This window comes from Falco peregrinus, chromosome 3 (assembly GCF_023634155.1).
Source record: "Falco peregrinus isolate bFalPer1 chromosome 3, bFalPer1.pri, whole genome shotgun sequence".
Taxonomy (NCBI): domain Eukaryota; kingdom Metazoa; phylum Chordata; class Aves; order Falconiformes; family Falconidae; genus Falco; species Falco peregrinus.
The window spans coordinates 96,346,882-96,417,938 of NC_073723.1; the positions used below are offsets into that span (position 1 = coordinate 96,346,882).

The 71,057-nt window shown below is 43.3% G+C and overlaps 3 protein-coding genes across 8 annotated transcripts; 2 read left to right on the forward strand and 1 right to left on the reverse strand.

Annotated features, from left to right (window-relative positions):
- Window positions 1-3,206: 3,206 nt before the first annotated feature.
- GCNT2 (glucosaminyl (N-acetyl) transferase 2 (I blood group)) lies at window positions 3,207-19,282 on the forward strand. Its single transcript, XM_005239102.3, has 3 exons — window positions 3,207-4,348; window positions 17,272-17,364; window positions 18,545-19,282. The coding sequence occupies exons 1-3, from the start codon at window positions 3,400-3,402 to the stop codon at window positions 18,733-18,735; spliced, it is 1,233 nt and encodes a 410-aa protein (XP_005239159.3). The 5' UTR covers window positions 3,207-3,399; the 3' UTR covers window positions 18,736-19,282.
- Window positions 19,283-29,645: 10,363 nt separating this feature from the next.
- On the forward strand, window positions 29,646-33,228 carry LOC101918115 (transmembrane protein 14C). Its single transcript, XM_055799719.1, has 4 exons — window positions 29,646-29,793; window positions 30,031-30,132; window positions 32,092-32,176; window positions 32,411-33,228. The coding sequence occupies exons 1-4, from the start codon at window positions 29,718-29,720 to the stop codon at window positions 32,466-32,468; spliced, it is 321 nt and encodes a 106-aa protein (XP_055655694.1). The 5' UTR covers window positions 29,646-29,717; the 3' UTR covers window positions 32,469-33,228.
- Window positions 33,229-35,248: 2,020 nt separating this feature from the next.
- MAK (male germ cell associated kinase) lies at window positions 35,249-67,024 on the reverse strand. Of its 6 annotated transcripts, none has more exons than XM_055799715.1 (15): window positions 66,893-67,024; window positions 61,240-61,576; window positions 59,495-59,549; window positions 58,403-58,524; window positions 57,296-57,375; window positions 55,393-55,525; window positions 55,129-55,300; window positions 50,627-50,794; window positions 48,505-48,822; window positions 47,273-47,463; window positions 46,604-46,734; window positions 44,801-44,929; window positions 42,839-42,913; window positions 39,988-40,116; window positions 35,249-36,778 (listed from the first exon to the last, which is right to left on the reverse strand). In XM_055799715.1, exons 2-15 carry the CDS (start codon window positions 61,338-61,340, stop codon window positions 36,624-36,626), a joined length of 1,959 nt encoding a protein of 652 aa, XP_055655690.1. In that variant the 5' UTR covers window positions 61,341-61,576; window positions 66,893-67,024; the 3' UTR covers window positions 35,249-36,623. The 6 variants fall into 6 exon arrangements, with proteins under 6 accessions (XP_055655690.1, XP_013156010.1, XP_027644867.1 ...); XM_013300556.3 differs by lacking the exon at window positions 66,893-67,024 and adding an exon at window positions 65,995-66,484; XM_027789066.2 differs by lacking the exon at window positions 66,893-67,024 and adding an exon at window positions 65,583-65,716.
- Window positions 67,025-71,057: the final 4,033 nt, after the last annotated feature.

The following is a 71,057-nucleotide window of genomic DNA, read 5'->3' on the forward strand; positions in this document are numbered from 1 at the left end:
AAAAGGAACTCACATCTGATATGCAAAGCCATGCATGTTGCTTTTAAATTAACTATCAAATTAGCTGAAACCTATTGCCTACATTTATTAAGGCTAGGAGCAGTTTACTGAATACTAACTATATTCCTAAGATAACATCTTTGTTGTCTGGAAAGGTCTGTTCCCATTCATCCACAAGGAAGCCATTTCAATCACTAATTTTACCAGGGAGTGTGTTTCCCCTACAAAAGCCACACCAAAAGCTCCTCGGATGCTAAAATGAGAATTACTACAATGCAGGTCCAAGGAACAATAAAAAAGAGCAGCACTGCAAATCTTAGCCAGCAACAGTTTTAGTTCTATCAGCACAGACCCCTTTTACACAACCTCTGTCAAACAGCGCAGTAAATATGTTATGTTTTTGTCCAGTAAGTCTGTTTTTGCACCCAAAAGATGCTGAGGTCCAATACAATCCACAGCAGGAGAAGCCATGGGCATCATGAGGTCTCCTGTCACTTTGATGCTTTTTCACTGATACTTACCATAATATGGTTCAGATTTACATGTAGATCTGGCTGCTCCTTGCAGCTGAATTTCAGATGAGTCTGTAAAATTGACAACTCACCAATACCTAAGAGTTTTTCCGTTGCGGTGGCTCATGTGACTTGTACACTCTATTTCTTTGTTTTGCTGTGCCCCGCCCCCCCCCCCCCCCCCCCCCCCCGCCAATTTCTGCCTATAATCCAAAGAATGGATCTTATTTCACAAAAAGCAGCTCAAGGTAGAACTAATAAAAAAAGAAGACCACAAAAAAACCACAAAAAACCCCAAAGGTTCTGAGAGCTTGGTTTCCCACAGCAGTCATTTCCATGTATGTTTTCAGTTTTTTAGTTTTTTCACTAACCGTGCCAGAGAATCACAGCACCAGGATTAAAGAAGTAGCACCAAGCATGCAGCCTTCTTTCCCTGAAGTCTGGTAGTACCAAAAGATCATGGTTAGTCTGGATTGCTGCAATGCCCAATGTCTGTGCAAGAAAAAAAAAAAAAAGAAGCCAAAACACACGAAGCAGAAGTTAAATCTTGCATTTCACTCCTAGGATGGTCTACCTCTGTTTTCTGCACGTAGCTTACCAGTTTGTATGGACCACGTTACTAATGCAAACTTCAACACCTAAGAAAAAACAGTCTCCTTTGATATATATCTTTTATATATATATATATATATATATCTCAAGTTCTTAAAAGTTTTCCTAGCTGTGTAGCAGGTTCCACAGTGCCCCAGATAGTTTTAAAAGCATCTGAGCAGACAGTTTCAAAGGCATCTAACTGCCTTGGAGTATCTCTCAGCCCTTTGGTACTTTGGAAAAGCTACTTGTGTTCTCTGCCCCCACATGAGGCTCCTCCAAGGAAATCCTGACTTCTGCAGGAATGCTGGCACCTGCCCCTGGTTTTCCTCCTTCCACATCTTCCTAACTCCAGCTGGAGGGACCTGTTAAGACCATGGCACAGGGGAAGAAATGGTCTTGCAGCCAGCTGGCCCTGTGAGCAGGTAGGAAGGTGTTAAACTTAACGGCCTGTGGAGTGCACAGAGCAGGAGGCTGCTGGCCTTAGGCACCTGTCATGGCAGTTTGCATCACCGAGGTGTCAGGGGGGTGACTGCTGTTTGCTCCTGGGGAGAATTCACTGTAACAATCAAATTAGGAAGGAACAGGGGTTTGAAGCAGATTTGCGCTTCCTAGGACAGCATTCACGAGTAACTGAGCCGGGACACATTTCCCCCTCATGGCAGTGTTTGCTGTGCGTTTCTTTGCTAGACTTGGAGAGTGGTCTCAGCTCAGCGTCTGCTCACCTCTCGGAATCCTTTTTTACCAAGCTGTACTGCTGGGCTGTGACAGCATTTCCCAGACGACTTCTCAGCAGTGCTAGGTGAGTCTCCTTTACTCCCTGGTGCTTTGCACACCTCCATTCCAGCCCCTCAGCTCTGTTGGAGCCGTCCTCCTTCCAAGGGCGCTGGTGTCCACCAAGCAGGCTGTACTGGATCTCCAGTGTGACCACAGCTCTCCCTGCCTGTCCCTGCTGGCTCCCAGGTGAGGAGTGGCTCTGCTGCCCAGTAAGCCTGACTGTCAGGTCTGTCCTGTGCTGGTGCCCCTCTTGGGGGACATTCTGGCCACAAGTCCTTACAAAGCTTCTCCAGCACTCCTCATTGCAGGTTGTGACCTACCTGACAGGCTGAAGCCACAGCCTGCAGCCTGTTTGAATGGAGAATCCCAGAGACTGTGGCCAGGACAGGAGGAAAGTGCAGCTTCTGGGAGGGACCTGCCAGTGCTTGAGGTGACTTGTCTGCATGAGCTGGAAGGCAGCTGATGGTATTTCTGACTCTGTAGCAGGCTGGATTGCTCAATCAAAACATCTATTGGCATAACCCCAGATCATCTGATATTGCCTCAGCATTACTTCGCATTGGAGCAAAGGAACATGATGTTGGAAAAAGTTTATATGCCCCAAACATGTTGTCTCATGGCAGGAGATCCACACGAACAGACTCACAGCTGGAAGAGAGGGAGTTACCGAGTATTTCACTTTAGTCAGAGCCACGCCACAAGGTCTCATTGCATAAGCATGTTGTTATACCAAGTGCATGCATGGCTTTTAGAAACAAGAATGTCTCATCAGAAAATCTAAGGTTAGCTTAAGTAGCTTAAATAGCAGGTTTTGCTAACCCAGTTCCTTGTGGTGGATGTAAGCCTGGAGCTCACCACAACTCGTCCATGACACTTAGCAGAAACCATTTGGCAAATTTCAAATTTAGAAATGAAGAAAACATTGCTGCAAAAAACCTGATGGCTCTGACATTACTCTACACAGAGGCAAAAAATTATTTTCCTGCTTCTTATGTGTGAGTGCTGGTGGCCTTGCATGGTAGTGTGGTGTGCTGGACAGCCTTTCATAATTCTGAAACAGTGATGACTGATAGATTTGGGTGGTTCAAAAAAACACCAAGTTCCTGTAAGTGAAAAAATAGAATTAGAGGTAAACATCAGATCTTCCTGTCACAGCATGCACACACAGGAAGATTTACAGCTATATGATAGACACAGGGAGAATGCGGAGGAAGCAGGTAAGAACATACCCATAAGCTGAATTCAGGGGCACTGAAATATCATATAAATATAATATAATGCTAGTAACTATGGAATATGTCTGTTTAATCTTCAGGGTGCTGTGGAGCAGCTTCCATCTGCAAGCGGTTCACTACTTAGGCTGCTTCCATGTCAACAATGACAATGCAACTATTAATATCAAAAGTAAGAACAGCAGCTACCTACTATGCATCAGACAGATGCATGCGTTCTGCAGCAGAAAGGAAGCACGACCAGCAAAACAAGCCGTTTGTGGTGTCTGATCTGATCTCTTTGCAATATGCCAAGGGAGACTCTCTCTGAGCAGATGACTACACTCAGGTATTGCTTCTTCACTGTTCTGATTCTCAGTGTTTCTCTTCCATTTGTTTTCTATGCTGTTAATTTGCATGCACAAAGATCTCTTCAGAGGCTCAACTTCTCAGTGAGCGCAACTTTAGCAGAAGCCTGTAAAGCACTTATTGAAGACAGGGTGTTCTTTCTGAAGGAAAATGCTTTAAAAACATCATTCAGGGAATCCAGTTGCACAGAGTATGTCACGCAGAACCACTACGTGACCCGCACCCTCTCGGCTGAGGAGGCTGCCTTCCCCATCGCCTACGTCATGACCTTGCACAAAGAGTTTGAGACCTTCGAGAGGCTATTCAGAGCGGTTTACATGCCCCAAAACATCTACTGCATCCATGTGGACGCCAAGGCACCGGCCTCCTTCTGGCAGGCGGTGCGGCGCCTGCTGAGCTGCTTCCCCAACGCCTTCCTCGCCTCCCGGTCAGAGCGGGTGGTCTACGGAGGCATCTCCCGCCTGCGGGCTGACCTCCACTGCATGAGAGACCTGCTGGCCTCGGCCGTGCCCTGGCGCTACCTGCTCAACACCTGCGGCCAGGACTTCCCCTTGAAGACCAACCGGGAGATTGTCCGGTGGCTGAAGGGCCTCGGGGGGAAGAACCTCACCCCTGGGGTGCTGCAGCCCCCACACATCTCCGCCCGCACCAAATATGTGCACAGGGAGCAATTATACTCTTTATTTTCTTTCATGCTGTGGACATTTGTACGCAAGCCCCCTCCCCCGCACAACCTGACCATCTACTTTGGCTCCGCGTACGTGGCCGTCAGCCGGCCCTTTGTGGAGTTCGTGCTGGAGGACCAGCGTGCCATTGACCTGCTGGCCTGGTCCGAGGACACCTACAGCCCCGATGAGCACTTCTGGGTGACGCTCAACAGGATCCCGGGTGAGCACACTTTCACTTTTTGTTCTATAGGTGCACACGTGCATGCAGAGGTGTGCACGTGCACTCGCACACACACATATCTGAGGCTGACTTTGACAAAGCCTCGGTGAAAAATGTGATCAGATCATAACTGACGTAAAAGGCTGATCTATCAATAGGCTTATTGCCCTTTTTGATCATTGAGGGAGGGTGGACTGCACCGCGCGTGATGTGCACTGCCGTTCTGCGTCTGAGCAGCAAGAAGCTCAGGGCATCCAAGTTCAAATTGAAATCCTTGGACATTTCAGCTGGCTTAGGGCTTTTATCAGTAAAAATTGAGATGAAGAGAAAAGAAGGAATAAAGATTCAAATATAGAAGCTGTGTAAACGTAGTAGTGAAAGTGTTTTCTGCAAGATATTAATTTTTCTGAGGGGAATTTTATTTTTCCACAAAATTTTATCTCTTTCTATTATTCCAGAGCCAGAAAATCTGAGTTCAGGCTAGAACCTTCTTCTAGTCTTCATGTGCTTTTCTGTGGGCACACGTATATGCACACACACCAGCTCTCCCATAACGCCTGCAAAACCCCCAGGTGCTCATAGCTGTTGCCTGAACTCCATTGCACACGGTCAAATATTTGTTCAGAGAAACAGAATCAGAGCCAGTATTTTCATCTTTGCCTTATGTATCTACAATTAATTTTACTTTGTTCATATGATTGTGAAAGGATCAGAAGATGCACAGGCCTTCTCCAGCATGCACGTCGCTTTTAGAAGCACCTGGTAGGAATTTACTGCTCCTGACTCCCTAGAACTTCACAGCAGCCCAAAGCAGGGATATGAGGAATGGAAGCAAGGATACATTTCTTCTCTTGTGTTTTTTTTTCCTTTCCACTTTCTCTCTACTGTAATTGCGGGAAATGAAAATGGGGCAGTAACAGAGAGGCAGGGCATGTCTACTTTAATCTAAGCAGCAGACTGTGGGTTCGTTTTGCAAGGCCAGTCTGCTTTCAAATTACCACATAACCCTCTACAAGAACAGTGCTTGCTCTTCCCATAATGATATTCTGCATCTGGCGTGCACAAGATACACAAATGGTGTAATCATTAGCATACATTATTTGTAGCTAGCTGGCTTTTCCAGGAAGCTGGTTGCTGTGATCTTGTTATAGCTTATTGCCTCAGAAGCAATAAACCTGGGACCAGAGATGTTTTCCACAATCAGAAAGCTTTAGGTGGTTGCCTTTTGCTGTACTGCACTGTGTAGCTTACATAGGCTGTACATTTCATTGTTTATTTCCACAAATATCACCGTATGCTTTCCATTATGGCACACTGGTGTAACATTTTTTCGTGCTTGTTCTCTTTGCATCTGAAAGATGCAACATTTCCATGGCAGGTATGTTTTTTTCCTCTTCCTTGTTTTCCCTGCCATTACATTAGGGATGTAAAATGTGGCCATGAAGCTCTGACAGAGGTACTCAGGAGCTGCTGCTGTCCAGGATTTTGAATCCAATCTTGTAAGTGTAGCACAGGGTGTGAGACACTCCTCTGAATGTGTCTGAGTCAGATCGAGAGCTCTGAGTGATGCTGGAGTGAGAAGTCATCCCTCCCAGTGCATGGGTGTTAGCCTGGGACTCAGTTCCTGCCTCTAACAAAAACCTCTCGTCCAAGTTTAACCAAACCATTTTCTTTTAGCTTTTCAGGCATATCAAAGGGAAATAATGGTATCAGGCAGTGGTCTAGCTGTTAGAACCAATAGCTGGAGGCCCCCAGGCTAGCAGAGAGATCATTTAAGGACCAGTTTGGATGGACAGCATATCATGAAAGATCTAAATCAAACAGATATTTGTGGTTTCAGACAGCTGTGATAATCTCAGTTCAGATAAAAGATTAAAAAAGACTGTTTGGCCCCCAAATCTTAAAATAGCATGCTTATTACCCAGAGTCATGCAATGAAGACCAAGATTTCTTTTAGCCCCCTAAAGGCTAAAGACCTAGAGGCTCAGAGGAGACCTCATCGCTCTCTACAACTGCCTGAGAGGAGGCTGTAGCGAGGTGGGTGTCAGTCTCTTCTCCCAAGTAACAAGTGATAGGACAAGAGAAAATGGCCTCAAGTTGGGCCAGGGGAGGTTTAGATCGGATATTAGGAAAAATTCTTCACTGAAAGGGTTGTCACGCTTTGGAACAGGCTCCCCAGGGAAGCGGTTCACTCATCATCCCTGAGATATTTAACAGATGTGTAGATGTGGTGCTTAGGGATGTGGTTTATTGGTGGATTTGGCACTGCTAGGTTTATGGTTGGACTTGGTGATCTCAAAGGTCTTTTCCAACTAAATGATTCTATGATTTTATGACTTTCAATTCCCATTCAGTTGCTTTTCAAATAACAGTCTTATCTTTGGTATTTACCTCAGGCCACTTACCTCCCACATGACTCCCGTGTGACAGAAAATTTTTGAAAGTCACTTTTCAGATAAGCAAGAGAAGCACGGGGCAGTTAAAGGAAAGCATTTGCAAAATATGTAGGCCTGAAGTGGCTGGCCCTAAATGACTTGCCCCAGGTCTCACAAGAAACACATACCACCGCAGTGCAGGTTAGTGGCCACGTCCCAGGCCAGCAGTGTGAGCACGCAGAGCAGAAATGGGGTTCTGGTTGCCTTGGGAGAGGTGTGCGTCCACAGCCCATGCTACAGAGTCCTTCAGGGGAACTTTCCTGAATCCTCTTCCGAGCCAAAGTCCTGTCTCCACTTCCATGCGATATGGTCACAGCATATGCATGACTTGGGATGCAGGCAGTCTCAGGTGATAACCCTTCATACTCACTGACACACACGTTGATGCACACATACGCTGGTCCCCTAGTAACTTACACATTGTTCAAGTGGGAAAATAAAGTCAGGAGAAGTAATAGCAGCACTTCTCATACAGATGTGAGCGTGCAAGATGCTTTTACAAGGGGGATCGGTACTATTATTTCCCATTCACAGCAGCAGGCAGAAAGGGGTGAAATGGTATTCCCAAGGTCTTCAACCGGCACTGGAGCACTGACACCTGACTCCCAGTCTAATGCACTGGATTCAGCTGCTTTTTGGGAATTGGCTCACCTGCAAGATAACACATGTGGTTGCACCGGCCCCACTCCTTTACTAAGGGTGAGTGTGCACAAGGTGGCTGAGCACTAAGAGCTGGTTGTTGCCAAAACAGGAAATTTTCTCCTGCTCATCTCTTTCCACTCCCTTCTGCCCACCAGTCCTGTGCCAGGAGCTTTGCCAATTCAACTCACTAGATCTGAGGAAAAACAAGTCTCCTTTTTTTTCTGACTGAGTGTATGAATTGAATTGACTTGGTGGAGGATCTGGCCAGCACGGAAGTCAGCACAAATTAAAGCTGGGGGCGAACACACAGATGTGAGCAAAAAGGAGAGGAAAATGGGAAGGAGAGGAGGAACAAGAGCCAGACCTTCCCTTTTCAGTGACAGTGAGACATGAGCCTGGCTCATGCCACCTTCTACAATGCCACCTGTGTACAGATATTTTTTTAACATCTGAACTTGGAAGGGTAGGGCAGGATATTTAAAGGCATTGCATGTGTTTTACCGGTACTAACAGTTTCTCTACAATTTTCACCCCAATGCAGACGAGATGTATTTGGGGAATGCAGTACTGCTAACTGAACATATTTTTGTTATTGCATTTAAGACTTTTTCTAGGAAATGAGGATATGGAGATACAAACTTTAAAGTCCCATGGGTTATATCACTCTTGCAAACTTTGCCTGTTTAAAACTCACATGCTCAGGTCTTTGTGCTACAGATTTTGTCTATAGGAAGTTCTTTCACGTTGATCCCAGCGAAACAAGTCATGGCTTTGTCTGCTTTAATCTTCAAGATTATCCCATGCACACCCTCCAACTGACGAGTAAGCTATAAGGAAATATTCAAGAGTGCATCCTCAATGCCAAAATAAATGTTAAAAGGACTAGCCCATAGTCTGATGAACAAATGTCACCTGTGTGCCACAGGTAGTTTACTGCAATATCCTGTAAAAATAGCATCTATTTTCCACTTTGACCTTTCTGCTAGGGGTGCTGCTGGCATCAGGTTCATCTGTACAGATGATCTTTGTCTTAAATGATCTGGGTTAACACCAGCCTGGAAAATGTAAAAGAGTTCATTTGTAATCAGTCATTGCCCTGGATCACTACGTATCCTATAAATGGCTGTGCTGGCAGGACCGAAAGGGCTCGGTGGTTATGGGAACAGCCAGGGTGTTCCAGGGACAGGGAATAAATCAAAGGCCAGCAGTATGTATTTAGGTAAGAGGCTCATCTCCCAGAGTACTTTAACCACCATCTTCATCCTTTCTCTCAAAACTGTGACTGAATACACTTGTGCACATGGTAAATATTTCTCCTAGTCTCCTGCACCTGTTCTGCAAATTTCTTGTTCAGGTTTCTCCCAAATTCAGGCATACCAAGAATGTCCTATATTATCCAGACCATTTCCGTGGTCCCTCTTGACAACATCTTGGCAAGCTGGTCTCTGTCCTCTCTGCTCTGTTGCAAAGAGACCAGAACTATTACTGCAGGCTGGGAAACACAGCCGAGATGCTGCCTCCTACCTGCTTCACCAGGGTGCATGCAATGGCTCCTGATGCTCAGCAGTGTGTAACAGGCACTGCCTCTAGCTTCAAAACATCACCAACATGCATGGAGACGCTGTACTGAAAAGGAAAATGAGGTCTTAGATATTTAGTCACAAAAAGATGCTGGCAGAGCATTCTCTCCTCCACAAGCTCTCTGACCAGAGCCAGCCCTGAGGTGCCCTTCACTCTCCTCACTAGGGGTTATGAAGGATCTCTGTTCCTAGGAAGAGCTGTTACATCGGAGGCCACGGCTACAGCTGGATTTAGAAGTGAACTGCAGTCAAAACTCAATAAACCAGGTGAAGAAGCAGAGAAGTTTTGGGGGGACTCTTCTGCGAGCACACTGGACAGATGCCGCGGAGTGTTGCATGGCGATGTCCACGCTGGACAAACACTACAAGCTTTCTAGGCATAACAAGAAACCCAGCTATGACCAGAAGAAACTGGGTTTTGCATCTGCACTCTGATGCTTTTGGGGAAGGATTATTCCTAGCAGGGTGCTGCTCCCCCTGGGGTTCGCTCTGTGGCTCCACAGAAATTGCATCAGCGCAACTGAAGGGCCTGTGCGGAGCCATGAACAAGAGGAGCAAGAACTTCAGGAATATGCTTCATGTGGCATTGTCACTGAGGAGCTGAGGAATCACCACCATGCAGCTAGCTGGTGTGCCTCCAAAAGGCATGGCGTTGCTGCACAGACACAGCATAGCACTCTTGACGCAGGCTTTGCACAGACACATTTACTTTGCTGATTGTGGAATGAAAATGAACGTTTTAGTTGGGAGCAGAAGCGTGCTTCTGAAGTGCTTTCCATCCAGCTGTTCCCCTCTTATGGTACGCTAGTTTTATTCAGATAATGGTCTTAGTGCGCAAGTGGATTCCTTCTTTGGTGGAACCAAACCAAAAGATGTACATTAGCAGCACATCCAGTGCACTGCAGCAGCCAAGAGGGGCACAAAGATCTCAGCTGGGGAGCAGCCTGCACCACTGCCAAGCACAATGCTGGTCCTAAAAAGCACACTAGCAAGTATGTGCCAGTAGAAGACTCCAAAATGTCATGGGCTCATGTTGCATAAGTAGCTAGGTGATGCCTGCTCTGCCGCAGCTGCTGTCTCCTGCCAGCATGCCATTTTGGTTGGTCCTTATTCAGCTCTACGTTTCTCCTGCTTCAATATCCTTTCTTTGCTCTCCATCTCTTGCCATTTCCCCCATGCTGAACTTCACCTGTTTTTCAATGTTCCCCTTTCCTCTTGCTTTCCTTTCCTGAGGGTAAGTGTAAGAGATTGCAGGTTCTGGCGCTCACCCAGGATCCTTGTTCCTGGATACCACAAAAAACCACCCTGCATGTCGGGGTCTGCAGCAGGTCATCAGGGTCTGACACATGTACTATCTAAGATAGAGAAACCATATGTAAAAATAATAAATGCCATTTTGGCCATTTTGTCAGAACGCAGCCATGTAGATCAGTGTTTTTATGTCCGTCTCGACTTGCGTTGCCACATCTGCATGAGAACATTCACATCCAGACACTGCTTCTTCCATCTCATCCCAAGTCCAGCACCAATAACCCCATCCCAGCACCCATGCCTTCCAACTCAGGTGCACGTATGGCAGGGAAGTGTGGCAACACACTAGGCTACTGGGGGATCGCTTGTCTGGGGCATCAGTCTTGGTTTTGCCGAGGTGTGATGAGTATTGCAAGCCCTAATATAAGAGCTGGTAAATCCCTAGCAAGCCCTTCAGGCTATGAGCTGCAAGAGAAAGTCTGCATGTGGCAACTGGCTGTTACAGCAGTCACCCACCCATTCCCTGCCTGGTACAAGTGCCCAGGTACGTTCTGGCAACTGGGCAAGGCTGCAGATGCATCCTGCCATGTTAGAGCAGCCCTTCTAAGCTTCCATGACAAGACCTTAGCATGTGGTTCTTTTCTCTCCCTGAAAATGCTGGCGATGTAGCAACGGTGCCATGCTCAGCATTTCTTTGTTCCCTGTTACTGCAGAGAGCAACAGCAACTAGCCTGGGGTGGTTTGCCTTCACACGGGGTGCGAGGTGGTTAGCTACAGTAATGCACCTCTCATCCCCACTCATTATGGCTGGCACAAAATTCACCCAGCCACGCACGGGCAGTACGGTGCCACCTCTGGGTTGTGCCTTGGTCACACACATCCCTCCAGAGAGATCAGGAGTGGTGCTTGGCAGTCACTCGGTGTAAGGGAAGCTGGGGGCTTGCAGGGAAAGTGCCAGGGCAGAACCACGTTTATTCCTGGTTTCTACAAGAAGCCTTCAGAATGGGGACCAGGTGTGGATCACGTGTCTTATAGAAGGGGGAAAAAAAAGGAGCACCTTGCCACTTTTGCTCTTGTGCCAGCCCAAAAAGGTCATTGGGTGCACAGCATGCCATCGCTACCTGCTGCAAAACCAGGCAAACTTTCGCATCAGCATGAATACCAGGCAGGTGATTACTAGAGGGGTAGCCCACAGTGTCCTGTGCAAGCCCACAAACCCAGACCGCTCTCTGAGCTCGCTGGGCAGGCCACAGAACCACGGAGCCTCCAGCAGCTTCCCATCGAGCACAGGCACCCAGGGACATTAGCAGCCTCAACCCCCTATCTTTGAGTGAAGTTTTTTCTCCTGTTGCTGCTAATCTGGCACAGAAACTGGGAATCTATGGAAGGTGACGTTGCATTCTAGCTGGTGCTTACTTTTCCAAGAATTCATTCACCTGTGCCAACCACCATTTTAAGTGTTTTTGACGCAGTTGTATATCGGGTCTAAGGGCAATGTTTCTCAGCTCTCTCCAAGCAGGATGAAGGTTGCTGACATCTTCATTCATTTTACCAATGATCGGGAAAGAATTAAAATGGTGGATAGTTTTCTTTGGAGTGTTAAACCACCCCCAAACCGTGAAAGTGTATGTGCACCATCCTGGTGGCAGGTCCTCAGCTGGGAGCTGAACGGTAGAGGGAAAAATGAGGAGGACAGCTGGCACAGTGTGTCTCAGGTAGTGGCAGGCATGTGGTGGGTGCCGCTGGGGGTCAAGCTGGCAGGCTGTCACGAGAGGTGGGAGGTGTCCTTGCAGTGTCACCGCAGTGCCTCTGAAGCAGTAGCTTTACACCCAAACAAGAGCTGGTGGCTCTCAAGGAACATTCCATTCACATCCCTTGGGTGTGGATGTGAGGTCTGAGAGTAAGACCGGAAAATTCTGACTAGCATTGCTAGCACGTTCATCAATCACATTAGCCAATTCCTTATTTTTAAGTGTTTATATGGCCATTTGCTTGTACAAGCAGGCCTGTGGGGTTTTTTTTCCAGACGATTTAGCTTGCACTGAGTTTCTCACTACAGCAACTTAATCATTCAAAACTACTTCGGTATCTTGTATATTCGGTATATTGTAGACAGGTCTGTGGAACAACCTTCTCCTCAATGCATGCATCATACTAATATGCACTATTGGGGTTCTGTTCTGCCTGGTAATGTTCCTTTTCCTTAGCTTAGTGCCCACCCTTCAAAAGACAGACAGAGATGCAGAAGCTTTTAGTATTGATTCCAGACTGTGATGCTAGCTGAATAAGCCATGTTCTAGAAAAAAGGTATTTTGTATCTGCGTCTGCAGCATTACTCATATAACTAATCCTTGTTCTCTCGTTCATATTCTCCATTATTATAATGAGACTTCCTGGTTGAGCAAGAACTTCTCATAGGAGTAAGGCATAAAAAATAGGGATTTTCCTGTGACTGTTACTGAGTTTCATGCCCACAAAGCTGTTGTAATCTCATAGTTAAAACCTTTCTCTTTTGAAAAACTTACTTAACCGAAGGTGTTGCAACACAGTTGCAGCAGTCACAAAAACTCACCTTCTTCACAGCAGAATTCCCTGGAAAATTACTCTTGTCCCCTGTCCACCAGATATTTGGTTCATCTGAGAAGATATAATTTAAAATAGCCTGTGGTCTCTGTGCAGTCTGCAGCCGCTGGATTTTAAGCGCTGCTTTCAGTAGGAACAATACTTTGCTTTACAACCAATTGTTTGCTTCTTACTAAAACACTACTTAGTGATGACAAGAGAAGGAAGGGTATGTCTTCAACAGGTCTTTTTGAAAAGTCACAGCTAAGAAATGGGCTTGTGTTCCTTTACTTGATTATCTTTACAACTATCAGACATTGGTATAATAAGGTTCAAACAGCACAAGCCCTTGAAGAACAGAATCAGATGGGAGTAATTTAAGGAAGAATTCTTTTCTTTCTAAATTCTGGCATCAGGTAATGTCTGTTCCCACTCCTGCATGTAAGCAACTAAACTTCAGTCCAGCTGCAGTAACAGAGACTTGTCTTGATGTTCCCAGATGCTGAGTTGCCAACATCCCTTGTTTTTGTTAGGGGGGAACTCCAGTCAGGCTGCTTGAATCTGTCTCCTTCCACCTATGAGCAGATTCATCTCCTAAAGGTACGTTACACGTGTTGAGAGACAAACCTGGCTGCCAGCACCCTGCCTGGGCAGCTGAGGTGGAAGCTGGCAGAACCATGCCTCATGGTGCCGGGGTGGGCACCGGCAGCTCCTGTGGAGCAGCAATCCCACTGGCTGTCCTCAGCCCAGGGTGTCCCCACAGGTCCAGCGGGCTCCCACTCTGGGAAGCAGGTGTCTCCTGAACAGCCTTGTGGAGTTCAGCTCGTCTCAGGTGGGACTGCAACCCTGCCAAAGACCCTGGGGTTAATCTATGGGTCAATAACTGCTCAGGAAAATTTGTCTTTCAAGATGTATCATCAAATGAAGCTACTACAGCTGAGACCTTCTCCTTCTTATCCATCAGATGATTCAACGCAGGAGCTGCAGTTTGGAAAAGAGCTGGATAAAAGTACAGTGAGCAATTCATGCCGAAGTTTCTGTTAACTTTCACCATCAGCACCACTTCGCAAACAAACTGTATTTATAAGAACAAGCCCCCGAACAGTGTACAAATCTGAAATCAGTTGCTGAAACAAATATTTCAAGGAAAATATGGTAAATCCATTTTTTTCCCAGTGCTGAGCTATGCTTTCCCCCGCTCTTTAATTAACTTCCAGAAATGCCTAGTTTACTCAATTTGGGTGATGGTGAATAATGTGGAGTCAGTAGTTCAGTATTTCTGGAAGGCAGTGCCTTCCAGTGCTTTTGTGGATGTCCTGGGGTCGTTCCTGTTTTGTCAGTCATCTTTCTGCTTTCCCACTGTGTCAGCATTTACCAAGTCTATCCACACACCACATTTACTACCATCTGTTACAAACAGGTTTTTAATTTGGGATGGTAATGCACATTCCAGCCCATTTAAAGTGTTTATCCCCTGCCATCACTGCCTCTTTTTGTCTTTTATAAAGTGTTATCTTTAGCTTAATGCTTTCTGTGGAAGAGTAACTTTTTCTGAATTTTCCCCAGGACAAACCCACACTTTTTGGCATGTTATTTTATTTGCTAATGACCCAATATACAGATATACAGAGGGGGAAAAATAGAGTCATGAAGTTCTGGTTACAGCTGCCGCCTATCTCTGTTTATGGCAAAGTGTTGTGGTGGTTCTGCTGGAGGATCATACAGTCTTTTTGCATCTGATATAAAAGTCATGAGTCGGTATTTGCAAACCACCACCCTTACTTACCAGGAACGAGCTATCCTTAAAAACACAGAGCAAAGCAAGCAAACAGAAAAAACCCCAGCCCTGATGTTTAACCTTTCTCCCATCCATTTTCTTAAACCCCCCCCGAACTCCAACCCCAACCCCCCCCGACATTGTTCAGTGCCTTTAGGGTCTCATTTGTCCCTCACTGTGCTTCTCTTCAAGCTCACAAACAAAATAGTTGTTGGGTTATAGTAACTGCAGAGGTACTGTACTTGTTGCCGTCTAGGAAAGGAACAGAAAAAACGCAAAACAGTAACAAAATCTCACTTTGCTTTCACCTTTTATTTTCAGAAAACACCAAGGTTAGGATGATGACACACTCTTGGCTGCTGTTTCAGCACTGAGGGTTTCTTGTGTGTGCTGCAGTCACCAGCTGAAACTGCGCTTTACAGAACTGCTGGCAAATCACCTCATTTAGGATTGTGGTTAACCAGCAAAATAAACAGCCTAGATTAGTACACTTTTTAAATGAAGTTATGACAATCTGGAAGATGAGCTGATTAGAGTTAAAGAAAGAGAGAGGTCAGAACTGGAGATTAAAATGTCAATTTTATTTTAGTTAAAATCATGTTTGAAGGGCTCAGCTTCCTTGTCTTTGCACAGGTCCCACAACCCCAAACCGGTGCTATTATGCATTTTGTACAAGCTCGGAAAGTCTTTGTTATCATCGCAGAGTAAATCAAGGAAAATGGCTGTCTTTTCTGTGTAGGGAGTTAGTACAAGTGACAGATAATAATACAAATATTATGAAGACGTTTTCATAAAAGGCTGCGCGGTTCCCTCCCTGCCACTCACACAAGCATTCCCCTTAAAGGGAAAACAGGAGGAACCAGGATTAACAGGCTTTAAATGTCCCTTTTAAAAATCTGGAAGAAAAATACTTGAACGTGTCTAGCTTTTCAAACAGCTTAACTTTTGCATCAGCTACGATTAGGCTGATATCAGGGGTTATTAGTATTTATTAATACTTACTATTGTTATTACTGGTGGACTCCCCACTCCCGGTGTGTACTACAGATTGACGAAAATGACTGAGTGTTGCCAGGGAGGAGGGCTGGGTGCTGGGGGGGGGGCTTGGGGGGGTGCTGAGCAGGTGGGGGCAGCTCACCTTGTCCCCCAGCTCACCTTGTCCCCCCTGCTCACCTTGTCCCCCCTGCTCGAGCCTCCTGCTGCATCGGGGGGAGCGGGGAGCAGCTGCCTTGGGACAAATCCTGTCCCCCCTGGCCACCGCCACCATCAGTGCTGGTGCACTTGTTAAACAGCTTGAGCCCCAGGTACGCCCCGGCGGTGACGCTCGCAGTAATTCTTTGCATTTGAGCAAGTCAGTCTTTTTCATTTGCTTTTCTGCTTTGTTATGGGAAAGCAGAAACGACGCCCGCATTTTTGTACTTGCTGGCATGCCACTTGGCTCGCCACGCCTTGCCTGCTCTGCCTTCTGACAGCTCAGGTGCAGTGGGGGGCACTGCTTGCTGGGCAGGAAAGAGTACAAGATGGGTAGGTTTGTCCCAAGCAGGTGAATAAGTTGCACGCAGGTGTTTGTGCTGCCGTGAGAAACCGGGGCTTTTCAGCTTTTCTCGGAGAAGTGGCTTGTCCATTGGGTGGGTTACAGAGTCTGTATCTGCACTTTGTTCTCCAGCAACTGAGCCAGTAAGAAAGACAAAATAATTTGCGGAAAGGCATGAGTTCATAGAAAGCTTTTATTATTTTATGCCTTTGGTTTTTTTGCTTTGATTTTGGTTTTGTTTGTGGGGTTTTTTTTTCTTTTTTTTTCCTGTATTCTGACAGCAGTTTTAGGAAATATTCCAATAAACTTCTATCACTGAATTGAATACAATACTGCAGTGCAGATCAGGCCAGGCGGTCTCCCGACCTGTACTCACCTGATCTGCTCTTGCTTTCGAAGGCAAACACCTCACCCCGTGGGCACGGTGCTACGGTTACTGCCTTGTGCTGAAGGTACGGCAATTCCCCCGACTCACAGCAGCTGCCTACACGTTGCATCCATGTTGCCTGTTTACTCTTCAGCTATTACCAACCACTGAATGTTCGGCATTTTCCCCTTAATGACTCAAAATGAGTGTTTGCCAGGTTATAGCTGGACAAAGAGAGGCACTCTTACTAGTTTATCTTCTAGATAGGTCCTGTGATCTGCCTAGGCTTGTATACATTATTATATAACTTTATAGGCTACAATTGAATTTCAGCGGTTCCATCCAGTTGGATCATGTTTGAATTTGTTCTGTTAGTCTCTTCTTAAAAAAAAAAAAAATTACCACTAAATTCATGTGAAAGCATTATATGTCGGTGACCCAGTGTTCAAATAGCACTTGGAGGGCCGTGCGGGTTGGGAAGACTCCATGGGTGACTACACACGCATGTGGTATCGTAGTGAGGCTGTTGCAAAAGAGGGATTTTATTTCTCGTGTGAAATGTCTAGATCTCTTGAGTTGACATTGTGTTTATGTCATGAAAGTTGCTTTCATTGAAGAAACTTGACAACAAGGTTAGCAGCCAGGCATCTGTTGATGCATATTCCTACGTATTGCACCCCAGCTCCGTAGGGAAAGGTCCCAGAGAGCGGACATACACCTGAACACATGGCTGCTGAAAGGATTAATTATCTGGTTTTCTGTTACCTAATTGCAGGTGTCCCAGGGTCCATGCCCAACGCATCGTGGGAAGGTAACCTGAAAGCAGTGAAGTGGATGGATATGGAAGAGGGCCATGGAGGTTGTCATGGTAATGTGTACATTTTTCTCCATTTCTTCTACCTGTTCATATAGTAAAAACCACGTGACTGCTGCCTTTGTATTCCTACAGCCTCTAACCATAATGTGAGCAAGTCTTTAGACAGTGCTTCATCAGCGAGATGACATTAAAAAGGAATCCTCTCCTTCATAGTCCGTATGTGAATGATAGCAGCCACATAAACAGAGAGAAAGCTGGAATAGTTGCTTCTTCATCAGTAGTTTTATAAGATATATCAGCCTTGGGAAGGTGGATATTTAGCAGCACTTAAGGCTCACATGAGTTTTAGCCCACTATGTTCTTGAAAACCTTGTGGGAATTTTCTTGCAGGTGGGTGGGAACAGCTCACACGTGTGTTCCGTGCTGGGATGCGGTTGTGCTGCAGCCAGCAGCAGCGCGCAGGGCAGGTGTCCTGGGTGAACCTGGACACATCTCAGCTCTCAGCTGGGTACCATGCCTGCTGGAGCCACAGCTGACGGGGAACCTATGGAGCTGTGGGCTGATGGTGATGGCTGAGCTTTGAGTTTTCCTCTGTCCTGCTACTTCAGGGCATGACATTAGCAGCAGATCATCCTCTGTACGGCACACTTAATTTTTCAGCCACTGGTTTGTACATTACATGCTGCTACTACTTCTGACATATCCAAGTGCGACAAGAAACGGGATACCAAAATGCTAATGATACAAATTTTATTTCAAGAATTCTTGATCCATAACATAGTTGTTTCTATTAAGGAGAAAAATTTTGAGAACTTCAGTCAGCTTCAATTACAGCAGTTTCACATTGGCATTTCTACATTGAAATCAGTGAAATTACACCAATATCACCCAGAATTAATCAGTGGAAAATCTAGTATGAGTAAAAGTATTGGTTTCTCTACACTGAAAGAAGGACATTTCCCTTTGCTGTGTTTCGTCCTTATCTGAGAAAGACTTTCAAGTATTAACACTTTTTTTCTGAGTTACCTCCTTATTTTGCTCATTATTTATTCTGCAGTAACTTTCTTCACTTCATCCCATCGTTCACAGTTATTCTCCCTGCATGCCCAGTAGGCCTGCTAGCGTGTTGGCTCTGTAGGTTATTCCTAGAGGCTTTGCAGATAAAGCTTCTCAAAAAGAATGATTTGGATCCTTGCTTCTGACATTGCTTTTTTTCTTTGTCTTTTGGCAGGCCATTATGTCAGAGGCATTTGTGTATATGGAACAGGTGACCTCAAGTGGCTTTTTAACTCCACCTGTATGTTTGCAAATAAGTTTGAGCTTAAAACATATCCCCTGACTGTAGAGTGCCTGGAGCTGAGGCATCGGCAGAGAACCTTGTCCCAGAGTGAGGTGCAGGTGGAACCCAACTGGTATTTTTAGCTAGCCCAACCCCAGGCTACGACATCCATAAAAGCGATCAAGAGAATAGCGGCAGCAATCTTAATTTCGGCTGTGCCAGAGGCAGAAACTCATGAGACGGGTTTCTTTAAGATGTTCTGTAGATGCAGCTTGGATTGGCTTGTCTCGCACTGCCTGCGAATCTCACCACGAGGTGCAATTTAACACCTGGAGGCCAAAATGTGAAAGATCCAACAAGAGACATGAGGGCAAAGCTCCTCTTGCAGCTGGAGGAGCTTAGCACTTTTGCCTTTTTGCATGTGCTGTTTTCCAGCCCCAGCTTTTGTCTTGCTCCACTGCCATCGCCACCTTTTACTATCAAAATATAAACAGTCATGCATCTCTAGCGCTTCTTGTGTCTAAAAGACAAGTGTGCACATTTGGTAAGCAAAAAGGTCACAGTCAGCAAGATCTCCCAAGCAGGAACACAGCTGCTGGCCGTACGTACAGATACCGTTTTGTCAAAGACACTGGTATTTACTGCAGAGAGCTGATGGAAAAGTACTGGAAATGGAATAAAGACACTTTGCTTCCCAGATCATACCTGTTCTTTCAATATCTGTCACAGCAAGCTTTGTAAGAGAAAACAGCATCTTTTACTAGATCTGTGGGTGTGACAAGAAAAACCAGACAGGCTTTCAGGCACAGGAGCCCTTCTCTGTGTCTGAAAAATGGGGGCTTCCATATTTGTCTTATTTGGCCAACTAACAGAACTGAATCACTTAAAAAAGCTCTCTACACGCAGATTTCAGCTCACCAGTGTCCTTAGATTGTCAAGTGTAAAGACACAGAGGGAGAGATGGAAAGCGGGGAAAGCAGTAGCAATATTCTGAAATTTGAAAAAAAATATATTTTCAGGACTGCAAGAGCAGTAACTGGGCTCTGGTGATAACTCAGTAATTCTTTGTCACCTTTTGGTAAGGCATGAGTGTTCTTCCTACGTTTCCTTCCTTTCATCTTCATATAATGGTTAATGCACATGCTTAACCTTGGGGTTTGCTTCATCACAGCCCTGGTTTTATTCCCCAATAACAGCCGCTAGAGGGGGGGCATCAAGTACCTGAGCAGATTTTCCCTTCCAAGTCTGCATAAGAAAAGACAGACAAACCCTCCACAGACTGGGCGTGCTGCAGCGGGGGAAAAATATCAGCGCTCGGGGGGGATTCGAATATGGCAAACAGAAGGTAAAAGTTACGGGTATGGGTCATCGTGTTCTTAAGAAGAAAGCAAGGAAGCAAAACTAGGAATGCTTCTTCTGTAGCTATGATGTTTGTATTTACAGGGCACATCAGCACCCTAGTCAGCCATAAATAGGGATGCCTGAACCTAAGGAGCGTGTGCTGCTCTCCCGTCTCCTGGACAAGCGATGATGGCTCAAAGAACACCTCCTGAATAACAGCAATTTTACCACCAACTTTATTAAACCATTGCTAATTTCAGGGTCTTCTAACAAACTGGATTGCAAACTGTTCCGAAATGACAGCACATCATATTTTGATGTCCTGAAGCATGGCCGGTGACCCGCAGGGAAGGTTCTGAACAGGCAGGATCTGCCTTAGTCAGCTTGTTCTGCATTTATAGCTCCAACACCTAATAATGCAGATCCCTGCAGAAAGGCACTGAGAATTTACCTCCAGAGCAGAACTTTGGTGGAAATCCTGTTCAGTTTTTTTGGAGGCGAGAAGAGGGCATTGCTAACTTGCTGCCGTGATGGCAGCTGAAGACAGAAGTATTTCAGAGAGAACCTGATCTTTTAAAAAGGGAGTTTTAAGGCATCTATCTTGAGAGGTCTGGACCCAGCTTTCCCTTCCCCAAGCTGACTATCCCCCAAAACTGAAACATCTCAAACAAAATAAAGGCATTCTCACCATTTTATATAAATATTTAAAGCAGCCCAGAGTACAAACACGGTTATATTTCATTGTTCAAACTCCACAGGCAAGTGCCAAAATATCACCCAACAGCAGAAGCAATAAGCGTGGCAGTTTGAAGCTATGGACATAGAAGGGTATTGTACTCTGAGCCTGAATAAATATAGATATTTTAAGACTGCGTTATATTACCTGTTTATGTAAGAACCCAGAAAAACCTCGCAGATTTCTGTCCAGCTGTGGTTTAGAGGCTTTGTTTTCATGAATGCTATTCCAGGTAATTTTTTTTCTGTAAGTAAATTCGTAAGTTTTCATTGTGTGACTGATTTTTGAGTGCAACATCTGCCTCATCAGCCTCTTCTTTCTTGAAAAACAAAGAATATTACAGTTAGCCACTGTAGGAGAGAGAAAAAGAATTTCTGGCAGCCGAGCTTAAGAAATACATCTAAACCAGTGAGACCTATTGGTACTAGTGGTACTTTGGAATAGCAGTAAGACAGGAAAAGGTGGAAAACTGGAGGAGGAAGGATGGTAGGAAGGATGTTAAGGAAGGTTTGCCTCCCGTGCACAGCAGTAACAACGACTCAGTTCAGCAGCCGTGGTGCAGCTCCATGGAGGAAGCTTGGTGCTCTGAGCAACCCATACCCATACTTCCTTGTTTTCTACAATTTTGGCAAGGCAAAAAAAAAAAAAAAAAAAAGTAAACTCTTTCTCAGTGCTACTTGTGCTGTCTTTCTGAATCAGTATGAACAGCAGAGCAAAGTTTTCAGTTCAGTCATTCACTGAGATGCTGACCGGGATGGGACATGCTGTCTCTAACGGGATTTCCAAGCAAGTTGGGCTTACCACTGAAGTCAGTTTGACTCGCTTATGTGACCCACTGGCTGCCTTTCTGTTTGTTGAGCTCCTAGAGACTTTTCATACACCTTGCCCAAGGAGCTGCAATCTCACTGTAAGGTGTAAGGCATGTGCAACTGCAGCCTTTTGACTCCGAGGAGAGTGGCTGTGCAGGGGGGCTGTGCACTCTCCATCTTTGGAGGGGCTCAGGACCCCACAGGACATAGCCCTGAAGTCACAACAAGTACATCTGCACAGGCTGTCATCACTTTGTGATTAGGATTCAGGCCCATGAACAAAAATCATCCGTCTCCTTTCCCCAACCTTTGTGCATTCCTAACATTGAGGATGTTTTTCCATACCGTATGATGCTGTAGCAGCAGCTCCATGACCCTGCAGACTTCTGTGCCTGTTCTAGATACTGCAATGCTTTTCCCCCATTCCCTGGCATCTCAGTTGAATATTCTAAAAATGAAAGAGAGAAGCAGCACTCGTTCCTCCTATGGCACTCCATATGTGAGGTAGGGAGGAGAGGATATTTGAAGGAGCTAGCATTGCACCTTCTGTCAGTGGCAGGAAAGAGACATCACCATTGCTTCACCCCTTGCTCGCTGTCACCTTGGCCTAGGAAAACTCTCAGAGTTATCATCAGGGTTTCTTTAACTGGTCTATTAATGCAAGTAGTCGTGCAAGACATGGAGTGCTCCTCTATATGGCTCTACAGCATAGTAGTTGGCTTTGCAGTGGGACATACGAGCTGACACGGCTGGTGCTTGCTAAGTCTCAAATTAAGTGGAACTTTCTCCTACTGGGTTTTAAAGTATCTGTTGGATGTGGGAGTTGAGAGTTTGTTCCCCAGTTTTTATCTTCCTAAGACACACTATTTCTTCAGGTCCAGTAGGCACCACCAGGTGCTCCTTTTCCACCCCACAGCACAGCACGGGGAAGTTAATTGAGAGCTGGGATCCTGGTTAGCTCCCAGGGGCTGAGCCAAGCCACAGGAAGGGCTGCAGCCCAGGCTGAGCTGGGGCAGGCGGTGCTCAGCGTGGGGTGATGAGCAGAGCTGCTGCAGACGGAGACCCCGTGGCCATGCATTCCCCAGAGCCAGCCAGCATCAGCAGGAGCTGCAGCTTTGGGATCAGCAGAAGCTGCAGCTTCGGGCTTACACAACGTGTGTGCCCACAGGTCTGCTGTTCCCTATTGTGAATAACTTGTGGGTTTGACGTTATTTCCCTTTCAGCTGAATGCATCCAAATACTTCCAAAAATCGCCCATCCCTAGGAAAATGTATGTTCCATGTGTGCCTGCAGCATCAGAGGTGTGCACAGCAGCCAGGAATGCCTGGCAGTGCGTGCCAGGCTGCAGCAGTTGTGAGGGAGTCACTGGGAACACAGCTGTGAGAGTGGATCCAAGAAAAGCCGGATACAGTGCCATGCCTCCCTGCTGCAGGGCTTCAGCCTGCTATTGCAAACCGGGCATCTGTGCAAATCCTGCCCCAGGGCTCTGGTCTAGAGGCCTGGATTAAATTCCTGGACAGCAGGTACACAAGCAGGATTTTTTGAAGAGAAGGGAGGGCAAGCCTTAGACCTAGCCCACGGCTTGATATCTGGTGGCAGTGCTGCAAAAGCCAGCCTAAATCAGCAGGCTCCCCGTGCTCCCATTCCCACTCCTGCTAGATTTATCCACATTCTGGCTGTATCCATTCCTCCACCAAGAGGCCAAGCAGAATTTATGCTAGCCCAAAAGGAGCAGCAGAGATAATCCCAGCACTAGCAGCCAGGCAGCTGCTCAAGCTGAGCCTAGTAACAAAAAAGAAAAAAAGGACAGTAAAAGAAAGAAGAAAAAAAACCCCAGACAAACAGAATAAGGAAAAAAAAAAAAAAAAGGAAAAATAAAAAGTAGAGGCTTACCAAAATATCCTTTTAAGTGCGCTCAAGGTGTTGTCTGAAAAGTGAGTTTGTTACCCAGTGTGCAAAATCAGGAAAAAAGTCTAACAATATGAGATACTGCTTTTAATACAAAGTTGTGCAAGTTTGGGTCCTAGGGTGAACTAGCACACCTTGACAGTTTCCACAATCAGATTTATACAATTACACAAATATTAATTTGGTAACTTCCGACCCTCTAACACTGATTGAACGGCAATCTATATAAGGGTTACACAAACTTACCAGTTACCTACGCATGCTCATTGGGGAAGGGTCTCTTTGTGGGCCAGGGTATCTGGTGTGAGGGGGGTGATTTTTAGCATTATAATGAAGGTAGTGCGCTTAAGGACACATCTTTGGCTATTTGTCCAACAAGTACCAGATCTATCTTGCTTACAAGAATCTTGTGTTGCCAGCTTCCCAGGATGTAATTGTTCTTCAAAGTTGCCTTGTCCTAAGCAGCAATTATTTCAGTTAATCATCCTTGATAGTTCTTTGCATGGGACATCTTATGTTGAAATAATGTGTGCGTTCTGTTTCTTAAAGAATATGTGTGGACTGTTAAACAAAACCATATGTCCATATAGTATTTGTTAGTTAGCTCATACATTCTGGTTACAAAATTGGATAACAAAGAAATGAAGGAATGTGGATGTATTCATGTTTTCAGTTTTACCACTACTATTAGTTATCACCTTAGGGGTCATATAGTCCCCAGATAATGCAGGTCCAATACTGGACATCCCCCCTCCAAGTGAAGAACAGAAATGGTGTAAAAGAAAGGAGAGGCGACAATAAAATTGCAGAACAGAGCAAAATCCAACACACTTTAATGGGCTCGTGATCTGATTTAATTTGCTCTGTTGCAATATCCCACTCCTCTGTTAAAGCACACTGCCTTGTTCTGCAAGCCTTGTCTCAGTTTATTTGTGGGTGCCACAGCTATAACAAATCCCCCGCTTTGGCACCCACAACTACAAGACTGAAGCTTTGCTGCACATGAATAAATCATTGCACAGCCACAGGAGGCATTAAACTAAAGTAGCTGGTAGGTCTGTCTTCTCACCAGCTTCTGAGTCAGTCGCTGGCTTCTGATTAAGTTAAAGTGACAAAGACTGGTGAACCTGACTTCTGTGAGCTGTGAAGCCAGCAGTGACATCAACAATGAATAAAGCTGAAGCTGCAGGTACTGCAAACGTCATTGAGGATGGTGCCAAGATCTGCTCGTTAGCACACACTGAATCAGAGATCAAGACACTGAAGGGGTTATGCCGTGATATGCAGGAATACAATAACATCCTCAGCTTCCCCCATGTCGTGGTTTAATCCTGGCCGGCAACCCAGCACCACGCAGTTGCTTGCTCACTCCGCTTCCCCCCCTGCCCCGAGGGATGGGGAGGAGAATCAGGAAGGGATGTAAAACTCAAGGATTGAGATAAGAACAGTTTAATAGGTAAAGCAAAAGCCACACACGCAAGCAAAGCAAAACAAGGAATTCATCCACCGCTTCCCATGGGCAGGCAGGTGTTCAGCCATCCCCAGGGCAGCCGGGCTCCATCACGTATCATGGTTACTCAGGAAGACAAACGCCATAATGCCAGATGTCCCCCCCTTCCTCCTTCTTCCCCCAGTTTATATACTCAGCATGACATCATATGGTATGGAATACCTCTCTGGCTAGCTTGGGTCAGCTGTCCTGGCCGTGTCCCCTCCCAATGTCCTGTGTCACCCCCAGGCCTCTGGCTGGCAGGGCCCAAGGAACTGAAGAGTCCTTGATTTAGTATAAACATCACCCAGCAACAACTAAAAACATCAGTGTGCTATCAACACAGCCAAAACACAGCACTGTACTAACTACTAAGAAGAAAATTAACTCCATCCCAGCTGAAACCAGGACACCCCAGGAACCAGCCTGTGAACACACAAATATCTAATGAATGTAACATCTTGACATAAGGCTTAAAAAAAAAAAGTTTTACTGGCGTCACTCCACAGCAGATTGGCACTTTTGCTGACCCTCTGCAAATAAATCCATTCTTCATGGATTTGAATGAAGATGGATTTTCGTTGCTCCAGATTCACGGTGCCACCCTACAGCTAGGGTTTTGCTTGCCATCTCCTCCCTCTCCCCATGCCAGAGAAGCCAGGGAACATTCAGGCCTATGCTCACTGAGGGCCATCCAAGGAAAGGTCTTTGCCTAGCAAATCCTGCCAGCTCATGGTGGCTTTTAAGGTGTCATGGTGGTGGTTTGCTGTGTGAGCATGAAGGCTCACTGGTAGGAATGGCAAACAACTCGCTGGTGTATGAATGCAATTTTTGGGCAGAGCAGCTGAAAAGAGGCACTAGAAACAGGCCTGGAAATAGGCACTCAAGGCAAAACCGTGGCATCAAGTACATAGTAGGTAAACCTTAGTCTCTGATTTGATTAGGTATTTCAAACCAAAAGCAAAGGTCCTACTTTAAGCAGAGGAGCCAGCCTGGTTTTCATCAACAAGTCATTGCAGACAGTCATTAGCACTATACTGGCCAGATGCTTCAAGCTCCACTGCAAACCCTGCTCCACTGCAAACAAGTATTTGCAGCACATCTAATGTCGCAAAAATGCAAATCAAGTCGTCTCCACGGAAGTCCGCAAACTTCAGCAAGTGTGATCCACAGTCATCCATGCACCCACTATTAAGGGCAGTAAAGAAGGTCTTAAGAGCTCAGATTATGGAGCTCAGAGCAAGGCGGACCAGAGAATATGGGGAAGAGGAAAACTGAAAAGACAAGAGAAAGCCTTAGAACGAAAGTGGGGAGCCGGTAGGAGAAGGCAAACAAAGATGGGAAAAGTTAAACACAGCACATACGAGAATGAACTGGGAACGCGAAGAGCCGATAAGCTGAACAGGGTAAAAATACTGTTGTGGTGTCACTTGTCCCGCGTAAGCCTCTTTTCCAGATAACCTGGGGCAAACTGCTGGTTTGCCGTAGAGCTCATAGAACCGCGATAGGTGCCCCTTTCTGGTTTGGTTTTGTTCATTCAGTGAAAGGCTGTCAGCCATTATTAGCTTTATTTTAGTTGAAATGTTTGTGCTACTCTCTTAACCAGTCACATAGAACAGAACAAAGGTCTAGCCTGCCCATGTCTTCTTCATAGTCTTGTATGGAACCAAGTGTGACAGAAAGTTCATTGCCTTCTGAGGGACTTGGTCTGACCATAGTTTGCAGCATGCAAGCTTCAGATCTGATATTTTTTCTCCTTGCAAATATATCCAGGCCCAAGCACAGCTACCATCAGTACTGCAGTTGGGAAAAAAAACACCCCACAAAGCAGAAAATATGATCAACAAGTCATCTGGGTTGTTCTACAGGCAGGTCTTGACACTTGCCAGGTTTGGTAAACCTTTGGGTACACATTAATGAACAAGCTCTGCCAGGGGTTTGCTTCTTGTGTCAGATGGGCCTCATGATATTTTCCTTTCTATAAAATACATAAAAGATCTTCTCATAAGCACAGATCTCGGTGCTCAGTTCTCAGAGCACTGCTGGGAAGGAAGCAGGCACCGATCGGCTGGGAAACTTGTGCCAATTTCACAGAGCTTGTGTCACAGAGAATCATGGACCAGCTGAGTTTGGAAGGGACCTCTGGAGACCACGGAGTCCAACCCCCTTTCTCAAAGCATGGTCAGCTTCCTCAGGGCTGTGTCCAAGTTGGGTGCTGAGTATCTTCAAGGATGGAGACTTCATGGTCTGCCTGAGTGCCTCTTTGGCCACCTTCACAATTAAAATGACTATACTTACGCTTAAATGAAATTGCCTGCTCAACTTGTGCCCATATTTAATATGCATTGATAAGATACCCCTGAGCCTCCTCTCCTCCAAGCTGAACAGTCCCAGCTCTTCCAACTACCTCTTGTATGAAAGATGTTCCAAACCCTTAACGATCTTCAGAGCCCTTTGCTGGTTCTGCTTCGGGCTGCCCATGCCTGCCTTGCACCAGTAAGCCCAGCACTCCAGCTGCGCCTCACTGCAGAGCAGCGGGGAAGAATCACCTCCCTCGACGCACCTCACGCAGCTCAGCCTGCCACCCACCTTCTTGGCTGCAAGAGCTGCACCCTCCCTGTGGGGCTGGGGCTGCACCCAGCACCCACCACGGTGCCAGGGCAGCTGCCCCATGTGGTGCCAGGGACTGTGCCCTGTGCCCATCACCACCATCGCTCAGCAAGCGCCCACTCTCCTCAGCAGAGTTACTGGGGGATCCAGACGCCTTCTTATTTTAAAGCAAAGGAGCCAGCCTGGTTTTCATCAACAAGTCATTGCAGACAGTCATTGGCACTATATTGGCCAGGTGCTTCAAGCTCCACTGCAAACCCTGTGTGCCTAAAACACAAGTATTTGCAGCGCATCTAATGTCACAAAAATGTAAATCAAGTCGTCTCCACGAAAGTCCACAAGCTTCAGCAAATGTGATCCACAGTCATCCATGCACCCACTATTAAGGGCAGTAGAGGAGGTCTTAAGAGCTCAGATTATGGAGCTCAGAGCAAGGGGGACTTAAATATAAGATGCCTTCTTATATTTACAGAAAATACATCTGTATTGGGCTTACACGGCAAGGTTGTGGCAGCGGGGGGGGGCGGGGGTAGGGGTGGTGGGGGCGTTCAGGGCTGGCTTCTGTGAGAAGGCACCAGGAGGTATCCTCATGCTGGGCAGAGCCAGCTCCAGCCGGCTCCACGATGGACCCACCACTGGCCAAAGCTGAGCCATCAGTGATGGTGGTGGTGCCTCTGGGATAACGTGCACTGCACGGTGGCAGCTGTGGGAGAGGAGGGAGAAGAGAAACAGCCCTGCAGCCCCCCAGGCCAGGGCAGGAGGAGGCAGGGGGGCTCCAGGCGCTGGAGCAGAGGCTCCCCGGCAGCCCGCGGTGAAGCCCCCGGCCGGGCAGGCTGTGCCCCCAGCCCGGGGAGCCCCCGGGGGAGCAGATCCGCCCCCGCAGCCCGTGGGGACCCCACGCCGGGGCAGGGGGGGGAAGGGCTGCAGCCCCTGGGAAGGGCTCACCTCGGAGCAGGTCGGGGGGGCTGTCTCCCGGGGGGGACCCACGCCGGGGCAGGGGGGTGAGTCGGGCTGACCGAGACCCCCTCGCCATCCCCGGGAGCCCCCAGCGCCGCTGAGGCTGGGCAGCCGGGAGGGGGCGGTTTGGGTTCGGGTTGTTCCTGCCCGGCCCGCTGTGTTATTCACGGCAAGAAACCGAATGCGCCTCCCGGAGCGGAGCGGCACTGCCCGGCCCTGCCACTTTTTGTCACTGGTGAGTAAAGGTCTCAGGCACCCGCGGGAGCACTGGACCGGGACAAGCAGCGGGCACGGACCCGGCCGGCTGCCCGTCACCGCCGGTGGGCGGGACCTCCGGGGGGGGCGGGACCTCCGGGGGGCGGGGGGGGCGGTGCCTCCGGGGGCGAGCGGTGCCTGCGGGGCGGGCGGTGCCTCCGGGGCGGGCGGTGCCTCCGGGGGCGGGCGGTGCCTGCGGGGGCGGGCGGTGCCTCCGGGGGCGGGCGGTGCCTCCGGGGGCGGGCGGTGCCTGCGGCGAGGGCGGGACCCCGGGGCGGGCGGTGCCTCCGGGGGCGGGCGGTGCCTGCGGGGGCGGGCGGTGCCTGCGGGGCGGGCGGTGCCTCCGGGGGCGGGCGGTGCCTGCGGGGGCGGGCGGTGCCTGCGGGGTGGGCGGTGCCTGCGGGGCGGGCGGGACCCCGGGGCGGGCGGTGCCTCCGGTGGCGGGCGGTGCCTGCGGGGGCGGGCGGTGCCTGCGGGGGCGGGCGGTGCCTCCGGTGGCGGGCGGTGCCTCCGGGGGCGGGCGGTGCCTGCGGCGAGGGCGGTGCCTGCGGGGGCGGGCGGTGCCTGCGGGGGCGGGCGGTGCCTCCGGTGGCGGGCGGTGCCTCCGGGGGCGGGCGGTGCCTGCGGGGGCGGGCGGTGCCTGCGGGGGCGGGCGGTGCCTGCGGGGCGGGCGGTGCCTCCGGGGGCGGGCGGTGCCTGCGGGGGGCGGGCGGTGCCTCCGGGGGCGGGCGGTGCCTCCGGGGGCGGGCGGTGCCTGCGGGGCGGGCGGTGCCTGCGGGGGCGGGCGGTGCCTCCGGGGGCGGGCGGTGCCTGCGGGGCGGGCGGTGCCTCCGGGGGCGGGCGGTGCCTCCGGGGGCGGGCGGTGCCTGCGGGGTGGGCGGGACCCCGGGGCGGGCGGTGCCTCCGGTGGCGGGCGGTGCCTCCGGTGGCGGGCGGTGCCTGCGGGGCGGGCGGTGCCTGCGGCGAGGGCGGCCCAAGGTCGGAGCGGGGCGGCGGGGCCAGGCCCGGCGCTGCCCGCAGATGGAGTACGACTGGCTGGGCTTCGGCTACGCGGCGCTTGTGGCGGCGGGCGGCGTGGTCGGCTACGCCAAGGCGGGTAGGTGTCGGCGGGGGGTCCCGGTCCTGCCCGCGGGCAGCCCCCCGCCCCGGCGGCTGCGGCGGGCCCGGGCGCAGCGCTAAACCCTTGCGGCACGGGAGCGCGGCTGGGCTCGGGTCTGCCGGGTGTCTCGGTAATTAACCCCCCACAGGAGCCAGCAGCCGCTGTTTGCGTTGGCTGTGTGGGAGTTGCGGTCGGGCCGCGTCACTGACGGCTTCGTCTTGTATTTCCCTCAAGGCAGCGTCCCCTCCCTGGCGGCCGGGCTTCTCTTCGGGGGCTTGGCGGGGCTCGGCGCCTACCAGCAGTCCAAGGACCCGAGGAACGTGTGGCTCTCCCTTGGTAAGGCCGCTCGGCTCCCGAGCACGGGCAGCAGCGGGAATAGCAGCCTTTTCCCTGGCACGTTTCGGCTGCTCCGTGCCCTTCGCTTTGTACCAACGTCGTAAGTGGTGGCAGGAGCAGGTTTGTGTCAGGGCGCGGTACCAGCTCCTGAAACCTCCGTCGCTCTCCACGTGGTGTCAGGGACTGTGCCTGTGCCCATCACCAGCATCGCTCAGCATGTGCCCACTCATAGTGAGAAATGTTGGTGAGAAATGCTGACGTCCTCTGCACTGTGCTGAACTACCAGGGGCACGAGAAATGTTACGTGCAAAATGTTTGGTTTTCAGCCCGCGGTCGTGGCGTAAGCGTTTTAGCCATGGTGGCAGCACTGGGACAAGCAGTACTATGGGTTTTATGGGACACTGGTTTGCACAAGAATGTCAGAAGAGCCATAGATGTTTTAATGCATCCTGCACTGCAGAAGAATATGTAGAAGGAGGCAGCGAGCTATGCCGGGTGCTTACATACAGTAGATGGGATAAGAAATCGTGGGTTTGGCTTGTGGTTAACGCTTCAGGTGAAGGATAAAATGGCAGTGGACAGTATTACGAAGCACTGGAACACGTGTGTTTTGTGGGATTCCTCAGGTGAACCTCGGGGACTTCCATCACCGTAGGACATTAATAGATGATTAACCCAGTATCTGTCAGGAGTTGGTCCTGCCTTTGGGGACCAGGTTAGGCTAGATGACCTCCCGAGGTTCCTTCTAGCTCTGTAACTGTGCCAATAGTATTATTACTGTTATGATACTGTAGCATTACAGCGATATAAGACTATTTAAAACCAACAGCCTGTCAGCACGTGACATGATGAAGTCCTTTAGGAAGCCCCTGCTCGATATTGCAGAGGACCAAACTGCCTTGCCAGTATGGAATGAGATGTAAAGCACAGCTCAGTGTGAAGCAGTTTCCATTTGTGACCTGGCTCTTCCACTCTGGCATGCCGTGGGGGTGGCTGTGCATCTTCGGCACAGGTTTTTAGGCAGTGTTGTGACAGAAAGATGAGCATCTTCTGCATATCCTGATGTAGTGCATTCGAGTGGGCCTCTGGAAAGCGATGCTGTATCCCAGTCTAGTCCAAATCTTCATCTGTTCCTCCTCAGCCCTGCTGCCCTGTGCAGCTCTGGCTCCTGCTGAGCTTTAGGTTGGCCATGCTACATCACGGGTAAAAAAAAACCAGAAAAAGAACCTTGACAGACTACCTTTTGCCCTGTCTGATGCAAACAAACTTGAAGCGTTAGAGAAAGGTTCATACACCACCTCCTTTGAAGAAACAATGTGCCTGTAACTTTTATGTGAATATTGATGGGATTTTTCCCCCCCCAGACTTAAGAGATTAAGTAGTTTGGAGTAATATTTAAAATGTTAGTTGCTCTTTCAGTTTGATCCCTTAGGTTGCTTTCTGTTTGCTAATTCGTATTTTCAAGTGGGACTGTTTTATTTCTAGGTGTAGTATGTAGTGCCACCTGCCAGTTCAGAATGTCCCAGAGAAATGGGAACTGTAATAGTATTTGCCTCCCACATAGTGAACTTTGTCCCAGGTTTCTGGCAGTTTTAAGCCCACCTGTAGTCAAGGAAATAATAATTCTTCTGCAAATAAGGGGAAAAAAAAGGGCGAATTGGCAATCTACCCAGAGGATTGGAGGTTGTGGGCGATTAGGCAATGGCCTCAACCCTGATGAGATCTACTCGCTTCTACTGAGTAGAGGAGTGTGATTACTAAAGCTGTTGAGAGGCTTGCAATAGCTCTACTGTTTAACAACAAGTAGTATGTTTGCAAACACTTCTCTGCGGAGAGGAGGGAGTTGTTCCTGTCTGTAGATGCAGGCCTGTTTGGTTGGCACTGCTGCATGTCCAAACGTTGCAGTGCTGCTCTGGTGTTTCTGTTTCAAATGGTTCTGACTGGGCTTCTTTCCAACAGTGGCGTCTGGAACCTTGTCTACTGTTATGGGAATGAGATTTTACAACTCCAGAAAAGCAATGCCCGGGATAATTGCTGGTGCCAGGTAGTCATAGTGTTCTTGTCTGTATTTTTGAATAAGTGAATCCACTTATTTGTGGATTATATCGTTTTAAAAATGTCATGTGGTAAAGTTCTGTCAGAAATGAAATCTTCTGGTGGAGTTCAGCTACATGAAGTCATGGCAATGTTTTCTTCCTTCTTGTTCTTGACGAGATTTTTGCCTCCCCCTCTTTTTTTTTTTTTTTTTTTTTTAAATAACAACTATTCTGTTCAACAGTTTACTGATGGTTGGACGGCTTGGACTGCAGATCATGGAAAAGCCTCTTAAGCCATAACTTGGCATCAAGTCATCTGAAGATACGTCATTGAGAAGCCTGAAAATGCAACTGCCTGAATGTGCTACACAGAGGTGGAAGAGGCACTGCTACCTGTGCATTGTATTTTTCATATCCTAACGCATGTGGGTTGTGTTTTTAAAGGACTGACATTGACAGCCCTCGTTATGTCTTCCAAAATGGTATTTGTCTTAACATTTTCTGCACTATGAGGCAAGAAAATAAAGTGTTTAGCTTCTGGACCTGCAGTTTACTGTAGGCAAAGGCCTCTTGGCACTTGCCTGCAGACAGTTGCAGGATTGAAGCTTAAATGTACATCTGTACTTGTCACTCTAAAATCATCTATACCTCTAAAACAAGGGAAGAGGAGTTGCCAATTTGTCACTAGTAATTACTATAACAAACATGCTTATTACGTTACTTCTCCCTGTCCTTGCCAGTTTATCCAGTCACGATGTTTGTCAGTCAGGGACTTTGTTCTCCCAGCACTGTGTGTTAGAACCTGGTCCCACAAAACACAATCGCGGAGCAGGCTGTCAAGGTAATTAATTAACTGTAATGCAATTAGTGCAAACCTGTTACTTGCAATTACTTATAAGCAAAACTGCCCAGCTAAATGTCATTCATTTAACTTTTACAGATTATTATTCATAAACCAAAAATATGCTTTATTAGATAATGCTGAATTTTAGGCAGAACTCTTGCATTTAATGACAATTAAAATGTTACTCTAAATAAACCAACATATTATTATTACAAACTCTTGTGTTCTACACAACTATTTTTTCTTTCATCGTTCATCTGGATTGATACAGTTTAGTGCCTTTCCCACAGGATGTCTGGATATATTTTGCAAATGTGAATTGTATAAATAATCTCTATTCCATTCCCTGAATTTAATGACTTGTAAATATAAAAATCCCTTGAACTGGGTGGAGGTATAGAGAACAAAAGCATACAGACTGCATATTCAGACAAGTGTTATACTTGAGGTTTGTTTTGGTTTTGTGGGTTTTTTTTTTTTTTCTGAGAGGGATCTTATATTTTAGATTTGAAAAATGCTCTATGAAAGTTTATTTAAAGATTGAAGGGTTCAGAGTTGATTCTCTTAATGCCTGAAAGAATTCTAAATATAAACCTCAGGGATCAAGGTCAAGCCAGGATGCCAGGTCAGGCAGGTTGGGTTCCAGATCAGCAGGGATGCTGCCAGGCACAGCTCCAGCAAGGGCAAGGGTCTCAGCAGCATTCCCAGGCCACGCAACTTGGGTCAGCGCTGACTTGAGCACAGGCAGCAAGATCTCTTGTGGGGGAACTGTACTCTGGGCTTTTTCCGAGCACCCTCATTCATCATCCTGCAGAGTTCGGCTCCGCGTGCTCACCCATATTTACTTTTCCCTCTTGCCTCCCTGCACAGAAGCAAGGGGTGCACAGGACAGCAGATGGTGTGTTTACAGATCATCCTTTTGAGTTCCTAAACCCAGGCCATGGACCCAGCATTGGTGGGCAGGTGTCTGAATGTCTTTGCTCTAGCTGGGAAGGGTAAATAAGCCAGACATTAGCATGTAAGACACTTTTAACTACTGGACAGATTATTTGCCTCTTCATACTGCTTTTGAAGCAGTTACTTTCTGTGGAAGTAAAACACAAATATAAATGCATTTCCTGCAATAAACTGAGAATAGCCACGATCCTGCAGTTTTCTAATTGTATAATGCTGGTCTCAAATCAGGTAACTTGCAAATTTGGGCTGCAGTTGTCTTTAATAAAGGCAATAGGAAGCATGGAATTCGACTAGTAAGCTTTTAAACTCAGAGACCAAAGTGTTAAGCCTTGCTGCTGTTTCATGAGCTTTGGGAAGCAGCAGCTTGGACTGAGAATTTGTGGTGGAACTCGCGTTAACACTTCCCATGTTGAGGAGAAACAGTAGCACTCCAGACAAAGGAAGGAGAGGAGAGCTTTAGCCTTTGATACTTGTTACCTCCTTGGAACTTCTCAGCATATACTAATTGTCTGAAGCATTAGCTGATGGCATTTCTGCACTAACAGTTCAATGTGTATCAATGAATCAGAGTTAAAACTACTGTACAAAGCCTATTAGCCTCTTATTACTGTTTTTTCTTGCTATTTGCAAGGAGATTTTCTTAACACTTGTCATGCTTTGATTATGGACAAGTAAAGGCTGTTATGGTTATGTCAAAGCTCTTTCAATGTCATTAGCATATGGTAAGGACAGCATGTTTCTTCTAGACATATTTAGTGCCATAAATAGTACCTATTTATTTTTCTGCTCTAGGAAAGGTGAGACATGGACAGATGAGCTATGGACACATTATTAATTAATTCCTTGACCAGACTCCTGATTTTAGCTAAGTCACTAGCATCTTGTACTGCAGATGAGTGAATCATTTCTCTTTTTTTTTTTTTTTTTTTTTTTAATTATAAAATCAGTGCATTTACGTCTGTTAGAGAAAGTCTGAGGTTGTCCTTCACAGCCAGTTACAGATCTATTCTACAGATAAATTAAGATGCACTTAAATGACACAGGGGCATCTGTTAGTACTAAGCAAATGACAAATACTTAAGCCTAGACCAATGGCAATTGAATTAAACTCACTAGTGCATTAGTAACCACAAATCCCTATCCCTATATAGCTCTTCCAGTATTAAAGTAGTATTTTCTTTAGGAGAAATTTTTATAACAATATATTTTACTTTTTAGTACAACTGTTCTAGATTAAATTGATTTCCAGTAAGCTAACATAACCCATATATTAGGCACATTAGGTCAACAACAGGAATTTATATTTTTATATGCAGTTATAAAAGCCATACAAATACATTTCTTTTTTACAATGCTTAAAGTAATCATTAACAGCTTTACATCTTCAAAGAACATGGTAATTTTGTACTTTAAAATGGCAGGTTTAATGTAACTGCTAACTCTAAAGCATCTATTCTAAATGCAGTTGTTACCAGAAGTAGCCTAGCTCAACATCCTAAAAGCAATTTATTGTACATTGCAAAGTCCTTTGCAGGCTATTACTATAAGACTTAGCATAGAAGCCAGGGAGAGTACTGAACGAGCATATAAACAGTGAGGTATTGCATTATTAAAGTTTGTGTGTGTTTTCAGATACCTAAGTTGGCCTTTAAGGTCTAAACCATAAAGCAACGTCTTTGAAGAACAGCCCAATATCCTCCCTCACAGAGCTTATGCAGCTTCTGTAGTTTAGTTTGATCATCCAATAAGGACATGTAGAAACAGGAGTTTAATGAAAATTTATGCCTTTTTGGCTAATTCCCCCTTAAAAATCACTGACAGTCTGCAGCGATTCAAGCTCCGTAAAATGTCACTGTGCCACTCCCTTGACAGGGCAGATATAAACCTCCACAGATCTTCAAGCAGAAATGGTCATAAGTTCATTATAACAGCAGAACCGAACTTTTAGACTTCCTACAACTCTGTAAGTCTAGCATTCAGTACTTGTTCAGCTGTTTTCCAGTATTGCTGTATCATTCTATAGGCATATATATGGGCCAGATTTTTAGACCTTCCTTGTGCAGTATTTATCAGCGGATTGCTTATGTCCTACTACAAGGAGGTCTCATTGCTATTATGAATAGTTGCACATTAGAGACCCTTAAGTAACTCTTAGGTACAAGTGAGTTCTGAAATCCTAGTAGGAGTGCGGTGTTCCTCACAAAGCCCAACCCGACCCATGCTTTCAGTCTCATCTTTCTGGTAAAGAACCAGCCTAATACCTGAAAGCCTGGTGCTGCTCCGCTTTAGCCCTGTTTCTAGCTGCTTGTGTACTTCAAGCATATGCCAAAAGTGGACGTTGCATTAGGTGAACAACCATAACAGATGTTTTAAGAGTATGAGGCTAGGAGATCCATATATAGAAAAGTGTTAAGTGAAATCTACTTCTCAGTAGTTTTGGCAATATATTTTATACAATACTTCAATAAATCCTACTTTATAGCCAGTATTTCGTGTGGTATTATAAGTATTATACAGGTAATAGAGCACAAGGTCTTTTTTTCTTCTTCACTGTTGCATAGTCTTAGGAAAAATTGGAACAAATAGGCATTTCAGGTTTCCAGTGCAGGAGAACTGAACACAGCTTACATAATACCTATACAGGATGCCATTTTCTATCTGTTTCCTCCATATTTGGCCACCCAGTCTGTTCTTCCATGTATTGACTGAATTGTTGGTAGGCGAGTTAAAATATTCATGTTTTTTGTTGCTGAATTGAAAGGAGGACCTGGTAACTGAGCATGAGCAGCTTTGGTTTTCCATGAATAATCTGAAAGGAACAAGAACTCTGAATTAATTATGACTCAAAAGGTATTTCACTCCTTTACAAATAAAAGGACAAGAGCTTAAAGACGACTTGTGGTACTTAAGGATGCTAATACAGCAGGATGCTTTGGTCTCTGATATGCTGCCTATGCTTGTTTTCAGATAAGGTTAATGTTTTCTACAGTTTGTGTATCTTATGAGTAATTTTCATCTACTGCATACTTGTTTCACAACAGTCCCTTGAGAAAACATTGACACTGAAATTTAGATGCGTATGTCTACAGCTCTGTATCTCCTATTGCAAAACTGCTACAGAATGGAAGTGTTCTTTCCTCGATCTCATTATGCAATTATAACATTGATAAACTTATTAAGACCCAAAAAGCCTAGACTGAAGGACAGCTTCTGGAGATCCTCTTGTTCCTTTTGAGATTTCATGTCTTTTATTCCCCTACTACTTAACTGAAAACTCCTTGTATATCTGGTGGCGAGTCCTCTTTATCTCCACTTCCCGTTTCTCTATTAATTTTGGAAGATGTTCCAAGTCTGCATGTTTTTTTATCCCTTAATATTGACATCCACCTGGTCTCAAGCACTGGGAATAGTACACTACTGCATTTCCAGCCTTCCTACTCAGATTTCCCATTTCTGCATTTCAGATAGTTACTACTTCCTCAAGCTTCATGTGATTAAGGTAATTGCCCTGCTGTGGGGGCTGACAGCTCATGGTTTTCTTCATGTTCATCACCAATTCTGCCATTTTTCCAGTCCTTTAAAGTCAGTCATTTGGGACCTTTCTTATCCAGACTCCTGCTATACCTTACATTGTTTCCTTAGTATTCCATTCCTAAAGTATATCTTGCCCCTCCATTCCTGCTTTTCTAGTTTAGTCTTCTTTTATTAGGTATTATTGGTACATTAAAATAATTTTTTTCTCTGTGTGTGCCTATTTATCATTCTGTTTCTCATGGAAAACCACCTATCTTTGGTGGTGTTTTTCAACAGTGTGTTGAACCCATTAAGGAACAGGTGAGGATCAAGACATTTAAAAAAGAGGAATCTTAAGGAACTGAAACTGGGGGTCAGGTCTCCACCTCTTTAAAAACTAATATTGTTCCTTTGTACCGCAGGCTGGCATTCAATATTTTTCATCAGCAAGTACGATTCCAGCCTTCCCTCTCTTGGCAATGAAGGTCACTTTTTTTTTTTGCATCTTGGCATTTTCCTCAGCAAAACTTATCTTTTATACTACATTAAATTATTTAAATTATGGCATTAAAAAACTTAATAGAACAAATGAAGAGAGCAAAAACAATTGAAAGCACAACTTATTTCAGTTTGGATAATACAAAGCATCACCAAAAATATTAATGTTCAAATATTGACAGATAGGAGATAAAACCTGCCATTTGCTTCATCCTTATCTCTCTTCCCATGCAAGTCTGCAGAGTTTAGGCTAAATGTGAGGGGTTTAAGCAATAGGATTCTTGCTCTTCTCCAGGACATGGAAGAATCTCTTAATTGACCTCCATCCGCCACCCTTTCTGACTTTTACTACACATTTTCCATTTCTAATTACAGATTAACAGTGAATTTATTTCCCTTTGGATCACCATACATAATTCCTTTTCATTCTCACTATTCACAGCAGTCTAGAGATAGTCGCAGATTTTGTCCCTCTGTGAACTTCTTGATCCACACACTGTGACAAATCAAAACTCTCACTGTTGTGTTTCAGCAGTGAGTTGATAAGATAATGAAGTGCAGCTCCAGCCTTTCCTGGTGGGCTTCTGATCAACTCAGACTCAGAATACAACTACTTCTAAGCATATTTTATACATGTACCATGTCCTTCCTTCCCTCCCTCCCTCATCCTCAGAAGTCACTTGCAAGTTCTTAAGGGGAACAGGTAACTCAAAAGAGCAAGTCAGCAAAAAGGCAACATTATTAAGCAGGACCGTATCAGACTGGTCTGCCATAGGCCCTTTAGTTAATTCACAATTAGTTTAGGGCCTTGCTATTTCCTCTGAAGTAACTGGAGAAGTGTGCTGTTTGGTTTGGACCTAAACCTTCACTCACAAGCCAGTTTCTCCTGCATCCTGAGCGCTTTCACTCATCTTCTCTGAATCAGAATCTTACCAACAGAGGGTGCTCAGAATGTCATCCTCACTCTAGAAAATCTACGGTAAAAGTTACATTCAGAACAGATTTCACATAGATTTTAACTGATGAATGGAACAATCTTTTAATGTGTTTGGTCACGTAACTTACAGCTACATCATGACCGTATCGTATCTATTAAGGTACCACTTGCCTTCTCTTCTGGCTTTTACCTTCTATAATGTAGCAACATCAAAAGTTTCACTTCACAAAGCACCCTTGTGATATCTCATGGGTACAAGAGTAGTGTCACCTCAGTACCCACAGATGTGTACAGCCAACACAGCGAGACGAATATAGTGAAAAACTGCCTTACATGACCACTGCAGAAACCACAGGCCAACTAGATAGGGCCAGCAAATAAGGGAGAAAATAATTTTAGTTTACTGCTTATACCATATCTATAACATTATTTGTGACTTTACTAAGTAACTTAATGAAGGTCTTTGCCTTTTTTGAAATTTTTGAGGTCACTGCAAGCATGGATCAGCATCATTCAGTTGCATTAAGTGACATCAAACTGATTAAAGACCCACACACGACAGCCCCAAGCTACACCAAAGCCACTGTTAAGAAAATTCCTTCAAATCCACTCAAACATAAGGCTTTTTAAAAACTTGAATGTATTTATTTTTCATACTTACCAGTTGGGTGACTGTATCAATTCCTACTAGCTCATGAATAATGAATTTATATTTGTGTCCAATCTACATGACCACTTACACCAGAGATGTGGAGGTACATATTTTTACGATTCTGCTTAGCCCTTCACCGCTAATGAACAGGATTTTAGCAAACGGTCCAAACCTTCTAGAATTACAAAAGGTTTCCACCCTTCTCTTTGACCTAACAAAATAGTAGCAATAGTTTCTCTAGTTATCAGGACTGCCTCTAAACAACTACACTGAATTAATTTAGGTTAAGAACACTTTATGCCCAAGAATTTTACTTAGAAAACTTGAGGAAAACCTTACTAAGGCCTTTAAATCTTTTAGGATGCATGGGAAACAAACATTCTGCCTCAGCTATGTATGGTAAAAGGATGTTTCCTACCTGATACAGGTGCACCAAGAGGAGCTAGTTGTATCCGTTGTCCTGCTGATCCAACTTCTTTTTTATGAAAGGAAGGGGTATATACTCCTGATGGGTTGTAAGCTGCACCACTTACAAAGCCAGGATTTCCTGTGGATGTTACACAGAGTTTTAGTATTTCCAGCTGCAGTCAGGTAACTTTGCCTACTTTTTATAGTCCCTTGAAAAGATATTTGCAGTACCACAAAAGTACTGAGTGTTCTTTAAGGACTGCCCAGTGCTTGTCAGTTGAAAAAGAGTACATATTAATTCTCTGCTTTGTATATTAGTTGGACCCTTTACAGCACTTGACAGACTTGCCAAGTTGCAAATCCAGCACATCTGATCTGCACTTCAGCTGGAATAAAGACAACAGAGCAGGATGAACATTTCATTAGTACTTTCATTAAACTTAGACCACATAGAAAAGTTTACACTGAGTTTCAGAGAAAGGCAGGGTCTTACCTTTTACTTACAGCTACCTACTTTACTGGAAGCTGGTTTAAGCACTTCAGTATTTGAGAACTAGTATTTAAAATCTTGTGCTCAGCATGTTCAGCCTAAATCTATCTAAAATAATGGAACCAAACTTCTCTTGCAGGAAGTGGTGCACCACCTGAAGTTGACTTTGCCAGTTCCACCGTTAATGGCTTGCTGTAAAAGTCAGACCCTCTTTCTTTAACCCTGGCTATAATTCTATTATACCTGCTTTTGGTCCAGATTTTTCTTTAAAGCAGTGCTACCTTGGGAAGGTTGATGTAACCATCCTCATTTGGAAGCTGAGAAACATTGTGCATTTACACACAAAATTAGTACTGAAATTGTCCAATGGAAGAGGAATCTGTTACAACACTTAGACTCTCTGCTCCAAGAAAATTTCTTATCTACATCTGTCATCATTTGGGACAGTGTTAAGACTGTGCTGGCACAATGTCCAGAGAGAAATGGTCTTCTTTAGTGGTGTGCTTCAGTAGTATTAAATTTGTGAACTACAAGGCCATACACAGTAGTTTTGATTTGACCTTTATCAACTGTGAGCATTTTTATCTTATTAATATTCAGCATGGTTTCAATGGTAGTTGCAGTAAAGCACACAATATAGGATTTGACAGTTTTTCTATTTCCTGAATCTCTGGCCTCCACGTAATCCCAAAATTTTCCTCTTCACACAAATGCTCCCAGTCCTCTGTGGTAATTTCAGAGCTCAGAGCAGTGGATCTATAAGCTGCAAAACTGGTCATCTACAAACCCCAAAAGGTATCTTCAGCTAATTACAGTTGTGTTGGGTCATTGCATACCTCCCTGTTGAGAAGCACTAACAAAAAGCATTCAACTAATTCAGTTTTGTAAAGTCTCCCCAAACTGTCACTTCTTTCAGTTTTGCAAATAGTTGGGTCTCCATGTGGCTCCCCTGTGTCCAGTTGATGCCACTCTCCAGCACAGTAAAGAATGACACAGAAGTCCTGGTGAAAAATACAACTTTAATAAAGTATTCTAATAAAATTTAACTTTCTTGTAGTCTTTAAGTTGTTCTTCCTTTTCAGGAATTTGCCTGAAAAACAAAACAACACCTTTTTAGTGGTTTGTCCCCCTGCCTGCGCACCTACACACACATACTCTTATTCCTCCAGTTCCTAATTATTTCACTCTGACAGCTTGGTAGCATTCTTTAAAATTCTGAGGTCTGAAAATAAGCACATGACAGGCCTCAATTAATATAACATCAAAAAGACTACTTCTGTCTGCTTCTTATTTACAGCTTAGCAAAGCTGCCTATCTGACAAAAATTGCTCAACCATTTTTTGGTTCTCCTTACCCCTTAGTGTCCAATGTCCTTTATGAACCTTTCTGCATGGTAGAGGGCAGCCAGGAGGAGCAGTCTGGGTGAAACAGAGAGGTCTGGAGGGGTGATTTTTTTTTCTGTTGGATAAGAACAATGAAGGACGAGGGGAAAAAAAAAGTTAATATAAAATAACAGAGTAACTACAAATATAAAAAAATCCTATTGAAAAGCACAGTTCCTTACCTCTGGCCACCGCTGTACAAAAGAAGGGGTTCTTGCTATAGCAGTATTCATCCATCAGGGATCCAGGAGGTCCGGCAGCAGGTGTACAGGCAAGCACTCATGGCCACAATGCCAGCAAGTGTGAGCGTGGCCCAGGCCATACCCCCTACCTCAAACAACACATACCTCATTCTTCATGAAGGATAAAGTCACAGAATCATTTGAGCTGGGTAGTGAGTTCAAAAAACCCTATGAACAGTTGCAATAAGACATACACACAGGCAGGACACACCACAGAGGCCAGAAACTGAGGGAGAGGTGATAAAGTCCAGCAGCTTTACAGTGCTCGCAGCAAACTGTGTTTAGACACAGACTCGGCTGCCTGGAAACCTGTTTCCACCCTTTTACGCTAAGGTAACTCCACCAAAATCTATACAATCACAGTGCTGTAAAATCAGTGCAACAGGGAATCAGAATGCAGTCAATGGTGCAAGTCCCAAGTGCTGTTACGAACAAGCAGTCCTTCAGGAGAGACATATGTGCTGCTGCTTTAGGATTGCTTCTTCACCATTATCCAGCAGCAGCGTAGTGACATGCTGTGGATTATAATTAGGGTAATAAAATATTCTCTGTCTTTTAAAGTACAGTAAGTGCCAAGATTCCAGAAGAAGTCACAATGAAGACAGCAAGGTTTGACAAACCAGATTACAACTGCAAATTAAGTACACGATCATCAGGAATCTGTGTTATAAGTGCAATTTTTACACAAAAATGTAAAACATAAATAGGAAATGTACAAAGAACTAGGCTACAGTTGCTATGAATTACCTTTTGGATCCTCTAATTTTTCATTCAACCTTTCTTTGCATGATAGCTTTTCAATAGGCATAATTAAGTTCTCATCTGTAGACAAGGAAAATGAGAGGAAGAAAAAGATGGAAAGACAGAACTTCAGAAAAAGTGTATGAAGAACCTGGCTAGATGATGTGAAAGAAATGAGGGAAAACAAAGCAAGAAAGGTATCTGACATGCTTGTAACTATAATGTCTCCTTCCTGTGTTTTCTCAAGCAGGAAATGTTACTCTAACAAGTTATTTTACAAAGTATTTTCTAATAATGGAATAAAGTGTGATTTACCAACAATGCAATCACATTGCAGTCACACAAATACATAAATCACAAGTTTAAGCACTCAGGCGTATCTGCAAAGTTGACTGAGCATAACCTTACAATTCCTCATAAATAAAGCATTTGTAACTATTTGATCTTATCTTATTTCACCTTAGGGCAATGTTGTGGATGACAAAAAAAAAGCAGCATGTAAATAAACTAAACATAGCTATTTAAACAGTAAACAGCACAGTGTCAACTTTCAATTCTGTCAATATGAAAAAAGAAAACATATATAATTTACATGTGTTGTATTTCTTTGATCGGTGCTCCAGCCATCCTGGTTTCATGTGTGTCTGTCTTAAATGTTGCCTCCCCAGTATATGAAACACAACATGCAATTAAGATACTGATGGAAATAATGGCAAGTATTTTCAAACACAGAAAATAACCAGTTTTAGGGTTTTTTTTCTTTAACCTTTTGGTAGATACGCAAGGTAGGCCAGTAAGACAACAGCCGGATTTTTACCATTAGCATTCATCTTAATTTTATTTTCAGTGCAATTCAGTATGTAGGTGGTTAGCTTATTGATGCATACTTTTGGAAACAGCTCTTCGCCTTTTTGTGCCTAATTCCCTTACAAGACTATTTTCTGAATACGTAATTAATTCTGAGGCACTCACTGTATTTTGGAAAACAACAAGGTACATAAGATCATTGCTTAAAAAAGTCTGTTCTATTTCATCAAAATTCTGGTAGGTCCTGTTATTTTTTCCCTTCCTCAAATCTTTCACATAACTTCAGATGAACATCTTACAGCTCACCTGACTTTCAGAGGGAAAACCTGGTTTGTTGACACTGCAGAATGGCTACTGAAGTGCTACTAAAAAGGGGTGCAGCATGTGCCATGGAAACAAACCTTCTAAAGTTCCTTCTATAGAAGCATGTGAGGTGGTTTACTAGCATTACAGTATTTGGGAGTGACTCATGCTAGCTAGGCAATGGCTGCAAAGTTGTTAAGAAGCTAACCTCCCCTTAACAGGGTGATGGACCATGTACTTAAAGTACAGGGCTTGGTGGTCAGAAGACAGATTTTAACCTTGAGTGTGATGCTCTCCTCAGTGAAATCTTAGATAAGCCATTTAACCAGTCCTAGTGTTCACCCTATAAAATGCTGGTAACAGTGCTCTTCACAAAACCTAGTACCAAAAGGCACCTTACCACAAGTTCCTTGCTGAAAATAAGGGGACTTTTCATGCTGCAAAGCATTTAGGACAAGACTAGTAGATTGTTAAAAGACCTGTTTAGAATATTAGGCAGCACTTTTATCAAATTAGCATATCACCCACCATCTTGTTTTCATACTTGAGGCTGCTGTTTGACAGTTCCACAGCACGCTGATCAGGCAGTAAGGAGGTCAAATTATTTGCTTGAATTAAGACAGTAACATAGTGGTCTAAGAGGATTATGGACAAAATATATCTTGACAGAATTTTGCAATAGGGGCTGCTCTATACTGTATGTTCTGAAAGCAAAATATTTAGTTTACATATGAAAAAGATACTTTAAGAGTCTATCGTTAAAACAAACAAGTTAGCCTAGAAGCTAAGCCTGACAACAGAAGTTAAACCAGATGGTCTTATGAGACATAACATGACCACTTTTAATTACCCTTTTACCTGTAGTATTTCTGTTGAAAGTCACTCCTCCAGCGCGTGCCAGTGGTTTAGAAAACAACTGGTTGTTCCAGCTTCCATGTGATCCTTCCTTATTTACTGCTGCTAAAGAGACACTCTTAGGATTTACGCCTTTAGAAAACAAATTATGGAAAATGCTATAAATAGCAATTTTCAAATGTAATTCAATCAATGAAAAATGGACAGTTCTAGAACAGCAAACCAACACTGAATTATTTGTGGCATAACATAAACATCACTAATGTAAAAGAACAATGTCCACTGGTTAGGGTAGTTTTTTCAGCCAAACCATGAATACCAGAGACACTGATATAAGAATTCTCTTAATTCATCCAAGTCAACTTTTACAAGCCCTTTTAGTACAGGTAATTGGTTCCTATAAAACCATAATCTCATTATTGATAATTTCAACTCTCAAGCAATTAACACAAAAAAAAATACCTACCAAAACCTGCGGTTCTACAGACTGAAAATAAACTTTTTCCTCAGGGGTTAATTGAAAAAGTAGGAAAAAGAGGTTCTCATTACTTCATGTTATGAGCATTACAAAAGTTAATGGGATTACACAGCATGAAAGCAGCTCCCAGATCTAGCGGTAACAGGAACTACAGTAAGATGGATAAATAACATATATGATTCTTTGAGCTATTACGCTCTTTAAGTGCTGAAATTAATTAATTTTTACGTCTATGCTTTTCTCATTGAAAACTCTACTAAAACCAGAGAGACATTAGAAGCAGGCTTAGAAAAAGATAAGAAATACAGATGAACTTTCCATTTGTGTTACCTTTAGATAGGGAAGTGCCCCCCCTTTTTTTCTTTTGGACTTAAACTGCTGGAGTCTCTGGGCATCCTATTTAATATTCAAGAAATGATTTCATATTCAGAAGTCATCAATGGCCTAATGAACTCCTGGGAAATTCATGATACATTGTAACAAAAGAACTTGCCTGACAATCAGGAATTCCTCTGTGAGCCACTTAAATTCTGTGGATTACAGCAGAAGTCATGATACACTTATTGTAGTTGTGCAAACCATCATGGTATTAAAGAAAAGATACTAAGTGAGAACCCAAGGAAATAATATAATTATAGAAAACATTCAGAATACTAACTGCAGGAAACATTCCCTTTTCCTTCTCCTCCTTCCCATTCTTATTTCTAGCAATTACATAATTTCATGTTATTCTAGTAAAATCATCCAGATTTAGACTAAGCTATCTATTTATTTTTCAGGAGGATTACTGCCTTGGGAAGGGAAGTGAGTATGTGAATTCCTACCAATGTGAGTGGCTCATATTTCTAAACACTTTCTACCAAGAAGGGTAACCGTGCTTAGCAGAACTTTAAGTTCAAAAAACCTCAAACTTCCTGACACTGCAGAGCTGAGAACTACGCAATACATGGATATAGATACACATATGGGTAGTTTCTTTAGTCCTCAGATACACTTGCTTATGAGTCAATCAGGATATATTCCTAGGAATCCAAAAGATGTTGGATTCATATTACTGAGCATTTTGTATGTTACTGGTCATAAAAGACCCTGTGAACTTTCATGGTGTACAAAAGCAGCGTTGGGCTCCCTTCTATGTTCACATAGCCAGGAACTTCCACATCAATTGTGATGAGATACATTCTGGGAAAGGCATTTAGTCCAAAACTTGAAAATTTAGCCTGGCTATGAACAGTAAAATTATCCAGTATAAAATCTAAAGTTTAATTGTACTATACATAGATTGTTGACAGTTTCTATTTTCCGTATGTATTGACTTTTATCCTTACCAGGTAGGTATCTTGATTGTCTTAGATAGTACTGTTTTGCTGATGCATTTGATCTTCCAGAATCGTTTCTCATCAGAACCTTGTTTTCCCCTCCTGGCTGAATACAGCATGAAGCTTTTGGTTCTGGCACACTGAAAAATCAAAATATTCAAACAATGTGATCAATGATTGCAGCTCAGAATACCACAAGCTGACCCTAGCCTGAAAAGTAAAGTGCTCTTCTCTTATCCTACTTTCATCGGTAGAATTTATTCCCACAAAGTAACAGCCAGATCTCATATCTCATGAGAGTCTGAAGACAAAAGCACATCCGACACTATGGTATAAAAGCAAACATAGATAACTGCGGCAGAACTTAGTACAAACTTTAACCCACAAAGGAAATGAAATTACTATATCTGATTTTAGTAAAACACATAGTTTCTTCTATTCTATTCTAACACGACAAACAGCTAAATTATACAATGCCTGAAACCAAATTTGATTCAGTTTGGATATCACTGGTGCTATAAAACCAACCCCACACCCAAAGCTAGTCTGCTCATACAGCTCTTGGCGTTCTTGCACAATTTTGGTGACTTAAATTGTAGCAGATTCGTCTCAATCAGTCTATAAACCTACTGAACACTGTTTACTAAAAAGGTGTGATTCTGTAATTATAGGACTTACCTAAAAAGACATTCCTTGGTTTTCTTTTCTTTTAGCAGTGCAATGCTAGGCTTCTTTGAACATGAAATTCCAAACTCAGTGTCATCAAAGTCATCCAAGCTATCCACAGCCTTAATCAAAGTCTGACCCCATCGTCTTCTGCAGCTTTTAGGACCTAATGCACCATTCTGAGGGCCACTAGCTGCTTGTTTCTATTTTAAATAGTAAAACAAAGCATCAACTAAATTCTAAAATGTTATACTTTGTACCTAGTTCACTTCCTGACTACTGCTTAAGAATTTTGAGAGAATTTTTCCCATTCTGTTGTGCCTATTTTGGTCATAGTTTCAGAATGATCTGAAGCACAAAACGTAACAGTAATGCCAGCAGGTATTTTGAGTGTAGTTCTTTTGGACTGTCATCCTTAAATCGCTCAAATCTACTTGAAATAGTGAAGTCAATGTTCTATTTGCAGACCCAGTTCAGTGCTCAGCCTCTACTACCGGTATCTTGCGGAACTCATGCTCTCAACAGTGATAGATGAACTGTCAAGAAGTAGGGCACAGTGGTGCAGAACATTCACAGCAATCACACTCAGGGTTTAGGAGTGTCAGTTGCTGTGGCCCCAAAGTAAATACACCAAATAAAAGAAGTTAGTCAGGCTTTTCCTTAATGTTCTCTTCCAAAGAAATCACTAGATTTTAAAATTGTCCTTTCATTGGACTGTGGTTTGCTTTCAGGTATTTTCTGAATACCTATTAACATACTTCATACTGTAGTTCAGCAAGTGTAAGTGGAAAGCAAAATGAAGACTATAAATCAAAGTTCAATATTCACCTTGCTGAAAATCTTACTCATTGAATTCTTATAAGCATCGGAATTAGATGAATTTTCTTGGGTATTTTCCTGCTTGAGGCAAGCGAAGTTCTCCCTTTTCACTTGTCTATTATATATTGCCAATATTTTTGTGAACCGTTTCTCAAAGGTCAATAAATGATAGCTGTTGTAACTACATTACAATAGCTTTTACTGAAATGCTTATGCGGTAAACAAACACACATTGTTGTTACAAGCAATCTAGTCTTCTGAATTGCTGCAAAATTTCACTAAGTGGCAAGTTATATCCTTCATTAGTCTCCAATTACCTACCTGTACTTCCTCTAGTGAAAAGTATGATGACTTTCAAGGGATCACCTCATTGAACATAGTAAGAACTTTTAATAAAACCAAAGTTTTTATTGAATACAACTTACTGGCGAGTTTTTATTGATGGCTGGAAAAAATGGTTGTGCTTGTGGCTGCTGCTGTTTTGGTACTTGCTGGTTAGCTGTATTCTGAGGCAATTGAATTTGCTGGAGAGGCTGGTGGTTAAACTTTGACAGGGACTGTGACTGCGTTTTGTCAGGTACTTCAGGTGAAGACAGAGGTTCTGGCTTGGACACAACTTCCAGTTTAGGTAAAGCTGGCTTTGGCTCTGTTGGTTGAATTGGTTTAATAGGAGTCTGCTTCTCCAGGTACTGTGGAGGAGGTCCTAAAACTTGGCCAACTTGAAAGTAAGGATACTTCAAAGCCTGAAGAAGAAGATACAACGTACTAATGTTACTTCAAAAAGCTGATTTCACCAAGGATCTAAAAGCAGGTGTCTGAAGCATTTGAGCAAACCCTTCAGCACAGATGGATGCATAATGAAATCGTATGTAATCAGTGTGCACTGATAACTGTCAGTTCTTTTAAAAGTGTATTTTAAACAATTTAAACAATTCCCGTCATATAATTTAGTAAGATGCATCCACTTGTACATGTTACAGCAGTCACACCATTCCTTGCCCTCCTTTACCTCTCTGTTTTGTGGAGTCTGTTTTGATGTGAATTTTACATTTGACGCAGTTCTATATTCATGCAGTAATGAATTTCAATCTTAAAACAGGTAGTCTCCACTACCTTTACCACATGCTTTATTACATGTTTCCATTGCTAACTATGTTCTGGCAACTCAATGAGCAGTTTGTTGGTTTTTTTAATTGCAAAAACCCAGAAGTGTGATGACTGCCATTTAATATAATTGTATGGGTTTTACAATTAGGGGATATTAATGAGCAAAGTTTCTCCTTCATTTTCTTGTGACCAGCTTCACTGGTTTTGTTTTGCTTTGAAGTATGTTCACTGTACTTGCTGTGCCTTTACAGTGTTTATTAAGAAACTAGGGTGTCCATCTTCAGGCAGATGTATATTTCACTTTTTTTCCCTCTGACCTTTTCATGTCCACCACTAGATGCACAGCAGAGACATACTCTGCTAACACAGCTCCTCCTATGTCAAAACAACACACTGCTACTTCTGGGTACGATACTACTCTTTGTTAGTTCTCAAAGAGATGCTTTGCCTCAGCTGCACTTGTGAATTGCTGGCTTTGTACACATTTCCACATATATGCATTAAAGTCTCCCTTTTGGATGTGGATTACACAACTGGTGCAGCTGCTTCCTTGACAACTCACTTGGGCAAAAGCTGGTTCTTTGCTTTCATAAAGCACCATGCAGTATTCTGTGTAGAGATTTATAGCACTAGACTACAGTTAGATCTCAGTGACTGTAACAATAGATATGCTTTATGAAGTGGGGAGAAATGCTTGCTCTCCTTGGTACCATCTGCTTAACCACTTCTGAATCACTTACGTTACATCTACCTAGGATAACTTGCAATATGTCCTTTTTCTTTCCTGTTTGTATCCCCCTTTTATACCTTCTAAATAGGATTGCAAGGACTGCACTAGGTATGAATACTAAAAAAACCCCAAAACAACAGTAGAGTGCAACCATATTTGTTACTTGAAATACAATTTTTAAAAATAAACTTGGAGAAAACCTGTGACCTTTGGGACCTAATGGTATATTCTTCAAGAAGTTCTTTCCTTATCACATGATACAGTTTATGTCCAATCTCCAAGTAAAAATAATTCTTAGCTCTTTCACACTGCCTTCCATCCATAGCTTCACAAAAAGCAAAGCTTAATTCTCAATATTTTCCTTCGTACAGATGGGGGAGGAAAAAGAAGGTGACAGAAGTGACTTATAGTTACAATTCAGGCAACTTGCAGCTCAGATTTTTCTCTATCCTGTACACAGAAGTATGAAGTATGTATGAATGTAACCATACAGAAGACAACATTGCAAAAATAGCTAAAGACTTTGATGTCTGCTGAGCCAGGCTTAGAACTTTTGCTCCTCACTACTTAGTCTCATTCCCAAAGTGTTCAAAATGCAGAGATGTTTCTCTGGCCATTAGTATTATGGCAATCAATCTGGTTTTGTATCTACAACTTTTTAACGGTACAAGAAAATTCAGTCTTATACTTAATCATTCAGGTGCTCAGACCTGACTTGCTGTAGGTCTCTTCTTTGGATTCCAGTTCAGCATATCACTCATAAGCTGTATTGCTTCGCTGCTTGCATTTGGGATCAGAGTTTTTAAGCTTATAGGGACGCATTGTGGGAAACGGAAATTCATGGCAGAAGCAAGGTGGTGTCCTTCTGGCCAGTCACTCTGTTTCAAAGGAAAGAAAAATGAGTACCAAGAAAGAACAAAGAAGATGTATCTTTGAGGTATTAGATCAAATTTAATTTTATGCAGGTTGAGTCATGCTTGGTCTGTGCAGCTCCTTCCTATATAGTGGAAAACAGGCATTCCTGTTTTCCATTACAATTGTTACAACACCAGTGAATGCAGCATCAGTCTCCGATGGTAGTCCTGTAGGTCTCCTGTAGGTAAAGGTGGAACTATTATTGTGGATACCACACTTGGACATACTGTATCTGAAGGAGAAGGGAGTGCAGCAGTAACAGGAGCAGTACCAAACATCCCCTCTACTAGATAAATGAGTTCAAACAGCTGACTTCAACATGCCTTCTGTATGGCAGTAGCGGAGGTGAGGCCCTTCCACCCAACATACCATGGTTGTGTAACCATGATGCAGCCTCTACAATATACCACTGATTCCACCACTGAGACAGCCAAGGATTAAATTACAACTAGACATTATTACAACAGCAAAAAGCCATGACCACCAGATGAAAACTCTTCTTTGAGTGTTTAACTTTCCGGAAGGTAAACCCTGAAGTCCTTTGTTGCTTGATAATTCCATTGTTTGAATACAGAACCACAGAATTATCAAAGACCTTAAGAGATCATCTTGTCCATACCTTTGTCCCTTCCTGACAGGTATTAGTCTCAGAAGGATTCCAGTTTCTGGCACTCCACAACTGCTCTAAAAGAGCTTAATTCTCCTCAAGATTAGAAAAATGTAGAAAACCCTCATGTTTTACTTACTACTTACCCATGTAGTAAGTAGTATTTCTCTTACTACAATAAAAGACCACTGTTGAGTGTGCTATCATCCATGGATACCAAGGACTATTACTCTTTTCTCTCAAGAAGAGCCTTTTTATACATTAGAAGGTGTATTTCTTCTCCTTTCTGCCAGTCTTCCTTTGTGTAAGCTAAAGAAACCCAAACAATTGAATACCCAAGTCTAGGCTTTTTTTTTTTCTTCTCTGATTTTTCTCTCTGGAAAGGCAAAACTTTAAACTGGATATAATACAGCAAATGGAACAGAAAGATTAGTTCATGTGTCAGTGGACAATACTCCTTTCTCTGCACACTGGTATAGTATTTGTCTTTGTTGCAGCAAAATGCTGTTGACATACGATGCACTATATAGCTCCTACATCCTCTGCTGCAGGTATGTTTGCTGGATAGTTATCCACAGAGATTTATGTGGCTGATTATTCCTGCCTAAGTAGAGCATTCTACACACTGCTAATTTTTTTTTTCAAACCTACATCTCTAATTTTATAAACTCTGAATTCTAATATTGTTTTCTAACATAGTCAATCCTTCCCAGCCTATCTAGCAGCTTAAGCAGTAAAATCTATCCTATCAGAAGGCCTTTAAATACATTTTTAAATTGCATCAGATGCAGAACCACTCATGAGTCCTATTCAATCTTTCATTTTGAATGAGAACCAGTAAGGCTTACTCTGTGACTAAGGCTTTCAAAACAGGTATGCACTTATCATGCAGTTTGTTTGTATAAATACGCTGATGAGAATATTACGAGGGACAGCATCAGAAACCTTACTGAAGACAATGTATGATATTAATGCTTCTCCTCTATCCACAAAGCTTGTTACACTGCTACAGGAGTAAATTGGATTGATTTGATAGGATTTGATCTTAAAATACCATGTTAGCTATTACTCATCTTTTTATGTACAACAGCTTTAGCTCTGTTAACACAATCTATGGTAATCAAAGAAAACTCAAAATATAATTATAAACCACGTCTGGTTAAAATAAGTCTCAAGACTTCAAGTAACTTTCTATTACACCTCAGAGAATAATTTGTTCATTTAAATTAAAGGAGATGGACTCTTCTCTCCTCTGCTGCATCTCTCTCCTTTATTGGAGTTGGTGACATTCTGTCTGCCAGAGGTACTGACAAAAATTATTTGGAACCAAGTAGCAAGGGCTGCATGTTGAACTGGTGAACTGCAGGGATAGGGTGAAAATAGTACAAGTCCAAAAATGAAAAATAAATTTCAATTTCTAATTTAAAAAAAGAATTTGGAATTAGAGTGCCACTTCCAACCTTCAACTAATGAAAATGCATTTCATTGATCTTTCCTTTACAGATTGTCATCAGTTTTTTCATTAAATTGGTGTACTAGAAGTGCACCATCACTGCCAGTACTTGAATGGTACAACATAAATAAAGCAACTTCATTTGTAAAATAAAGCAAAATAGTTGCCTGTCACTATTTAAAAAACCCAAAATCACAGAAGTCATTAGTATGGTAGTATAGACTTAAACAAAGGAAGGCAAATTGGAATGAATATAGCTTCTAGGCATAATTCCTGTAATTCCTTATTGCAGGATAATGCAATAAATGAAAATGCATGTCTGAAAAAAATACTATTTGTAGAACTATCTGCAAAACCAGACTATTAAAATAACTACTTGTTTTTCAGAATGCAGAACAGTACTTCACTTGTTATAAGTGCATCATTTGTTGTGATAATTCCTATCATAATATTTAAGTACTCTTCTTACACAGCAATCTCCCTGAAGAATGCCTTAGCATTGTTGTAAAGGGATAAAATTCCCTAGTCTGCCCAGCAGATGACAGGGACACAAAGGAACTAATCGTAGTGTCCTGATCCTTCGAGGGCTGACTGGCAGTGACTCTAACCCTTTAGAAGACACTTTAAGTCTTTATAAGAGGGTACAGTTCTCTCTGAAATACTCAGCTGGCAATGCTCCCTGCTTTCCCAAGCAATGAGCTTGCTAGTCAGGGAATGACAGAGTATAAAGTCATGATTTGCTTCTGTAAACTGCTTCTAAGGTTACAGAAAAGCCACAGCAGTCAACTCAGCACTGCTCAGCTACTTACACACAGTGAAAAATTTCTCTCTGATCTCCCTGCACTTCCAGAACTTGTTTATGCTATACGCTGAAAATGTCCCAGAAGCTAGTATGTTGACATCTTTCACAGATACTCTTAATATACATCTAAAGGTTCTTCTTACTATCCAAGACTCGTGAGCTGTTTAAGAAACTTAACATCTGTTTCAAAACTCATGTCTTAAAACACTGCTCATATTACACACTTCTGATGTACAATTGTCATAGCAAGCACTGTTTTACACACCATAGCAATTTCTCACTCAGACCTCTAGACTCAGTTTTCACTTCCACAACGTATCATCTATAACTCTCAACCTCTGACCTTCTACTCTCTGCTCTGTCATGAGTTTGCACCTGTTTCTCAGTATGTTCTCTTGGATGTCTTCCCACCACTTCCAGCTCTGCATGTTCCTAGCTAAGCTTAATCTATTTCGGTTTTAAGTTTTCTGTTCCACACTTCTCTGTTTATAACAGCTCCTTTACTGAACAAGAATTAGGATATACTTTATATCAGTAGAATGCTAATGAAATTGATGTTTTTATCTCCCACCCTTAGGTCTTCCAGATCTAAAGACTGTTGAGTCAGTTATTTCACCAAGTTCTGTTTGTGCCCATGAAGTACCTCATACACGTCTGTCACCTCCTACCATATTCTACAAAAAATACTTATATGGTGGTCTTCCAGTTTATTCAAAGTTTTGAAGGTAAGCTTATTCTTTTCTTGCATGATCACATACCATTTGCTAAAACAACTTTTAAAATGAAGTAAATATAATTGCACACATTTTTTTATATGCTCTACCCAAACTTTCCTTGTATTTTTAAATAGTACTTAGCCTGTACAGAAAACACTTGAAAAGAACTGTTTCCTCCCTAAAATACTGCGCATTTCTTTTCCATTACTTTTCATTGCTAATAGTATTTATGAGAGATCTGTGTCTGAGATTTAGTGTTTCCTTTATGCTTTAAAAATAAGAAAAGCATAATTTGTCTTATTTATGGTATCTCCTACAAGGTCCAAATTCTGGGTGCCAGCCTAGAAGAATTACACTTTCAGGAAAGGAAAACAAATTGGCTGTGGCAAAATTAAATCCTAGGAAACTTCTGATTTTCTTTCTCATATGCATAACTTTAAATAACTAAATTAAACAATTTTATCTGGCTTTCAAAGGAGAACAAGGCTGCACATAATGGTATGATATACAACAGATGCTAATGTACAGCAAAAGACTAGCATTGCATACCTTAATGGAAACTTAAAAGAAATACAGTGGAAAAACCCTCAAGTCTGCAGGAAACTTACCAAGACAGTAATTTATATGTTCATTCCAAGACAGAGAAAAAATGCGATGTTTTATAAAAGATATAACTTTCTTTTTTTAAATACAATTGTGTGAGTTTTTCTATGTCTTACCTTCTTTGGAGTCCCTAATACTTGGCAAATTTTGAAGATTTCATCTACTTCACTTGTGCCTGGGAAAAGGGGTCTTAGTGTGTATAATTCAGCCATTATGCTGCCAACTGCCCACATATCAATGGGTGAGCTATAGATAGACGATCTTAGCAAAACTTCAGGAGCACGGTACCTATTGCAGATGGGAAGAAATTATAGATCAATTAAAATGGTAAGAGAAAGGTAACTAGTTAAGATAATGTATTAAATTCTTAATATACTTACCACCTGGTAGAAACATAATCTGTATAAGGTGGCTGAGATCTTAGTTCTCTAGCCAACCCAAAATCTGCTATTTTCACAAGTTCTGGTCCAATACAGAGAAGGTTTTCAGGCTTCATATCTCTATGAAAAAACCCTATAGAAGACAAGACAGAAGAGCAAATTATTGTGTCATCACTTCTTAAACAGCAACCTCTGTTAGCGTAATCCAAAATTTGCTGTGGGATGTTTTTTAAAAAATATAGCTTTTTTTTTTTTAAAAAAAAATCAACATAAAAGAATGGTAACCCTCTCCCCAACAAGCACCACATTTTCCCTCCAGTGATTATTACACCAAGTGTTCTTAAATTAACAAATGTAAACTGTCATTAACACACTAAGGAAAATGAATTGGCTCTTGCAGCACTACCAAATAGCAAATCAATTTCAGAATGAAATCTTCTGCAAAAACTACAACTGCTTTGTCAGTTTTGGATAATGGAAAATTGAGTATCTGACACACTTAGCTGATATATACAATTCCTTGAACGACTTTTAACAACAATTTGCAGACACAGACATATAAAAGCTATCAAAATTCCGCTCAGGAATGGTAATATTACTAATGCAGGCACATATAGTTTCTTTAATGCTTGCTGTTGGCTTGAGCACCTATATACCTCGACAGTAGTTAAGTTGCTAAGCAAATCAATTCTGTGGTTTAATTGGTACACATGATTTGTTATAATATAAATCAAATCAAAATTCACTTGCTACAATAAAACATTTGATTTTTGCATGCAGAAACTGACAACCACTGTAAGAAATTGGCTGAAATTATTACAGTGAAATGTAAGTGTTCAAATTTATCATACCTATCATTCCCAAACACTTATGGTCAAAACAAAATATTAATATTGTAACTTAAAAATGCCAGTTTTTCTTAAATTCTGATTTTCTCACTTATTTCATGTAGAAATAAAGAACGAAAAGGGGATGCTAATAATCAGAGAACAGTATATGATCTTGATCAGAAAGACAAGAAATAGCAATTTCTGGGTATTTGATAATACCGAAAAGAATTAATTACTTATTTGAATGCATGAACAGGCCTCACCAGGGTACATGAAAGCCAATCAGAGATCACTGGGAACATCGTTTCTTTTTTCATTTTCAGCTAATATTTTATTGTCTTTGGAAAGTTTTACGGATCCCAATGTGATGTGAAGGACAAGTACAAAATAAAGGAGTTAAGCAGGAAAGCAAATTACTACTTTTTTTAATGCAAAGGAGCTTAATACCAGTATTTCAGAATGCAGTTTGCAGACAGATATTAAACATGAGCATTAAAAGTTTTGTAAACACTTTTTGTTGTTGTGAGCACACAGCACCTCTTATTTAGACTGTGCTTGTAATTCCTAGAAAAGTCCCTTCTCTTGAAATATTTAAGTCCAGGTTGTATTTGATAATGAGAATGTTTGAATTTCTTAGTGAAGAAGTTATTTTAATGTTTTTTTTTAGATGTAGGGTATCATATTAGTTATATATAGTATCTCAAGACAGGAGAAACTGCCACCTTTAACATATCAATGCTCCTTAAATAGATCTTTTTTAGAAAACAAATGCACAGTACAGCCAACGTACAAGTTTCTTTAGCTTGTTTATTCATCTGGTAACTGAGGTGAAAAAAAGTACTGAACAGCATATGAACAATAGCCAATGCTTTGAAAGAGAAAGAAGAAAATCTGATTATAAAAGAACAGCGTAACTTCAGGAATGGTTTAAAAATGCACCATACTTGAAATAGATAAGGATAATTTTTATTAGAGATTATTAATAGCCTTTGCTAGATATTTTCAGTCATGTTATTATTGTGCACTATTTTTTAAAAAAGTGCTACACAGTTAAACTCTAGTATGAAACCTACCGTGTTTATGGATAAAAGCTAGCCCTTGTAGTATCTGATACATTATGTTTCTGATGACTGACTCGGGGAACAACTTGTTTCTGCAAAGAAACAGATTAACAACGTCACATAATTAAAAAAAAATACTGTATTTTCAGAACACACGTGCTTCTTCATTTTGCACAACACATCATAAACAGATGAAAGCAGACCCGTCAAGTCTTGCACACAGACAGATGCAGCTGGCTCTCATTGCAAAACTCACTTGCTGCCCAGGCCAGAATTTAACTCACTTAAGCGCTGCAGAGAGACTTCTCTGCAGAGAGGGTCACGATCCTACCTCTTTGTAGAAACTGGCTGGCCAGTAGTGTGCTCGATCAGATGAACACAGAATGTGCAGCAATGTACCAAGGAAGAGACTACACAGCGCAGCACTGTGGTAAGCATGTTAGCCAGTGGTAAGACTGAGAGCAATGCTTCTCAGCTGCAGGGTAACATCGTGCTAATATTGCTTGCAGCTATGTCAGGATGTGAACCTAAGAGCTTTGCACATTAGGAGATAAAGGTGCATGATAATGTCTGAAGGAAACACACATTAAAGGCAAAAGAATTCAGCAAAGAAAAATGCTATTGAAAAGGCAGTTCCTGTTCCAAAGTCCACCTTGCAAGCCTTGCTGTGTACTGTTTGTCCAAGATTGCAACATCACACACAGGTCTGTTTTATGAGCAGGCATGCATGTACATGCAGATGACCACCGCCACCTTAAGCCAAATCCATGAGCAAAAACAGAACGCAGTGTTTATTCAATCCTTTATTAGCCTTCACTTTAATGTATGAAGAAAAAATAATTACTTGGAATTTCTCTCATGGCTCTACACACCAAAGACATGCAACCTATCGTGTTAACAACTGAACAAACTTTATTTCCAAAAATCATTACAATATGTAATATTGTAATGCAGAGCAATGCAGAATTCTACCCTCAGATAAGCAGGTGCAGCAACTCCTGTTCAGATCAGTGGGGCTGCAAGAAGAGCCAAAACCAGAAATTCCAATGCATTCTTCAAGATAGCATAAGGATAATTAAATGATACCACACTACCTGTCCTGTGAAAGACGTACTGTACCTGTCCTTCATTAACTGATAGAGATTTTCCTTCATGTATTCAAATACAAAGTAAAGATGGTCATTTTCTCGTATGACTTCTTTCAGTTTTATTACATTGGCATGATTTAGCTTCTTCAGAGACTGCAACAGAGCAAAATACGGCTTCAGATAATGACAATGACTTCACTTATCAGAACTAAATTTTTAACATGTAAATTCTGTTTTAGAAGCTTCTATAGAACACGTCCATCTGAGAGTTCATATTAATTTTGTAATTTGTTTCAAAGAACAACAAAATAGCGTTTGAAATTAATTTCAAAATAAAAGCAACAATGACATTAATAGTAGCTTAAATCTTCTATGTCTAGGGATTAATCTAGGTGGGGTGAAGATTAACACAAAACCCTAATTCCCTACAATGAAAGGCAATTCTGAAGCTCTAACAGCTCTTGCTCACACAGAACCTAGTAAGAAAACTCAGCAATTTTTTTTTTTTTTTTTGTTTATGCAACTTTCATGAACAAGGATTCTCCTACAGGTGTTCTTTTTGGAAATACTGATTATGCAATCTCCAGTAAGTTAAACCTAAATTATGGATACCCAACTCCTTTGTCAGGGAGTTTTGTATATACAGAAAATCAGAAGCCCAAAACATGGGATGACTGGGAATTTAAGCCCAGGATTTGAAGTGTTATTCTACCATTTGGCTAGCCAAAACTTCCAGGGCTTTCTACAGATGTCCTAAATACAAGTTACAAGGACTGGATATGCACCTAGAAATTTGCTGGTAAAATAAAAAACCAGCATGGTCTCACACACACATACACTTACACAGCCTCTTCCTTTTGTGCTCTCTCCTTCTGTACCCCCCCTTCTCCCAAAGACAAGAGTCCTGGCTATGGGACGGGGCCACTGCTTGAGAATAGTGGGATATTCCACAAAGCAGCAGGAGCTCTAGGAGTGCCAGAAAACCATGGTTTTGTGGAATCTGCACCCCCATTTAAAGAGTTCACAGAGTATGGCCTTATGCCTGGACATTGCAGATGCCCTTTTCCTTCATGCAGACCCAACCACACGCTTATTTTCAAATGTGCTATGTTCAGCACTTTACCTTGACTTCTCTCAAATTCATACATTCATCCCATGAATAGAACTTTCTTTTCATTCTGAAATACAATTCCAAGATAAGGTATTTTAAGTGAACAGTATAGAATGGTTTTAAAATAAAAAAATCTAAGCATGTTATTTTCCAACTGTAGCATTAGCTGTATTTTGAACTCAATTTAAAACATTCTGGACTACCCATCAGCAACATAATTAAAAACTCAACTCTTAGAATTGCTAGAAATTTAAGTGTTTAATGATTAATCACTGCAAACATATTTTTAGAGGCATAGAGCCAGAAAGACCATGATACTCCAAGATATCAGGGACAAAATCCCTTTGTTTCATTTGAATTGTGCTTTTAAAAATACGGAAAGGAACAGCGACACTGCACTTAAACCACCGATATTTCAAACCAGAAAAATCACCTCTTTGTGCCTAAGCTGCATTCTAGGAAAACAAGAAAATTGTGGTTTTGAAATCTGCAAAGTATCTTGACTGCTTACATTACAGTTAAGCATCTGACTTGATCAGTCATTTTTACAAACCTGTTTCAAAGTATGAAATACCAAATAAAAATGATTTCATTTTTTCAAGCAATACTCATACACACGTAGAAGTCTCTAAAGTAATCATTATATGTAAGAGTGTAATACATTTATTTGTAAGTCTTGCATAGAAACAAACAGATATTTGGTGTTGCTCAGATTTTGGGATGGGGTTGTGAATGTCATTGCTGTGTTTCTGTAAAGTTCTAGTGCCTAGAGCAAAGAGATTTAAACCCAAGATTTTAATTTAAAATAAACATATCTTCAACTAAAACTGTCCCCCCTCAAATCCCAGACTTAAAAATCACACAAAAGCATTCCAGATCCCGAAATCATGAAAAATATTTCACAAAATGTTATTCTTTTTGCCTAAAAATAACGAAAATAAGCAATTGCAGATTTTTTTTTTTTTTTTAGCTTAGATCAAGACTATTAACTTAGGTAACGGTACTAGCAGTATATGGAGAAACCTGAAATTCTTAAAACAAAATTCAATCACTTATAAGCAGTAAGTCCATAAAAGGAGAAAAAGATCTCAGCAACACATAATTTCTGGTATTTCAACTTATGCTTTACATCCTGCTTGCAATTCTGTAGGAATACAAGAGGAACTTTCCCACACGTCTAGCACAATTTTTATTGTTTGTAAAAATCTTTGTAGGCAGGTATGACAGCCCTGATGACCACACACAACACACCTTCATTAGATTCAAGGACACAGCCTTTATTTATCTGACCAGATTGTTATCTGGTATTTATCCTTGTAGCAATATCCGAAACTTAATGCAGTACCTAAAAAGATTTTCGGGTGGGTGGGAAGGTATTTCAAATTTACCCACTAAAATGGGTATTCTTACAATTCATATAAATAAACTCCCTAATTAATCAACTGCACATTCAGTTTTGCTTTTCCTTTGGTGTTAGCCTAACAACATTTTTGGAACAAAGCATGTTCAAACTGAACAAAAGCAGCATGCAATTTTATAAGCCAAGATAAATCAGTAACTTATACAAACTGTGTCTCTCTATTGATTTGTTAGCTGAAGTCTGACCCATGATCACCTTGTCAAGTATCTCAAAAAAATTTTATTAATTTCCTTAAAAAAAGGGGTATTTTTTCTATGCTACACAGATGGCAGACAACAATAAAGTTAAAATCTTTAAGCTTTTGCAAGTAGCTTTACTGAATTTAGATGCTACATACCTTTTGATAGCCACAAGTTCTCCAGACTCATTGCTCTTCCCCATCAACACACTGCCATAGGTGCCATCACCTAGTTGCTTCATGATTGTGTAACGGTTCATTTTTTTTTAAAGACCTGTATAGCCAAAAGCTTATGAAATACTAAACGTCTTCTGTTTTATTAGAGAACTCTATGCACTTTGATTTTCTTAGAGAAATCTTCTTCCAGACTGTTTTACGCTGGTAAAAGGCTTCTCACGCTGGAGCAGGATATTCACTGTTCTCCAAATTACAGCTACTTTGAGATCCAGACACGAAGTTTAAGAGACAGAAGAACACGGTCATTCTCACATAGATCCTTAAAAAAACAAAAAGGTAGGGAAATATATAATTTTACAGTATTTTAGGAAAGAGACACTCTACTATTTGTATCTAACAACTACAGCTCCCAGATCTGTATGTGTTCTTTAAATATAACACCTCAATATAACTAGTTCTTTTAAATCCTTCAAACCACAGAAGGCTCCCAGTCTAGGATTAGGGTTAGAGAAAGTAGGGACTGAAGAGTTGAGGTTACTGTCATAATTCTTTAGAACCAGAGGAGTGTGTTTAAGACTGGTGTCCTCTGATGGAACTCCTAATTCATAATTTGCAGAAAGCAGTAGGTTCCGAATCTGTAACGAAGGCAGGGCTGAAGTTTAGGAAAACAGAAGAACCCAAATTTTGCACAGGGTGTTACAGTAAACCTAGGGTCCAAATGCTGTGTTTTGGACTGGCAGTGCAAGCAGGCTTGCTATGCTTAAAGTTAGCGTGGAAGGAAGGTGAAGCAGCGAGATAAATGCTGGATTCTTCGCTAGTGTAAACAGAGTTGTTACAAACGTACTTGGATATTTTGCTCTGAAGTTCATAGAATTCTTAGTCTACAGCCACTGTTGGATTAGGCACAGTAATGGCTGAAGAGTTAAGTTTGTCGTTCTGTTTCACAAGGCCTGCAGAGACAATTAGAGAGCTCATGTGCATTGGTGTGGAAGACTAGATCTGAACTGCCATTTGGAAAAGAATTCACACTAAACATTGAACCTTCATCTTTGAATTATATGTAAACCTTAATTTGAATTCTAATTCAAACCTGAATACAGACCCTAGGTTTCACTATACACAATACTATCTGTCACCAACAATTCAGATGAAGGCCAGTTCCCATAGATCCTATGCACAAATCCTAATTCTAACCTTAGCTTTGGCTGCCTACTAGATGCAATCCTAAAAACTGATGTTAAGACACTTACGCAAACTCACAATAGTCATCCACTTACTTATGCAGACCAGGGGAAAACTGACAACCAATCACTGTATTATTTGCTCACTGTAACCCAAATAACACAAACCAACCACTGACTGCTAACTGAATTCCAGCATTGTCTCTTCCTTTTGCCTCTGCTGTCTGAAAATGTAAAATAAAGTTCCAATCAGCTGGCATCCACTGTCAGCCTGCCTCTATAGGGGATGCAGAATTTGACATGCAACTCTGTAGTCCTTACCCTTATGCTAGAATTAGCTAAAGGCTGGTGTGGCTGTCCAAACAGATTAAGGAATTCAAATTCAGCTGGTAACAAGCCTCAGGCCTGAGATTTACAGGCCTGGCAAAATTCAACAATAAAACTGGCCTCCTACAAGTGTGAATACAGCATTCGCCAGTTAACTAGCCTGTTGTGTAAAAGAAATATCTGCCTGGACAATACACTGCTGCTTCTAAGCTGTTACTACTTGAAATGTTGCTTCCTTGAAGTCATAATGTGCACCTTGTTACTCCCTGTTGCTTCTGTTAACAGGGAAGAATCTTAAATCATCAGTCAAGATATTAGTAACAAGTGACCATTTCAACTTAAAATCTTTGCACCAGACAACCGCCCGCTTGGTAGTGAAAAAAATAAAGAAGTTTTTATCCATGCCCTCCGAAAGCCATTGTTACAGTAAAATATGATCACCGGTTAATAGTATATTCTATAACAAAGCTAAACACAGATTTAACAAAAAGTAAAAATCATAGACAATTCAAATTATGACTGTTTTTTAAATTGAACTTATATATATTTAAGCCTGCTGTTTTTCTCAGAATTCAGTTTTAAATCTTATTCCTCAAAGGGCCTGCATGCACTCTAGTCTTTAATACCTTGAATAATGCCATTTCTTCAACAAGACTATATGTTGACTCCAGTAATAAGCATACATACAATAAGCATATGTACTACATACATATCTTGCAAGTTATCATTTGTTATTCTGATATATATACATTAAAAAACAAACAAAAAACTTTCTGAAAGTATTCCAATACACATTTTAAAACACAGCATCTGCACCTAAAGCATCAGCAATGATAAACCACGTGTGTATTTTGTATATAGATATACATAGGCATGTAAAATAAAGGGAAGCTAAATGTGACAGGATTTGGGTGCCGGCGTTTCTCTGTTGCAACAAATATTGTACATTGTTTAAGACAGAGTTCTCGAAGGGGATTCAGTAGTACCTGACAAAGATGGCCCTAGCCTGAACTCCTAAAGTTATATATGTCACAAATTTGAAACACTCTCATGCCTTTCAATGCCCAACCTTTTGCTCTCTAACAAAGTGACCTAAAATACCAAGATGAAAACCTCTGTATTTGCAATAAGCAGAACCAGATCTAGACACAAGCCTCAAGTTTTGACCTTTAAGTCCTCTAATTTTGGTGCCTAAATCCTATCAGCTTTCCAAGTAATTTTTAAAATATAAATTAATCACATGCTTTTACAATTATTCCTTTTGTCCAATTCTATTATTTCAGCATGTGCACTTGAAACAGCATCACACAAAAGTGTTTCCCTCTAGAGGTCCTCTGTAATGTAACACATCACTGACAAAACTGCATTTTGTCTGTTCTGTAATAAATGTTATTGCCTTATTTCTGTTCTGCTGTATACTGTAATTTTTAGGGTACGAAAACAATCGAAGTACAGAAACGGCAGCACATTCCTTCAACAGTCAAACAGGAGTGTCAAAATTGCTCGATGGAAATGCACAAAACCCGTTGTGAAAACTATATTCCCTGACAACTGTATCTATGTACCTGGATCTATCATATTTACCACAAACATTCACTACCACACTGATGCACACTAGGCCATTCCACGAGTGACTCTCATGACAGAGTTGTCTTGGTCACTTACAGTTAAAAAAAAAAGGCAAACAAGGGAACTCTTATAGTTAGACATTATCAACTGAAAACTAACCAAATGCAGTGGAAAAAAAGGACTGTGGGTATCACACTCTATTCTAAGCTCTTCTCCAACTTTATACAGAATTTATCCTGCATACAGAAGTATCTAAAAAAATTGGTAGAGTTCTGTGGACAGCTAAACAGCCAATTTTACAGCAGTGCTATGGCACACAGTAGTCTGTAAGAAATGCTGGAGGGTGACAGGGGTTTGCTGACTGAGAAGTACAGCACCGGATCTGGTGACTCTTAACTGCCACTGTCCACTGGTATTAGAATAAACGATGCTGCCAAGTACTTGTGTTTATCAGGCTGGTGTGACACCAGGGTCAGGGGCTTCTTTTACTTCTACTGGAATTACAGAGCATGTTGAGTTAGAATATAAATGCTTTAGAGATTCACATTTCACTACAACAGACTTTCACACGTTTAGTACTTTGCACCACATGTACCCAGTGAAGGTGTGCAATTTTTTTTCTCGGTGTTTTTCAAATGTGGAGTTCAGTTTTCTCTTTTGTACCAACTTGGGGAAAAGCAAGAGCTCGATCTAGCTTTTCTGGTTAATGCAAGCCTCTTAAGTGGCCTTTCCCATCCTAAAGCTCATATGGTGTTACTTCCTCAGCGATATGAAGCTCTAAAACACCAAACTGAAAACAGAAATCCTACTGTAAACAACAGCTTGTTTTATACTCCTAACGACATACTGCCCATAATCTCTTCACACAGGATTAAGGAAGGATTAAAGCAGGGGACAAATAGAGGACAAAATACAACAGCTTGAAAGAACTAGTAATTTGTGTAAGTTTAGATAATCTGAACAAGTACTAAATAATTCAAGCAAATTTTCACTTTTACTATACTATTGATGATTTATTTTAAGCACTAGCAACAACTTTAAATTATTTTAGGTGTCTGAATTAAATTTCAAAAGGTAATTAATAACAGTAAATCATCTGCATTTCTGCAGTACAAGTCTTAAGCATCACCAAAAGTTTTACATTTGCATGCTAAACAGGCTACTCTCAAATTAAAATACAAATTAGGATTTATGACCCAATAAAGACCTCCCACACAGACAGGCAAAACACAACCTAATTTCACCAACCTGTTTACAGTAACTGCTGAAATCACCAACACCGTTCACAGAGCATGGTACTACTCTCAACAATCAGAACTGGCCATATTGCATATACTGACACAAATTTTAAAAGTTAAAAAATCCAGCAACAACAAACCAACAAATTGTTGCTACGAGAACCTCCTTTGTAGTGACTGTATATTAGTAAAGCTGACAGTAATCAGGTCCCACAACAGGTGGATTCAGTTCTTGGGATTAGGTACAAATCCATTACTCTAATCAAAGACCAGTGGTTATCTAAAAGCATGACTGCTCAGTTCCAAGCAAGAAGCTAACAACATTAACAATAAACATTTGTACTTTCAAATATATTGCCTTAAATAAGTATTTTTTTTTAAAGAAAAGTCTCTTCAGAAATCTAATCTGCTGTTTCACTTACTGGTATCAGGTATTGAGGACAGGGCATATTAAAAAGCAGGAACTTCAGTTTGCTGGAAATATTTTCCCTCATTTTGTTCCAAACCAGCTTTGGTTTCAAACCGAAACGATTCACACCAGCGTTTTCAGGATGGTTCAGCAGTGACCTGCCTGGATGCCACCACCCCATGCCAGCAAGGTCACTTCTTCCCACCCCGGGAAACCTCCTCCCGCCGCGCAAGGAGGGTATGAGGTGTGTCAGGGCTGCAATGGTTTCAGCAAGACCTGCTGCTGGACTTCCAATTAGGTTTTCCAGCCTTGGGCAGTGTCCAGAAGGAACACTGATCTTCCAACATGTACGCAGCATTGCAAGTTTCAGTAAATGCCCATTTCGGTGCCAGTTTTAGTTTCATTAGTTTCATTGATGACACTGTTGAGCATGCAGATAACACTGCTCATGGCAAACGGGAGTGCACAGCTCTCCTGTCACTTGCTCAGGCTACGAAACTCAAGGCCACCTAGCCTGGAAGTTTCATGCTGGTTCTCTGAAAGAAGAAATCACCTCATCCCCTCCTCTCATTAACCCTCGACACGCTAGGCCGCCAAGGCCGGCTGGCCGGCCTGCCTGGGCAGGCCCCCGCACACCACACACACCCCCCCACACACCCACACGTCTCCCAGACCGAGCGTGCTGGCCCCTCACATCGCCAAGGCAGGACGCCAGCCGCCGGCCCACCTCGGGTCAGCCTGGAAAAACCGTCCTGCTCAGGGACGGCCGCCGGGCCCCGGGCCTCTCTCGCCTAAGCCGGCAGCTCCCTCCTCCCGGTGGGCCCCCCGGCCCCCAGCCGGCCCGACCCCTGAGGACACTGACACCCGCTCCGGCCGCCGGGAACCCAGCCCCCGTCCCACCGCCCACTCACTGCGGCGCTGCGGGCGGTGCCAGCCGGGCGGCCCCCGGCCCGCCTCCGCCTCTCGCCGTCAGCCGCCGCCGGGCCGCTCTGCCGCGTCGCCGGGGCGACGGCGCGGGGCCGGGAAGGCGGGAGGGGCCTGCCGCTGGCCCCGCCCCCTGGCCGTGGTCACGTGGGGCAGCAGCAGGCGGGCGCGAGAGCTCTGCGAGGCGCGGGGGGAGCGGGTGCGGGGCTGCATGTGGGCTCGCGTGTGTGCGTGCTGCGCGTGCGCACAGTGTGTGCGTGCACAGGGGGGTGTGCGTGGGTGTGCGTGTGTGTGTGCACGTGTGTGTGTGCGCGCGCAGGGGTGTGTGTGCACAGGGGTGTGTGCATGTGCACGTGTGTTTGTGCACAGGGGTGTGTCCATGCAGGGGTGCATGCATAGGGGTGCATGCATGGATGCAGGTGTGTGTGTGCACAGGGGTGTATGCATGGGTGTGCGTGCATGGGTACAGGGTTGTGTGTACTCACAGGAGTGTGCATGAGTGTGCATGTGTGGGTGCACGTGTGTATGCACAGGGGTGTGTCCATGCAGGGGTGCATGCATGAGTGTGCATGCATGGGTGTACGTGTGTGTGCACAGGGGTGTGCATGCACAGGTGTGTATGCATGGGTGTGCATGCGTGGGTGCACGTGTGTGTGTGCGTGCAGAGGCATGTGTCCGTGCATGGGTGCAGGTGTGTGTGTGCACAGGGGTGTATGCATGGGCGTGCGTGCATGGGTGTGTGTGCATGCACAGGGGTGTATGCATGGGTGTGCATGCATGGTTGTAGGGATGTTTGTGTGTACAGGGGTGTGCATGCAGGGGTGCAGATGCACAGGGGTGCATGCATGGGTGAGAGGTGTCTGTGTGCAGGCGGGTGCGGGGGTGTGACACGGGCCCCGGGATGCCACGGTGCGCAGGCGCGGAGCAGGGCGCTCAGCACCACGCAGCAGAGGTGGCGGGTGGTGGAGGGCCACCGGCACGGGCAGCGGTGACAAGCCCAACCTGTAAGAAATGGAGTGGTGTAAAGCAGGACCTGAGCTAGGCCTGACAGGAGCCTTGTCACATGTTTCCTGAAGGTGGCACCGTGGGACACGCGAGCATCCCGAGTGTCCTTACTACCTTTATTAGTAGTAATGCTAATTATATATTAGATGGAGCCACCAGCCAGGCCACCACCTATTTAGGATTTGTACAGAAGTTAGTTTCTCTAATATTCATAAGTGTAATGAAATCCGAAGTTTTTTTCCCCTAGCTTTTTTTTTTGTTTTTAATTATTTATTGTAAGCTATTTATTAAAATGCACATTGCTAATATTGATGTGGGGACGACAACTTTGAATGTTATATGTATTCTAAAATACATACGTATTTCTGCTATAGTCATGAAGTCTGTCCATGGTCCTTTGTAACCCCCATTGCCCCAGTGCGTACGGAAGTTACGGTTAATACAAATTGCATATTTAATGTCTGAGGTAGAGAGTAATTTTGGCATTGAAGTCTCATTTGAAGCTTTAATTCTCAACATGAGTATGAACTTCTTAATTTTTAATATTTGTTGAGAGCAAGGGCCAAGGGGAGGAGATCTTTCCAACACGGTGACTACTAGTGGCACCACGGAAAGAAAGGCAGAAAATTGTTTTAGAAATTCAGGTTCAGCTCTGCTTCACTGGGCTGGCAGCTCAGGCTTGCTGGGTGAACGCGGGAAGCTGTCCGAAGGATATTTTTTTCTTTTCCCCTCCCTGTTCCTCATTAACTGGCACGGTAATTTCATGACGGTTTAAGCACTGTTGACAGATTAATTGATTCTACCTCAAGTCAACTGGGTGGAACGTGGGGCTGTGGGAATTGGTTTCCTGGAATCCAAAGGATTTGACCACTCACACCTAGTTTGGTGAAATAAGTACAAGAAAACAAGGTTATATTTTCTGAAACAGAATATGCCCACTTCCTTTATTGAAATAAAGCATCAGAGGCACCTCACGGGTAAAGTGGAGTTCAAAGGTGAGACTTGGACGTGAGAAGGGAGAAGGTACCATCACCCACGCAGGCAGAATTCAGGCAGAGATTCAACAGGAGTTGAGCATATGTAGCAAAGCATTTAACCATGTCTTCACCTGTAAGGGTGAGTTTGAACACCATTACATGTATACATTATGTAGATTATGGAAGTACCTCTCCACCATCAGTGGAAACAGTGCAGCAGTTGCCCTGTGATGTCCCCCCCCATGCCCTCATGTCCTTTCCTCTCCCTCTCTTCAGCTTAGCCTTGTTCCATGGCTGCCCCTTCCCAGCGATGGGCTCTCTCCTCCTCTTCTGGTGCTGCCACCCAATTTCATAGAATGATAGTATGGGAGAAATGCTCCAGCCCTCTGATCATCTTCGTGGCCCTCTTCTGGACTCGCTCTGACAGCTCCATGTCCTTGTGTTGGGGGCCCCAGAGCTGAGCACAGGATTCCAGGTGGGGTCTGATCAGAATTAAGTAGAGTGGGAGGATCGTCTCCTTCGACCTGTTGGTCACACTTCTTTTGATGCAGCCCAGGATACAGTTGGCTCTCTGAGCTGCAAGCACAGATTGCTGGGCCATTCCGAGCTTCTCATCGACGAACGCCCAAGTCTTTCTCCTCAGGGCTGCTCTCAATCCAGCCTGTCTTTGTGCTTGGGATTTCCCCGACCCATGGGCAGGACCTTGCACTTGGCTTTGTTGAACTTCATGAAATTCACACAGGCCCACCTTTCAAGCCTGTCAAGGTCCCTCTGGATGGCATCCGTCCCCTCCAGTGTGTCAGCTGCAGGACACAGCTTGGTGGTGTCAGAAAACTTGCTGAGGCTGCATTTGATCCCACTGTCTATGTTGCTAACAAAGATGTCAAACAGCAGCGGTTCCAATTCTGACTCCTGAGGAATGCCACTCATCACTGGTCTCCACTTGGACATCGAGCCATTGACCGCAGCTCTTTGAGTGCAGCCATCCAGCCAATATCCACCAAGTGGTCAACCTGTCATATCCATGTCTCTCCAGTTTAGAGACAAGAGTGTCATGCAGGACAGTGTCAAATGCTTTGTGCAAGTCCAGGTAGATGTTGTCGGTTGCTCTTCCCTTATCCACCAATGCTGTAACCCCATTGTACAAGGACAACAATTTTGTCAGGCACAATTTGCCCTTAGTGAAGCCAAGTTGTCTGTCATCAATCACCTCCTTATTTTCCATGTGCCTTAACATAGTTTCCAGGAGGATCTACTCCATGTTCTTGCCAGGCACAGAGGTGAGGCTGACTGGCTTGTAGTTCCCCACGTTTTCTTTTTTTCCCTTTTTAAAAATGGGGATTATGTTTCCCCTTTTCCAGGCAGTGGGAACTTCACAAGACTGACACAACTTCTCAAATACGAGCAGTATTACCCACTTAATCCGTCGGTTCCCTCGGAACTCATGGATGCATCTCACCAGGTCCCATGGACTTGTACACCTTCAGGTTCCTTAGATAGTCTCAAACCTGATCTTCTCCTATAGTAGGTCATTCTTCATTCTCCCAGTCCCTGCCTTTACCTTCTGCAACTTGGGTGGTGTGGCTGGAGCACTTGCCAGTGAAGGCTGAGGCAAAAAGGCATTGAGTACCTCAGCCTCCTCCATGTCCTGTGTAACCAGGTCTCCTGTTTCTTTTCAGAGAGGGCCCATAATTTCCCTAGTCTTCCTTTTATCACCAACACACCTACAGGAGCTTTTCTTGTTGCCCTTGACGTCCCTGATCGGATATAATTCTATCAGGGCTTTAGCTTTCCTAACCTGGGCCCTGGCTGCTCGGACAATTCCTCTGTGTTCCTCCCAGGCTACCTGTCCTTGCTTCCTCCCTCTGTGGGCTCCCTTATTGTGCTTGAGTTTGTCCAGGAGCTCCTTGTTCACCCACACAGGCCTCCTGGTGTTCTTGCCTGACTTTGTCTTTGTTGGTCCGCATTGCTGCTGAGCTTGGAGGGGGTGATCCTTAATATTAAAGAGTTTCTTGGGTCCCTCTTCCCTCCAAGGCTTTATCTCATTGGTACTCTACCAAGCAGACCCCTGAAGAGGCCAAAGTCTGCCCTCCTGAAGCCCAGGGTAGTGAGCCTGCTGTGCACCCTCCTTGCTGCCCTAAGGATCTTGAACTCCACCATTTTGTGGTCA

Excerpts from the sequence above, each read along its gene's own strand:
- GCNT2 (XM_005239102.3), top strand. The coding sequence starts at position 3,400 with ATGCCAAGGGAGACTCTCTCTGAGCAGATGACTACACTCAGGTATTGC. Across the intron at positions 4,349-17,271 it reads GACGCTCAACAGGATCCCGG|GTGTCCCAGGGTCCATGCCC; the intron begins GTGAGCACACTT and ends ACCTAATTGCAG. Across the intron at positions 17,365-18,544 it reads GGGCCATGGAGGTTGTCATG|GCCATTATGTCAGAGGCATT; the intron begins GTAATGTGTACA and ends GTCTTTTGGCAG.
- LOC101918115 (XM_055799719.1), top strand. The coding sequence starts at position 29,718 with ATGGAGTACGACTGGCTGGGCTTCGGCTACGCGGCGCTTGTGGCGGCG. Across the intron at positions 29,794-30,030 it reads GGTCGGCTACGCCAAGGCGG|GCAGCGTCCCCTCCCTGGCG; the intron begins GTAGGTGTCGGC and ends ATTTCCCTCAAG. Across the intron at positions 32,177-32,410 it reads GGGATAATTGCTGGTGCCAG|TTTACTGATGGTTGGACGGC; the intron begins GTAGTCATAGTG and ends TCTGTTCAACAG.
- MAK (XM_055799715.1), bottom strand. The coding sequence starts at position 61,340 with ATGAACCGTTACACAATCATGAAGCAACTAGGTGATGGCACCTATGGC. Across the intron at positions 46,735-47,272 it reads ACCAAGGAATGTCTTTTTAG|TGTGCCAGAACCAAAAGCTT; the intron begins GTAAGTCCTATA and ends TTGATTTTTCAG. Across the intron at positions 36,779-39,987 it reads TCTTGGTGCACCTGTATCAG|ATTATTCATGGAAAACCAAA; the intron begins GTAGGAAACATC and ends TGTTCCTTTCAG.